General features: G+C 33.4%; 8 protein-coding genes across 28 annotated transcripts; 6 read left to right on the top strand and 2 right to left on the bottom strand.

Moving 5' to 3' along the window:
- Positions 1–3429: 3429 nt before the first annotated feature.
- LOC145955411 (uncharacterized) lies at positions 3430–13070 on the bottom strand. Of its 21 annotated transcripts, none has more exons than XR_014432021.1 (11): positions 12879–13070; positions 11309–11460; positions 11177–11224; positions 9470–9503; positions 9142–9229; positions 8854–8918; positions 7723–7800; positions 4930–5057; positions 4271–4313; positions 3916–3976; positions 3430–3796 (listed from the first exon to the last, which is right to left on the bottom strand). XR_014432021.1 is itself a non-coding variant. In XM_083070047.1 (5 exons), the coding sequence occupies exon 5, from the start codon at positions 10604–10606 to the stop codon at positions 10016–10018; it is 591 nt and encodes a 196-aa protein (XP_082926173.1). In that variant the 5' UTR covers positions 10607–10627; positions 11177–11224; positions 11309–11460; positions 12407–12791; positions 12879–13070; the 3' UTR covers positions 9726–10015. The 21 variants fall into 21 exon arrangements, 3 of the variants coding, with proteins under 3 accessions (XP_082926173.1, XP_082926174.1, XP_082926172.1); XR_014432018.1 differs by lacking the exon at positions 9470–9503 and adding an exon at positions 5223–7244; XR_014432017.1 differs by lacking the exon at positions 9470–9503 and adding an exon at positions 5320–7244.
- Positions 13071–16124: 3054 nt separating this feature from the next.
- On the top strand, positions 16125–19105 carry LOC145955410 (receptor like protein 21-like). Its single transcript, XM_083070045.1, has 2 exons — positions 16125–18385; positions 18456–19105. The coding sequence occupies exons 1-2, from the start codon at positions 16159–16161 to the stop codon at positions 18674–18676; spliced, it is 2448 nt and encodes an 815-aa protein (XP_082926171.1). The 5' UTR covers positions 16125–16158; the 3' UTR covers positions 18677–19105.
- A 136-nt stretch (positions 19106–19241) lies between these two features.
- LOC145955941 (uncharacterized) lies at positions 19242–19721 on the top strand. Its single transcript, XM_083071489.1, has one exon. The coding sequence runs from the start codon at positions 19242–19244 to the stop codon at positions 19719–19721; it is 480 nt and encodes a 159-aa protein (XP_082927615.1).
- An 8134-nt stretch (positions 19722–27855) lies between these two features.
- LOC109804631 (FK506-binding protein 2) lies at positions 27856–31623 on the top strand. The gene is made up of 6 exons (XM_020366463.3): positions 27856–28016; positions 28224–28273; positions 29200–29262; positions 29902–29992; positions 30589–30693; positions 31341–31623. The coding sequence occupies exons 1-6, from the start codon at positions 27959–27961 to the stop codon at positions 31424–31426; spliced, it is 453 nt and encodes a 150-aa protein (XP_020222052.1). The 5' UTR covers positions 27856–27958; the 3' UTR covers positions 31427–31623.
- A 5261-nt stretch (positions 31624–36884) lies between these two features.
- LOC109804947 (70 kDa peptidyl-prolyl isomerase) lies at positions 36885–38824 on the top strand. The gene is made up of 3 exons (XM_083070044.1): positions 36885–37181; positions 37914–38000; positions 38350–38824. Exons 1-3 carry the CDS (start codon positions 36989–36991, stop codon positions 38514–38516), a joined length of 447 nt encoding a protein of 148 aa, XP_082926170.1. The 5' UTR covers positions 36885–36988; the 3' UTR covers positions 38517–38824.
- A 6812-nt stretch (positions 38825–45636) lies between these two features.
- Positions 45637–50961, bottom strand: LOC145955940 (uncharacterized). The gene has a single exon (XM_083071488.1). It carries the CDS (start codon positions 50959–50961, stop codon positions 45637–45639), a length of 5325 nt encoding a protein of 1774 aa, XP_082927614.1.
- Positions 50962–53117: 2156 nt separating this feature from the next.
- On the top strand, positions 53118–58366 carry LOC109805006 (peptidyl-prolyl cis-trans isomerase FKBP62). The gene is made up of 13 exons (XM_020366931.3): positions 53118–53443; positions 54176–54262; positions 54612–54872; positions 54963–55037; positions 55117–55197; positions 55347–55541; positions 55643–55735; positions 55829–56004; positions 56529–56651; positions 56745–56891; positions 56980–57107; positions 57504–57624; positions 58144–58366. The coding sequence occupies exons 1-13, from the start codon at positions 53251–53253 to the stop codon at positions 58192–58194; spliced, it is 1731 nt and encodes a 576-aa protein (XP_020222520.1). The 5' UTR covers positions 53118–53250; the 3' UTR covers positions 58195–58366.
- Positions 58367–68954: 10588 nt separating this feature from the next.
- LOC109817595 (small ribosomal subunit protein eS8) lies at positions 68955–71577 on the top strand. The gene is made up of 5 exons (XM_020382895.3): positions 68955–69108; positions 69218–69290; positions 70008–70338; positions 71049–71230; positions 71321–71577. Exons 1-5 carry the CDS (start codon positions 69105–69107, stop codon positions 71394–71396), a joined length of 666 nt encoding a protein of 221 aa, XP_020238484.1. The 5' UTR covers positions 68955–69104; the 3' UTR covers positions 71397–71577.
- Positions 71578–72089: the final 512 nt, after the last annotated feature.

The raw sequence follows: 72089 nt of genomic DNA, 5'->3' as shown, positions 1-72089 counted from the left end.
ATAAACAGAAAATCATAGGTTCAGTTCTTCCCAATTTGATATATATTTGATTTGGAGATATTATAATTGTGCATTTTTATCCTTAGCAAATATTTGAAAGGATAGATACTCCAAGAGGTCATGCTGTCAGTTTTGTTGATCCTGTATACTCAGTGGACTCTTCAAATTCAGAGTTTTCATCTAGCATTTTACGGTTTTCATACAGCTCATTAAGGACTCCTTCTTCAGTATATGATTATGATATGAGCACAGGCATTTCAGTTTTGAAGAAGATTGACTCAGTAAGTTAAAATGGGCATTTAAACTCCTTTAAGATGTTTTAATAGTTTGTTATGTAAATTTCTTGGTTCTATGCATGACTTACTGTTCTTGTTTGCTGAAGTGTTCCTTGCTGGGTATCACATAAATTTGACCTTTTGCTATGTTATGCATGACCCATGCTTCTAAAATATTTCATGTTGTCTGGATTTGTTTTGTTAATTCAAATACAGGGACTAAATTGATTGATGGTTTGATTTGGTAAAGCTAAGAAAAATTAACCTGTAACACTTCCAAGGATCAGATAAATAGATAATAGTCAATTATTTTCTCCACTATGTTTAGATTCGATTTTTATTGTTTGTGACTTACCTTTCATTTTTATAACAATAATTTTTTTCATACTATTTTTCAGTTTATTATATTTGATGGATAAGAGTTGGATTTCTGATCAATCTCAAGTTAATGAGAAGTATATTAGGGGGGTTTTAAATTTTCTTGATTTTGCATTTGAAAAATCATCTAAGGATGGAAAAATTTTATGTCCTTGCACCAAATGTGTTAATCGTGATTGGCGCTCTCGAATGGATGTTTATGAGCACATAGTCAATCGTGGTTTTCTAAAAGGATATACTAATTGGATTTTTCATGGTGAAAATATTGGTCCTTATATTTCTGAGAGTACATATCAAGATGGGAGGTTTGATCATGACATTGATACATTAATTCATGATGCTTTTGAAATGCATGCAACTAATGAGGGCCAAAATATAGATACAGACACGGAGGATGAGAATGTTGAACCATTAGTAAATGAAAATAATGTTCAACAATTTGAAGTTTCTTCATCTAAGTTTTATAAGTTGTTGAAAGAAGTTGAGCAAGACCTTTATCCTGGTTGTAAGAAATTCACAAAGCTCTCTTTCCTTGTACATCTCTACCATTTGAAATGTCTGAATGGGTGGAGTGATAAAAGTTTTTCAATGTTGTTAGAGTTGTTAAATGATGCTTTACCAGAAGAAAATACTTTGCCTAAGTCATTTTATGATACAAAGAAGATAATTTCAGGATTGGGTTTAGGCTATGAAAAAATTCATGCATGTCCTAATGATTGTAATTATATAAGAATGATTTATCCAACGAAGAAAAATGCCCAAAGTGTAATTTTTCAAGATGGAAAAATAACTCTAGTGATGATGAAGCCAGAAAAAAAATACCTGCAAAGATTCTTCGTTGGTTTCCTCTCAAACCTAGACTACAAAGACTTTTTATGTCATCCAAAATAGCTTCTTTTATGACATGGCATGAGTATGGTCGAACTAAGGATGGACTTATGAGACATCTCGCTGACTCTTTGGCATGGAAGGATTTTGATAATCGATATTCTGAGTTTTCTTCTAACCCTCGAAATGTCTCATAAGTCCATCCTTAGTTCATGAAATATATTTTTTCCCATGATTTTCACTATATTTATGGTCTGTTTAGAATTGAATGTAAATTGTAGGTTAAAATCATAATTTGGTCTCTTATAATATTTTTTTGTTTCAATTTAGTCTCACTTTAATTTTTTGTTTCAATTTGGTCCCTAATAATTTAAATTAGTGCAATGTCGGACTTTCATCCAATTTATTTAAACGGAGTTAATTGTTGGCCACGTGGATGCCATGTGGATGCATAGGTGGATGCCAAATTTCTTTAATGCATCTAGAATCAGAACGGTCCGTTCTGATTGCACTCTTGGTGTGTTAAATTTGCACCTGGAACGGGCCGTTCCAGATGCAAAATTAACACACAAATAGTGCAACCAGAACGGGTCATTCTAGTTTCAGAACGGGCCGTTTTGGTTCTAGAATGCCAAACACAAACGGTCGATGATTATAGTTCACGCCTGTGATTTTAAATCACGGTTGTGAATCGTGCAAGGAAAAAGACTCAAGGTACAAAACATTTCAAACACTGGATTTGGTAATATTGTCAATGGGGATTGATAACTTTAATTGCTAAACATTTGGGCTATACAGTGTATCATTAAGAACAATGCAGTGTATCACTAAGCACAATAGTGACAGGTTTTATTTCATTGTTAGTCAAACTAGAGTGAATCACTTACTACCAAATCGACATTATACAGTCAAGGATGAAATGACATGTTCCTCAACAACAACAACATGTTCTTGAGGAGGTACAACCTGAAGTAGAGGAAGAGGAAACACATGACCAATATTTCACCACACAACCACATGTACAGGTAGATAATGCTGATATCCTATCAACTATTCAGTGTTATATGATGGATAAGATGTATTATTAGCACTTTCAGTGTTATCCATATGATTTCTGTCTTTGAATTTATGTTATGTTATGAATTTTTATTTTCAATTTTTGAACCACATTGCGACATTTTATTGAACGTACGTATGTAGTTGGCGTTCTGGAACGGCCCGTTCTGAACCCAAAACGACCCATTCTAAAACCAGAACGACTCGTTCTGGTTTCAGAACGACCCGTTCTACTACACTCGTGGTGTGTTAACACTACTACAAGATCTATCATCTACATCGGTTCAAATAGGTAATCTACATCAGTTTGAAAACCGATGTAGAATTGGGAGATGTAGAAACACATTTTATTTTACATCGGTTTTAAAACCGATGTAGATTTGTGTACAAATCTACATCGGTTCTGAAAAAATCGATGTAGATTTTGTACACCAATCTACATCGATTGTAAATAAAACCGATGTAGATTTGTGCACAAATCTACATCGGTTTTATTTACAACCGATGTAGATTGTAGTTTTAAAAAAAAATTATTTATTTTTTATTTTTTCTGGTTACCTGTAATAAACATATATATATATATATATATATATATATATATATATATATCAAACACACAAGAATGACATATAATCATGATAACCTACAAACAAAAGTATATGTTAAAATACTTGAAAATTTAGTAATCAAGTTTGTTAATCAAGCAGATTTCATGAAATATAAAACACCCCTGATTGACAAGTTTTGATCCTTAAGTATAAAATAAACAAAACAAAAGTAGTTTCACTTTCATTTTCTGTGAAAAAAACAAGGCACACCAAATACTTGCCCAACAATACAACACTTGTTTCAAAGTATATTGGAGACCAAAATCCAGTAAAGGCACCATCCAGAAGAGCACAAACAGAATAAATATTAGATGTTGTAGTTCCTAAAGCAAGGAGGACATCCATGTTTGTTGAACCATTTCTAAGTGCTATGCCAGCTGCTATATAGAAGCATTTCCCAGAATAAAATCATTACAAAATAATGAAAACATTGAAACCAAGAGCCAAAATGAAAACATTGAACCAAGAGCCAAAACAAAAACAATGTCTCTGAACAGACTCTCAAAAGTCATTCATAGTACAATTTCTAAATCTAATTGAGTGACTATGTGTTCTTTGATGATTTCACCCTTGTCTGGAGGCCTATGTTTAAATGTTTCATTTGAATTCCACTTGCTTCTGGCATTCTGCCTGTTGCTTCTGTGGTTGATGCTGGTAAGAGAAATTCATTTTCAAAAAATTAATGCTTGGTAAAAGATAGGTCCTGCTTAGTTCATATTTTGCTTATGAAATACATGTAAAGAAAATTAAAAAAGAAAATGTTCCCTCACCAATTTTATTGTTGCCAGTATAATTGGTTTGTCCATGCATATTTTTACTGATCCTGTATTTCTGCTATCAAAGATAAATTAATAACTAATCACATAAAATATATATGCAATAATAAGACAATACAAATCATTTCAACAGTCTTTGCCCTATGAGTGCCAATCTGTTATAAAAGGTAATTAGTTTACCAGTTACAACTGAATAGTGAGACCAGTTACAACAGAATAGTGAGCAGGTTCTATTTTATAATAAACTGAATCTTTGGCTAAGTTTAAAAAGATTGATTTTGTTTTCATGTCTTGAAAGGAACATAAAAAATCCAAATCAAGTAACCAACTATTTACAAGTAACTAGTACCATCATGTGTCTTGGTGTTCACCTTCACTACTTGAATTGCAATCTGTACATAACATTATCATAATTAAACTGGAAATTTAAATAAATAATATGGCCAAAATTAAATACATGTTATATTAATTATATTGGTCATTCATTGAAATAACATGTTACTGAAGATTTTTCTAAAACAGAACAAGAATTGTAAGTTCTAGCACACTAGGCAAAGTGAATATAGATTCAAGCAGTAGATGATTTATAAACTACATGAAGATTATTAAGATCAGTTTAGCTTTAGCATCATTCTATTAGAAACCATAGCTAACCCTTGTGCCCATAAATTAAAAACTTGTGTTGAATAGTATAAGCATAAATTTCTATTGCATTGTGTATGGCATAACTTTTGAAGACTAATTACATAAAATTCTATTAAATTTATGTAGCAGATATTGAGATTTCAGTCACCCAGTTTTTTGTAGGCAGAAATTATAGGAATTTAGGTATAGAGGAGAGGAAAAAGAGAAAATAAAAAAGGCTGCATACAATGAAAACAGTGTTAGAGCACATCTGAGACAAAAATTGGGGGCACTTTGCATCTGGGACAAAAAAGTAGCAAAGACCAAACCACATTCAGGACAAATAAAACCGACCAATTCCACTGTTTAATTGAAAAGAATTACCTGTTAAGTGTTCCTCAATACGAATTGGGCTGTCTCCTTTAATTGTATTATTATTGATCTTATCTAATAGCTCTTCAACTCGTTTGGTTGTCACATTTACAGACTCTAACAACATATCAAGTTCAAACCTGCCAGTACAGTTAAAATAATATCAGCAAGTGCTAGTGATAGAAGGAAATCATGTCTTATTCAACCCAGTGATGTCAAAAAAAAAAAAAAAAAAAAGAGGAACAATTTGGTACTCGTGACAGTGATCAATAAAAGATAAATCAACAGAACAGGCATGCCATCACATTTTCTATTGTCTGTATGCCATGTAAGGTTCATTGCATCAGTTGCATTAGCAAACAATCGCTTGAACCTTGGAATAATTGGAAGATACCATAACACCTTCGCTGGAGGCCCCTTGTCAACTACATCTTCATCACTACTATGACCATCATCCTTCACTTTGTACCGTGACAACCCACAACGAGGACATTTGTGCAATGATTCAAACTCTTTTCTATATAATATGCAATCATTAGGGCATGCATGTATTTTCTTATATTGTAGACCCATTGGACACAACCTTTTTCGCCTCATAATAACGATCTGGCAACGTGTTGTCTTTTGGAAGCATTAACTTCAACAACTCAAGCAACTCTGTAAAACTTTTATCAGTCCCAAGGTTATCGATGGCGGATAACGGTCTATGGCGGTGAGGCCAAAAATCCTTTATAACTCTATGGCGGATGCCATGGCGGCCTATGGCGGACGTCATGGCGGACAAAAAAAAATTAATAATAAAAATATTTATATATATTATATACAAAGAAAATAGCAAAACAATAAATAACAAGTAACAAAACTAAATTAAAAGCAACATAATATCAACTTAAATACTTAAATATCATAACAACAATACCATAATTCATTAAGTCTCATAACATAATTGATTAAAACACAACAAAAAACATAGAAAAACAAGAGTACAAGAAGCATTTTGCTAATCTAATCATCCTTCTCATCATCATCCTTCTCCTCCTCTTCCTCAATATAATCATTCTCTTCATAAAATAGGAACAATAATAAAATAGGAACTCAATATTATTTTAGAATTTATAAAAAAAATAGAAATTTAAATTGACCCAATTAGTAGAAGAATTAAGATTAAAAAAATTCTTGTTGCAGATGCAGCAACCAACTCATTAAAAATGAAGAAAGGATTCAAAGGAGTAGGAAAAAAATAAAGGAAAAAGGAGGATTAAAACTGGAAAAAAAAAAACTGTTAGGTTTTAACTCGCCGGAGTTGCTCGTCGGAGTTGTTCACCGGAGTGCAAGACCACCACGATTCAGGTCGCCGGCCAAAAACGTGACCAAGGGGTGGTGGGCGACGGTGAACGACAGTGATCAAAGATGGTTTCGAATTTCATAGGTCCTATTCATGCCCGCGTTGTGGTTCAGGTCGTCGAAGCCGTGGACCACCGCGGTTCAGGTCGCCGGTCAGAGAGATGACCGGCGAGTGGTGGGCGACGGCAGAGGAACGTCATCGGAGACTGGTTGAAGGTAGATGAGCTGCGTTTGGGTGGGTGGCTGTCGTGGCTTCTCATTCTTCAACCCTAAAACCATTAGGGCATACTTGTTGGGCCTAGTTTGAAGCCCAAAACTGGCCCCAGACCCGTTACGTCCGCTATCACCTTTATAGCGTTATGGGTCAAAACGGAAATGGCGGCCGCCATGCCGAAAATGGCGGACGGCGCCACAAAACGCCATTTTGCGGATGGCGAATGGCGACGAGGCCCAAAACCGCCCCGCCATACCGTTATAGCGGCGTTATAACGGTTTTTTGATAACGTTGATCAGTCCACCCATATTTTGCCTTCAAGTTCATTAATCTCAACACTGCTGATAATCGTGTGAAGGTTGTACAGTCAGGAAACAAAGGTGTCTCTGAGTCACTTTTTAAAGTATCATACACATGTGATTGTGCTTGCTGGAAAAACTCTTGTCCCGCATCACGAATCATGTCTTCTATTTGATCTTCCATTTGTACATCACCTTGCTCAGTTTGGGCCACAGTTTGAGTTTCTATATCTTCACCATGCCATATCCATGTTGTATAGCTCGTTAAAAACCCATCACAAATAAGATGGTCTCGTATTTCGTCAATTACACGTCGTCTCCCATTCAAACAATTAACGCAAGGACAATAAAATTTTCCATTCAAATCTGCTTGATTTTGTTGAGCAAATTCCAAAAACTGTTCAACCCCATTTTGATACTCATCAGTGATTCTTCTTGCATTTATCCAACTACGATCCATTTTTCCTCTTCTGTGAGACAAATTTATTTACATAATTAAGTATTTAGGGTCTCTCTATATAGTAGAAGAGCAAACCATACACTAATTCAATGTTATTTGAACCTATTATTTCATTTATCTAAGAAGGTAGAAGATCCAAATATAAGTTATCTTATTTGAAAGATCATCACTCTCAACACATATCATGTTTCACATGTACATTGTATTTTAGTTCATCCAACGATGGTCCATTTTTCTTCTTCTGTGGCAGAAATTTATTTACACAATTCAATTTTTATGGTGCCTCTATATAGAACAATAGCAAATCATATACTAAATCAATGTTATTTGAAGCTATTACTTCATTTATCTAAGTAGGTAAAAGATCCAAATATAAGTCATCTTATTTCATCAACTACATAAATATAATTCATCTCATTTCTTCAACTAGATAAATAAATTAATTAGATATATATATATATATATATATATAATTCAGTTTAAGGTACCTTACTAAGAAGATATGACAAACTAGATCTGTTGACTAATGGATGTCAAAAAGAGAAGTATCACCCTCTACACACTTCCTGCCAAATCAAAATCAAGTTTAAAAATATTAAAATTTAACTTATAAATAATTATAATAAATAAAAATTAAATTAAATATAAAGTTTAAAAAGGTTTTACGAATTTTGTCACATAAAATAGTAATTTGTGTGTTATATATGAGTTATTGTAAATTAACCATACAAAATATGGGTTAAACTCTTTAATTTTTTTCTTTTTATTATTCAATTTTTCAGCCAATAAAAAATATATGGTGTTTTACAATAAGATATGAATTATTTTCTGTTGATTTTGACAAAAGGACAATTTATCAGAAGCATCAGGAATTAAGATTCCTCCTAAAATAGCCACCAAAAGGACAAATAAGTGGTGCAGGGCAGGGGGCAAACGTTGTAAGGGGAAAAACAATACCTAAATATTGCCCTCCAATTCTAGAGGAAACAGCCAAACATTAAACTATTAAAGAAAGAAATGTGTAATACTACAATTAGAACATGAGCATATATATACAGAGAAGAATTAGTCTTTTATTGTGGATGGGAAGATATTTTTAGTGTAAACTTAAATAATATCTTAACCGTTCATTTCCTTATACTATTATCTAATTATCTAACTACTTAAAGCATAGGTTAATCCATGATAAGAGATGTTGTGCATAGATCAGATATTTTTTCACTTTCACACAAACCAAAGTTGGCTTGTGATTTGTGAATTATAGATTGGGATTCTCGTGGTATTTAAAGGCTTGTTATCTAGGCTGATCATGTAGACGGGCTTCCATATCTGTCAAATTTAATGTAAGTTAGCTTTTCTAATTTAGGCTAAAGCCCCTATTGACCAAAAAATGTAGAAAGTCCTCACATCTCAGCATTCAATCAAACAAAAATCAAAAGACTCCAACCAAAACAAAACATAAATTTAATGTTACATAGAGTATGTCTGCATAAACTTCTCCAAGAGCATTTTTAAGAGAAAAAAAATCAAAAGAAAAATCAAACACATTTCTTCAATCATTCATCACAACCAAAACAAAACATAAATTCTGCTAAATTAAGTTAAAGACTCCAACTCACGGGTAAAAGCAGGAAGATCAGATCTCTTCAACACCCTCAGCCTCTTCACTGTCGACACAAACATGCTGCCAAGAAAACACATTAATATGGATTGCCTGGGCACAAATATCATTAGCTTTACTGCATGAAAATTCATGTTTTCAACTGTCTGATAATTGCCTGGGCAGAACAAGTAAACCATATATACCTGATAGACTTTTGTGAAATATATAAAATACTATATATAAATAGATTGCAAAACTCATTAAGTAGCAATGTAGAAACAAATAGAACTAGAGGAAACTTCACCAGGATATGGGTCTTCCTTCAAATACTCCTGCACCAACTTTTACCCAGTAATTTCTACACCTATATATGGGTCTTCCTTCAAATACTCCTGCACCAAAATGAAAGGTTTTAAAACCAGGAAAGGCTTGAGAATTTTATGAACACAGAAATAAAGATTAATTCAAATGCAAGCTCTCATTAAATTTAAGTATATTTGAATGTGATGTTTTTCTTATTTTAGAACATTACACACGAATTATTTACTTTTGAAGCATCAAGCATCACAATGACATTTACTTAAACAGTTTCTCTTTTCAACTAAAGCCTTTCAATATCAATTTGTATTTACCTTGCTGTCAAAATCTACTGCAGTGATGCCTTGGCTGTTAACGAACATATGTAAGCTATTTGTAGAGACAAAATACTAATATCATGAAAAGCAACACACCACATATGGAACATTACAAGTCTAGCAGTTCACCATTGCTAACTACTAATTCAATTCTTTTCCAAGAAAGCATTTAAAAACTTCAAATGCAACAATAATAACAAGAATTACCAAGGAAAAAAAAAAAGAATTACCAACAAAAAAATAAACAGATAAATAAAAAATCAAAGCGGCTTGTACTCATAAAAAGTAAAGTAAAACATCTTACTGTGGATACCAAACTAAGATAAAATGACCTAGACAAGTTTTCAAAACTGAAATGTCATAAAAATTTGACATGACCATATGTTTTGCATTAATCATTATAATCGTTCAATATTTCCAACCATAACAAACATACTTTAAAATAATTCAGAAGTAGAAAGAATCAGTAGAGCTTCATGATGAAAAGTAGGAGCCCCAAAAGAAATGATCCAATTGGATATCAGCGTAGGGGAGTTTACCAAATTAGATGTGATTACCAAATTTTAGAGGATTGGATGAATTTTTTTTTTTTTTGAAAAAAGGTGGATATGCTAAGGCATCTTCATTATCATCCGAGCCAGACTGTCTTTGCTCAGTAGATATATCTTCCAAGGATGGCATTCCTTCAAGTGAATTATCTCTCTTACTGTTGTCCACGGCAAGTTGGTGAAGCTGGTTTAGCTGCTGCGTGTTTCTACTTGCGGTGCTAACTAGCTGCTTCCCAAACGGTGCTGGATCAGCTGCATATTGGACAGCTCCTACTGCAGGAGCAGCCTTAGTGTGGTTATCAACGCAAGTCAGTTCCAATGTTGGACCCGAAACAGAAGCATTTAGTGTTCCTCCGTCCGTAACTTTTGGTGCAGCAGCTGAGTCACCTTCAGCAACAGTTGCTGCATCACCTTGCGTTAGTGTATCAGCCGTGACCACCAAGGCACCAACTGCAGGTGTGGCAGCACCGCCAGGGCCAGCACCTGCTTGTGTATTATCCTGATCATGTCCAGCAGCAGCAACTGCATCCTTTTTAGGACCAGCAGACTCATTCCCGGCTGCACAATTATCATCCGTTCCAGCCATTGCAGTAACTTTACTTGGATCCTTTTTTGATTATGAATTTGTTAATATTATTTTGTAGCAACAATGGCTGCTGTTGAAAACTGATTCACTATTTGAATCTCATAGCGACCCAGGACCACTGCTATGCTACTCCACTATAGTATGCTACCACAATGGACCAGTTTGTTTAAAATTAAAAAATGTACTTATAAAACAAAAGTGGTTTTTTAAGTAGATAGGAGTTGATTATTATATTTCTAAATAAAATCAAGTTTATGAACTTGATATAGTATTAGTGGTTATAGCACTAAACTGAAAATTCTCATTACTAATTTTTGAACTTTCAAAATAAGCAATAGGTAGATTCAGTACTGCACAAAATTCCTATTATAATAGGCTTATATTCAATTCTAAATTCTGAATTTTGGTTCAAAACTTAGAGAGAATTCAAGACCCCCACAAACGAAAAACAATCAAAAAACCCAAATCACAGATTTACACTAAAACAAATAAAACAGAGTTACACTAAAACAAGATCAAATTTAAAGAAATGTCAAAATGCAGAGGGTAAATAAACTTCTTTTTACGAACCTTTGGCCTTTTTAATTAGGAGGAATCCCAGAATGCTACGACAATAGCCTGCATTTCATTTATTTATTGGATTAATACTCAACCATCTTAGTTCTTCTATGAAGATGACAAACCAACAAGTCTCAATCATACCTGTAAAGCAGTATCAGATGCAGCTTTAACACATCCACAGAGATTCAAAACTTTCAGCTTTCGGCAGAAGCTGGCAAGGTAAGCCAGGGCACTGTCACTGAAGGCTGAATAACCACTGATGTTCAGTTTTGTAAGATCACGGCAACCAAGGCCTACAGCATACAATGAACGATCAGTAAGCTTGAAACTTTTGCTGAGGTCCAGGATTTGCAGGTCATGACAGAAATAAATTTTCTTATGACTTTCAATGAGAAAATGATGACATTTTTTTACCCATAATACTTTATCAACACTTTCTTTCTTTAAACTAAGTTATTAGCATTAAACATATCTCCTGAAAAGTTAATTAATATGTTAATTTCTTAATAAAATATATGACGGATTGTAATTAAATGAGATGTAAAACTGTTTCATATTACAAATTCACAACTTTTTTCCTTCTTAATTAGGGCATTGACATATTATGACAAATGTTTTTTTTATACACAAGCTTTTGGAAATTGATTTTCTAACCATGTATTTTAATCGGATTAACCTATGTTTCTAATGCCAAATTAAGTCACTTTATTTCATCTCACAACAAATCCTTTTCCCTCACTCAATCTCATATTGTTTTTGACTTCTACTCCCAGCCTAGCTAGTGCCTAGTAATGAAATTCCGGTGAGGGTAGGGGTCCAAAGATTGAGATATAAAACTGATATTTTGACCAGCAGAAAAAAAGGGAAATAAAGTAATGGTTTTTCTCCCCTTTTGCAGATGAAACATCCAATTATGCAATGGTTGTGTATACAATATAGATAACAAGGAAAGTAATAGTGGCAAATTGGGTAATGGGAGACACAAACACACAGTGGCAATTAGGGGCATTATAAAAACACCACACACCTTATAATTTAATCCCAATCTATATGTTAGATGTCAGCATTTTTCTCGAGATGTTAAATGGATCATAATAAAGATAGGATAGTTTCCATCTTTATACAAATTTATAAGTATGTAATGTGAAAAGTCAACGGTCAAAGATTTGCATTACTGTCTCTGTCTCCCACACATACATACACATAGGCATTTGAGACACACACACACTAATAACTCACATTCTGTCACTTACAGATGACATTCCCCAAAACCCTCACAACGCCACCAAGCACTATGCGTCCCACTTGGGTGCGGCCCTACCTGCTACCTTGGTGCACCCGCCTTCCCTCCCTTCCCACACACCATAACATTAACATGAAAAGGCTTTCTCTCTCTCCCATAAACCCCGAACTGGCCTTAACCTTGGCCCTGTCCATCCTCTGCATCGCAGAGGGAGCATACCAGAATGATACACACGCCCTCACCCAATTCCGCCTCCAAAGCGACACCCACGGCAACCTCCTCACCAACTGGACCACCGCCGACGCCTGCTCCGCCGCATGGCGCGGCGTCGAATGCTCCCCAAACGGTAGAGTAGTGGGCCTCTCCCTCCCTTCACTTAACCTTCGCGGCCCAATTTGATAGAAACAAAAAAAAAAGGAAATAAACCCTAAACTGAGAAAAGGAGAGAAATGAATCGATGATGCTTACAGAGGGTTATTCAGGGGAAAGGGCGCGGAAAGGGCGCGGCAACGGCGGGGCGACGGTGGTGCAATGGGGGGCAAAGGCTCATGCGCGCGCACAGGGAAACCTTCTCAATATTCAGTAGCTAGCAAGGGCTTCAGGGAGAATGCCTACTCTTGGGCACGCGCGGGGTAGGAAAGAGTTCTCAATATTACATCGGTCACGTAAACCGATGTAGATCTCTTTATGATTGAGGCTCATATTCACAAAAATGCCACCGTGATTTTAATATTACATCGGTTCGTCTTAAACCCGATGTAGAATATGTAATATTTACATCGATCTCACTAAAAACCGATGTAAATATGCTTAATATTATACCCTTAATTACAATAATGCCACCGTGCTTTCTTTTTACATCGTTTCTTGCTTAACCGATGTAAAAATGATGATGTAAAATAGTATTTTTGTAGTAGTGTAATTTTGCATCTGGAACAGCTCGTTCTAGATACAAAATTAACACACAACATATGCAACCAGAACGAGACGTTCTGGTTTCAAAATGGGTCGTTCTGGTTCCAGGTACATTAAAGAAATTTGGCATCCACCTATGCATCTACGTGGCATCCACCTAACATCAACGTGGCATCCACGTGACCAACAGTTAACTCCGTTTAAATAATTTGAATGGAAGTTCGACATTGCACTAATTTAAATTATTAGGGACCAAATTGAAACAAAAAAATATTATAAGGAACCAAATTAGGATTTTAACCTAAATTGTATTTCATTATTTTTTCTAGTTAAATATAAGGTAAAAATATTACACGTTTCACGTTTTATATTAGTCAAAAACTAATTTAAAATTGAAATAAAATTAAAAATAAATATTATTTTAAAAAAACTAAAATAAATATCTTAGCAAATAAATGACCAAAATAAATATAAAAAATAAGATAAAAAATAAAAATTATAATTTAATATCATAAAAAATTATACATGACTCTAAAAAATTAAAAAATTGCTCATTTATTATCTATTAAAAAAGAAATTGTTATCATCTAAAAGACACAATGTAGCTTTCATATTAGTATATATATATATATATATGATAGTGTTACTTGATTTATTATCAATTTATACGCACCAAATATTAACCTAATTAAAGTTTATCACATTCTTATAATAACCTAGTTTTATCCCATCTTAATTTTTTTCTAGCCACCACCAACCGGGTCTTTACAGATGTCACTTTTATTAGTGGATCAGAGCATTTTTCTTTTGGCTGGTGATAAACACACCTCCACTCTCATATAAACACACCCCTTTTAAAAAAAAAAATATAAAATGTCTAAATTACCCTTTAAAAAAAATGAAATTCTTAAATTTACACCTCCCTTCCCCTACCCTCCTTCCCTGCACCCCACATTTCACACCCCTCTTCTTCCCAAAGCCTCTTTCCGCTCAATGTTATTAAGCAATATACTTTTACAGTCATTCTGAATAGAAAAAAAGGACTAGTCCCACCATAATCAGCATAAGAAATGTTCTTTTACAGTCATAGCATTTCGAAAAGTACTTTTACAGTCATTAACATTCCGGAAAGTACTTTTCGGAATAGAAATTATTGTTCATATAATTCCGGAAAGAACTTTCCGTAATAGTAACTTTAATATTATGGAAAATACTTTCCGGAATTATATAACAAAATATTTCCGGAAAATACTTTCCGGAATAAGAATTTAATATTATGGAAAGTATTTTCCGGAACATTTTTATATAATTCCGGAAAGAACTTTTCGTAACAGTAAGAAGAAGAAGAAGAGGAGTGTCAGAAAGAGAAAGAAGAGGGGTGCGCAATGTCGGCAAGTGATTTTGTATGAGAAAGACTCTTACTTGTTCTATGAAAAGAAAGATTAGTACAAAAATAACTTTTAAAATCGGGGTTTTAAAATCAGTCATAAGGTAACCATTTTAAAAGTGACGCGGTGGCCTGTACTGCAACAGAACGGCCCCAGAACGGCCCTTGCTGCAAGCAGAACGGCCCTTGCTGCAAGCAGAACGGCCTGTACTGCTTGCAGAACGGGCCGTACTGATTGAAGAACGTGACGTACTGCTTGCAGAACGGGGGCGTACTGAAAACAGTACGGCCCGTTTTGCTTCAGAACGGCCAGCACTGAAAACAGAACGGGCCGTATTGCAAGCAGTACGGGCCGTTCTGCTTGCAGTACGGCCCGTTCTGCTTGCGGGAAAGGGGGTGCGAGGAAGGAGGGGTGTAAATTTAGGAATTTTTTTTTTTAAGGGTAATTTAGACATTTTATATATATTTTTTTTTAAAAGGGGGTGTGCTTATAGGAGAGTGGAGGTGTGTTTATCATGAGCCTTTTCTTTTTCTTGTTCTCCCTCTTATCTTAAAAAGAAAGGTGTATCTTTGCCACCGTGAAAAAAATCTTCCTTCATTTTCGTGCCACCTCGTCTGCATGTGAATGCCAGTCACGTGATGCAGTTAGACTCATTAGTCATTGTAATTTGTAACTTATCCCCCTGCCTAATTTACATAATTTTTTTTTATTCGAGTTATATTATATTAATATAATAAAGGCATTCACATGGCAGTTATGTCAGGCAGTTAGACTCATTAGTCATTGCAACTTATCCCACTTTTTATTCGAGTTATATTATATTAATATAATAAAGGCATTACATGTTTACGTATGTTTTTTAAAATAAAAATAAACATTTTAAATAAAAGAGTATGAATAATTTTTTAACAGTTATAATTATAAGAGTAATTTTTAAAAAATAATAAAATAAAATAAAATAAAAATACTTTAAAAAATAATTTAAAAAAAATATACTTTGTCTTTATTTAAAAAATAATGTTTAAATAATTAAAATTAAATAATATTCAATAATTAATGATTAATTAAAGACTGTTTTTAGTATATAATATAAAAATTATAAAGATAAAATAATTTAAAAATTATGCATACAAAAAGAAATATTCCTTTAATTATTAGTATAGACATGTAGATATTAACATAGTATTATTTTATATTATTTTTTTTACCTATTGAAATTAGTGAATTAAAATAATAATAACACTAAAGTTGCAATTTAGGACCGTGTACATCGATCTTATTTCAACATCTATCATTATATTTTTTTATAACATTATTTATTTTATCTCTTAGTTATATTATTTTATTTCTCACTTTTCTTTCATTGTTATAAAAAAAAAAGTTGTATAAATACAAATTCTCTTTTCACTTTTTTCAGATGAAACTTAATATATATCCTGAACTTTATGTCAGGATTTAGCATGCAACTTTCATTTTGCGCAATTATGTATTCTCCTGTTTCACAAATGGCAGCTATTTCACTATGGCTTTTATTTGCGTCCACTCTCAACTCAAGCATGGTACATGGGAACATGATCAATGTTTCTTGCAATAGGGATGATCAATATAAACTTTCAATATTTAAGCAAAGCATCAAAGATCCCTTGAAGCTTCTCTCCTCTTGGTCCACTGAACAAGATTGTTGCAAATGGAGTGGGGTTCATTGTGACAACATCACAGGTAGAGTCTCAAAGCTAGACCTTCATTGTCCACTTGGAACTATCCAATGCTTAGAAGGTGAGATAAACTTTTCTGTAGTGTTCAAACTTGAATTCTTAAGCTCCATGGATTTGAGCTCTAATAACTTTGAGACTATCCATTTTCCTCCTATTCATGATGGCTATGCAAATTTCTCCAATTTTCTTTATTTGGACTTATCAATGAATTACAATCTCCACATGGAGAATCTTAGGTGGCTTTCACCTCTTTTATCTTTGAAATATTTAAACCTGAGTGGCATATTTCTCAAGAGTGAAAAACTTTGGTCTCAACAAATGGCTATGCCTCCTTCACTCATTGAATTAAGGCTGAGTGGTTGTTCCCTCAATGATGACAATCTTTCTCTTGGGTATGTCAATTTTACTTCACTTGAAGTATTTGATATTTCCAACAACTCTCTCCACTCTGAGATACCCAACTGGCTATCTAATCTTCAATACTTGAGGTCCTTAATTTTGAGAAACAATCAACTAAAAGGACTGATTCCCAAATGGATAGGCCAATTGAATCATTTAGAGCAACTTGATCTTTCAAACAACATGCTTTTTGGTCCCATTCCTTCAATCTTTGGCAGTCTATCATCATTGAAATCTTTAGATGCTAGTTTCAATCGCTTGAATGGTAGTCTTCCAAGAGATATTGGGAAATTATCCAAATTAGAAGTTTTATCCATTGGTTATAACTCCTTTTCAGGCATTGTATCAGAGCAAAGTTTCACAAACCTTTCGAACTTAAAGTCATTGAGCCTCGACTCATCTGATTTTATTTTTAATTTGGGGTCCCACTGGCATCCCCACTTCCAGCTTGAAAAGATTAGCATAAGCTATTGCAAGCTAGGTCCTGAGTTTCCATCATGGCTTTATTCACAAAAATCTCTATCCTATTTAGACGTATCAAGTTCAGGGCTTTCATTCAATATCAATGAGGATTTGAATTTCTGGAGTTTTGTAGCACAAATTGACAATCTCTTTTTATCCCACAATTCAATTAGTGGGAACATACCTACCTCATTGATCAACAACACACAAATTGATCTAAAATGGAATACTCTAAGTGGCAGGCTACCCCATTTATCTCCCAAAGTCATCTTCTTTGACATAGCCAACAACACCTTCTCAGGATCAATTGTTCCATTCCTTTGCCAAGGGGAAGAACACCACTTAGAAGTTTTGGACATGTCAAACAATCTTCTATCTGGAGAGTTACCAAACTGTTGGATGGAGTGGCAATCCTTGATCCATGTGAATTTAGGGAGCAATAACTTATCTGGTGAAATTCCTCACTCTATAGGCTCATTGAACAAACTTCAAACCTTCCGAGTTCGCAACAATAGCTTGTTTGGAAACGTACCTTTCTCACTTAAAAGTTGCAAAAGCTTGTGGTACCTTGATTTGGGGTTGAATGAGTTCACAGGGAATATACCAACTTGGCTTTCACACTTGAGCATGGCCCTCTTGCTACGATCAAATAAATTCAGTGGCACTATCCCTTTACACATATGTGAACTTTCTAGTCTTCTAGTGGTTGACCTTGCAGATAATGGACTTTCAGGACCAATACCTAAGTGCTTACATAACATCACTACAATGATCACAAACACTGTCGATGAAGGCTTGTTCACATCTTATTTTCGTAATTGGTTTTCTGCTCCAATTTCTGTTAGATCAAACCTAGAGGATTTACCCTTGTTTATGAAAGGTCAAGAGTTAAACTATTGGCATGCTTTGAAGTTTGTGCACAGTGTTGATCTCTCTAGTAATCACCTTTCAGGATCAATCCCTTTAGAATTGGTTAGTCTCGGTGCCTTGCAGTCGTTAAATTTGTCACATAATCGTTTGGTGGGAAAGATACCAAGTGGAATTGGACATATGAAGTATTTGGAGTCTCTAGACCTTTCAAGAAACCAACTATCAGGTGAAATTCCACAAAGCATGTCAAATTTATCATTCCTAAGTTTCTTGAACCTGTCTTGCAATCATTTCAGTGGAGAAATTCCATTGGGAACGCAACTTCAGAGTTTTGATGCGGTTAGTTATATTGGCAATCCACAACTTTGTGGTGATCCTCTTCCAAAGAAGTGCAAACAAGAGGGGACACGTTATCATGGCTTTAAATCAGTGCAAGACAAGGACGATAGTGATTTTATGTCTCTGTTTGAAATGGGCATGGGATTTGGATTTGCTTCTGCATTTTGGGCTGTTTTAGGCATCTTTTTATTCGTAAGGAGATGGCGTGATGCGTATTTTCGAGCCCTCCAGAATCTTTATCTCAAAGCCAAAAGGTTATGCTAACCGGAAGACATAGATGGCTTTTGCACATGTATTAATAGTCTAATAATCACTCATCCTTGAAATTTTTAGTTTTGAGTTTTTATTTATTAGTATTGAGTAAATGTGTATTTTGGTACAATAATGTGTGATATCAAATTAGTTCTTTAGTATTAATTATTCCTTTTCTATTATCTATTCTTAAAAACTGATGCCATTAATTGTTATTTTAGGAGTAATCTTTCACGTAAAATATTGATAAGTTGTGTAATGCTGTGTTTGCATAATTTATTATTTAATACTTCAATTAATCGATTAGAGTTGACATATACCTAAGTATTGCCCATGTGTTGTTTCGCTATGAACATGCGGTCAGATTGTGGCGTCTATTACATTTGGAGGAGGCGATCTGTTGGTGGTCGGGATCTTGGCCAAAATGGCTTAAGTTGTGCTTTCAGAGGTGTCATATCCTTCCACTCATTGCTTGTTGGGTTCTCTTGAAGATGCGTAATGAACAGGTTTTTAATGGGTGTGACTCTTCTGTGTGGGAGGCCTTACGTCGGGTCCATGCTTTGCATGCTACCATGGTACGTGCTTTTGCGGTAGCTGATGAACACACACCACATGATGTGAGGCTTACGTGGGTCTCTTGTATCTTTGCTGAGGGGCTACAAACTAGTCTACATGTTGACGCCAGCTTCAATATAACATCAGGTCAAGCAGGCATTGGTGGTCTTGCAAGAGACTCCAATGGTAGGTGGCTATGGGGGTTCTTTGGGGCAGTTGAGGTTGTCGATGCCCTTCAGGTGGAATTACTTGCCATTCTTCACGGGCTGTGGATTGCTTGGAGCAGACGCACGCAGTCTGTGTTATGCGTTTCGGACTCAGCTGTAGCGGTTGAGCTTGTTACGCATGATATCCAAAGTACTCATAGATTGGCGGCTATCCTTTACTTAATTGAGGAGCTGGTGCATAGGCCTTAGACGATTCAGTTTGAACATTCCTTCCGAGAACGGAATAAGTGTGCTGATCTATTGGCTAGACAGGGACAAATGCGAGGTCTAGAGGTGGAGGAACATATTTCCCCTCCACCTGAGGTGGAGTCTCAGGTGTTAGCGGACATAGCTGGAGGTCCGATCGTTAGATTGTAATTTTGTTTTGTTTTTCTTTTTTTTTTGTCAGTACTTTACCAAAAAAAAGAGTTGACATATACCTACTCCAAGCATTCAAAGTTAGGTTGGAAATAGAGTTTTATAAAGATAAACGGTAAGGTATCTGAATTTATTTAATCAATTAAAAATTTGTCGTCCTGTACTCATTTTATATTCATATAGATATTTGTTAAATGGGTACCTATAAATTTTATAAGTATTTATGAGTATTCAAGGATATTTGTGAATTTTTTAAAAATTAAAAAATATTATAAATAACATTAAATTTATATTTGATATTAAATATATTGAAATATTAAAAATAAATAATTAATATTAATTTTTGAATTTATAAGTAATGATAATTTTTTGAAATATTAAAAATAATATAAAAAATATAAGATAAAAATATAAATATTTAAATAATATTATTTAGTGGATACTCACATGTATGAATATTATCATACTCATCCTTGACCCATTTATAAACAGATAAAAAAAATACTTATATTTATTATCTGCAAATGTCTATTTAGATTACCCATTTATTATTCATAACAATTTTTATTGATAAATATATGCGGATTTGAGAAATTTCGTTATTCCTATTGGAAGTGATTTAATTAGTCAATTTATATTTAGGGTTAATTTTATGAAGAAAAGATAAAATTTAATTTTAAATAACAAACTATAACAATTAATTTGAGCATCTTGGCGTTAATGAAAAAGCTAGCTCTTAAAGATGAAATTGATGCAATTATTAGTTGTTATTTTTAAGAATTTTTGGTACATATTTTTAAGAATAACTTGATGTTGCTTATATAATATTCCAATATATATATAAACTATAAAGTCAATATAGAATTAATTAATATGAGAAATTTTGATTGATATGTGCTGAGTTTGTTATATTATGTGTTTGTGCTTGATGTATGTGTACAAGATTTTAGATATCGTCTATAAAAGGTGCTAAAAAGTTAAATGAAAGGGTTATATTTTTAATTTATAAGTCATAATTAAACTTATTTTGGTACGTAATTAAATTAAGGAGAGAATAAGACAAAAATTAAGAATATTAGGTATTAGCGTGATCAAAATCCTAACCGGGTACAATCGGGTACGGGCCAGACATGGAAGTTAGGAGGACTAAATAAAAAAAAATATATCCGTAACAATAATTCTAATTAAGGAAAATATCTAATAATTATATTTTAAAAATATGTTAAATTAAAATAAATAATGTGACTTACTATCTTGACACCTTTAATCCCACATATATTTATATAACATAATAATGGAATAACAGGATTTATAATTAGTAAAGTTTATTCTCAATGATTAGGAGTGTAAATGGATGTGGGTAATCCGCGAACTCAAATTGACCCAAATTAATTTAATGAGTTTGAATCAATTTTTTCTAGTGTTTGGGTTAGATCCAATCCAACCCGATCAAAATTCGATACTATACCGTTCGGATAACGGGTTTTGTGTTTTTACCTTATTACCAACCCAACCCAATCCGGTCATATATAATAATAATAATAATAGTATTTGAATGATCATTTGTACAGGATAATACTCACTGTGACTCTTATTTAATAACAAGTTTTGTGTTTTAAGTTGATAGTATTGTAATAATATAATATATTTATTTTAAATTTTATTTTGTATTAATGATGATTTTTTGAGTTGATAATAATGTTACAAATTAATAAATTTATTTTAGAATTTAATTTGTATCATTGTTTGCTTTATAGGTTGATAACATTGAATTTGCAACAATGTATCAAATGATTTACATTTATTTTGAAATATTTAAATTTTTACAATAAATAAATATAATTATATTGACTCGATTAACCCAACACAACTCATTCGTGATTGGGTTGGATTGGATTGAATTTAATTTTAAAAAAAAAAAGTTACACAAATCTAACCCAATCCATTAAATTTTGATCGGGTCAAGTAATAGATTTATATTCGGTCTAACCTAACTCGCCTATACACATATCAAAGATAAAATGATTCACAATATTAAACGATTTTCTATATAAAATTCCACTATTTAATGTTAAAATGAGTTTCAAAATAAAAGATGTTAAGCATTTGAAATAAAAGATGTTAAACGTCAAAATAACCTTTATAAGTTCCATACAAAACTGTAAACATAAATTAAAATTGAATTCAACAACTGAGAAACAAAGACAACTAAATAAGATGCTACTCTAGATCCCAAAGTCACAAATCTAAGTTTCATCAACTGTAAACTCAAACTTCTATTTGATTAGCACTTAAAAATGGCATTTAATTTAATTCAACCAAGAAAACACAATATAATATAAAGGAATGAAAATATATTTCATGCAGGTATAAAACACATATAAAGAAGGTAGACAATATCTAAAGAACTCAACGCATATCACAAATCAAATGCATTTCTTATTATATATATAAAAAAAATTGTTTTATAGTAACACATATTCTATAATGACACAATATTTGTCACTAAAAATTACTTTTACCTATAATTACATTCTCATAATTGTTAAAAAAAAGTGTAAATATAAGTTATAATAACACTATATATTGTTAAATCTCATTCAAATTCAACACTAAGATTATGTGTGAATATATATCAAATAGATTTATACTCACATATTGTATTTATAGTGACATTTTTTGTATGTCACTATATAACATTTCTTGTAATGTATCATTCATAAATTAAAATATAAGAATTATGGACTTGTATGTTTATTCTCTATATGCATGTGATACCATTTCACGTCACATAAAGCGCACGTTGTCGCATATGAAGTAGCTGAGGAGTATATGGATATAAAAATGATTTCCACAATATAGGTACTCAACATGTAAACCACTTTCACTGGGACAAAATATATTAGTAGTTAATTGAGATACTAGAGTTGTGAATGGTTGCCCCGTATATAGGGATTCCCACTATAGCAATCTTAGGGCCAAGGTAGAAGACCATAAAGACTATCCCAAATAGTCTCGCACTTACCTCCAAACAGATTATGCATTAATGCATAAACTCCATCAGACCATGATAATTGTCAAATATATCAATATCTTTAATTCAATTTTGGCAATTATCTAACATATCTTATGCTTTAGAGTCTTGTTTTTGTTAAAAATTAGTATTTTAATTTTATTCCGTTAATTAGTAAAGTTCTTTTAGTTTTAAGTGTTTTTTTTAATGATTTTTTTGTTAGTTTTGAGATACAAGTAAGAAGGAGCTAGTGTTAAAGAACCTAAACATTGGGAGCACTTGCTCAGAGTAAGAGGGAAGCGTGCTTTGAATGACTTCATACTCACTCAAAACAAGTCATTTGGAAGCTCTAAGCGAACCAACTTAGAAGACACCCCTAAAGTATCACAAAGAACTCAACAATGCCAACTAAACCCATCATCAAGCTCGCTTAATCGAGCTAACTAGTTGCTTTGAGCAAATGGACATCATAAACCCAATTGGAAAAAAAACCATTAAAATCTTGTAAAAATAGGATTTGGAGATACTATATAAAGACTCTATTTATTTTATATTTTAGATAGATTTGAAATAATAGAAGGAGTCATTGTTGGGGATTGATGTAACTCCATGTAATTCTTCTTGTTTTTATTCAATAAATATTTTTATTCAATTAATTATTTTGTTTCTATTCTTAATGTTTGTTTTTGGTTTGATCACTCAATGCATAATCTCATAGATTTAATTGAGGTTGAAAAATCTTTTGTGAAACTATGATATGAAGATTAACACTAATAACATTTATAACTAGGAATGAGATAAGTCTTATTAGTCAATGTTTTAGACTTCCAATCTTAATGCGAGTTACTTAACAAACTTCACCAAGGAATTGTGATTTTTCTTTAAGAATCTAGAATCTCACCTAAGAAATTAGGTTAAAATATTTTCATTAGTTATTAGATTATTTTGATAATTACTGAAATTGAATAATAATTGGGAACAATACGTGTGAGGAAAGTTAGTGAATTCAATTTGTGGCATCTTTTATTATAAATTTTTAATTATCTTTTCAATCTTTTTATTATTCTAAATCCCTAAAAATGCTTTTTTTTTTATTTTATCTTTAGTGTATTTTGTAACAACTCATCATGATTCGTACACTTAACGACTTAATGACTAATAGTGGAAGACAACTAATAACTTAGAGTTATATATCTACTGATGTCTGAACATGTACTATATATCATTCATATGAAAGTGAAACAACTATAAAAATATATATGATATAAATACGATAATCCAATAAAAGTAAATTATAACCTAAGTTGTCAATCAAATAACTTCTACTATAAACTAGCTACTCCAAGGTTACACAAAATATTGACATCACCAATCTCAATGTGGCCTCCTAAACAACTCCCACAGAAACCTATCAATGCTCTGCTCCAATACCAAATATGATCATCGCCATTCATCTACATTGAAACACACAAGGGTAAGCTAGAGTTTAAAGAAACAACATATATACAATACATAAGTATCAATAACATTAATATATCATCACATATTCACTATGGCTTTAACACTATCAACATATAACATCACAACACAACCAATATATATCAACACGAACAACTCAGTCTACCATAGCACAATATCAATTGGAACATCACTTCATCAACAACTCAATTTTTTCTTCATAACAACATAATATACACAATACAACAACTACATGTATCATCATGCATTTCAATTAGGAGATCTCCTATAACACAAAGTGAACAGTCTGAGTGGTTTAATCCTACCGAATCAACAACACAAGATGATCTTTTTGGGCTTGCTAGATTAATAACAAATTGGATATCAATCCATAACACAACAATTGGTTTCTCGGATGTTGCTACTTAAACAAGGAATTCTAGTACTTTTGTTAGGATAAAATAACCGAGTAAGGACTTACCACGACATTAACTAGCTTAACTAAGTCTCATATAGGATTATTACTAACTATCCTCCAAATATTATACCCTTCTGATACTTGATTAGCAACTAAGTTTCCTACTTTGTATTTTACTCAATTGGTCGCTTTATACATGTATGTCTTGACCTTGCCCACACACGGTACCAACTAAGGTCCTATATGAGATTCAACTATCCTTTTCAAGGGTCAACATCCCACGAATGGTTTTTCAACAAATTGAGTTTTTATAACACTACAACATAATATCCACATAATGGGATATGTAACTTTAAAATAATCTCCCTTATAGCCTTAGTTTGATCAACACAACTCAAGAAGACGATGACTAAATGCCTAAATCATTCTCAACATTCATCATCTCAACAACACAACATCATGCTTAAATCATATTCAACTCATCTATACCACCAACACACAACATACTATTAGAAAAGATGGTCTAACCAACAGGGAAGTGATGAATTGGTTGATTAAAATTTCTTGCACAACTATCTTGGTTTTGAAAATTTTTTCTAAACATTTTCAAAGAAGTGTGCTGATCTATAACTTATATATAGGATACTTAGTTTAGATTCAATGCAAGTCTAAATTCACTCAATTCTTAATGAAATGTACATGACTCACAACACATAACAACAAGCATGAAAACAAAAATTTAAGAATGTAAAGTCAAGTATAGAAAAAGAGAAAAGTGAACAACCAATTTATACTGGTTCAACCACATCTACTTGTTACCTACATTCAGTCCCCAATCTACCCAATTGAGATTTTTCACTAATCTTTAATATCAAAATTTTTACAATCACAATATCACATGCAATACACTTGTATACAATTAAAGAAACCACTTTTTGCACCCTAAGAAACATTTACTTGTAGCACCCCGCTACAAGATTCTCCCTTCTTAAGAAACCTACCTAAGAAAACTTTCTTGCGGTTATCACAAAGGTTAAAAAACCTCTTATTGCTAATAAAAATGTGTCTCAGAGAGTATTTTTGAAAGAGATATCACAAAGAATCAAATCTCTCTATTCAAAGTGTGAAAAATTATATATATAAGTTTTTTGATTAAAATAATCGATTATTTACATAGATAATCGATTATTTTGTTCTTACCGAAGAATAGTTTAATCGACTATTTTAAGCAATAATAATCGATTATTCTAGAACCATGTTTCTGAAATAATCGATTATTATAGAAATTATTCCTTGAGTAACTGAAAAATAGAGCAAATATTTGATTATTACTTGAAATAATTGATTATTTTAAGTGAAAACTTAATATCTCGATTTTTCATATCATTTCTCTTTACAATTCAATTTTAAAACATCTAAATCATCAATCATCATCTAGATAGAGATAAAAGTCTAAGTTACTTACCAAGTACAAAATATACAAGCAACAAAACTTAAAACACACAAAATAATATACAACTTGCACTTTTATCTATCAAGAGACTCAAAACTCAAAACAAATTACAAGTTGCACTCTTATCTCTCAAGAAGCTTATTTGTAATCATCAAAATTAACTAGGATCATGTCTTCATCTTGAGCTTGATTAACATATATAACAAACAACATACAACTCAACTCATTTTCAACTCTCAATCATCAATCATCTCTAATTATCATCCTATATCAACACACACACACACGCACATACATACATACATACATACATATATATATATATATATATATGTATGTATATATGAATATAATCAATGTTTAGCAACTTAAAATAGGCAACATATATTTATACTAATCTCATATTCAACAATCTATCAACCAAACATCAAGTTTTTATTCAACAATTCAGCACTCGACACAACACAGACAACACCCGATGCCATCTACACAGGGAATCCTTTGTTTCGCCCATGTCCAACACTACACAACCCATGTTTGATGTGGATTATGTAGAAATCCTTAGGACCTCAAGCCTGGTGTGAATGAGTTTCATGCACAACCCCAATCCAACCTGAGATGATTCTCTCTTCTCACGCCCAATGTCATTTCAATTTGAGACGATTCTCTCTCCTCACTCTCAACACTATCAATCTTGCATCCAACGTGAGTGAGATAGATAGCCTTACTTTGACATGGCATTTGAAATCTTAAAAGTGTGTCTAACATGGCGAGAAAACTAAGGTAATTATCTACAACTTCTATACTGGCCTCAAGGTTTGGTGTAATCGTCTACTATACTTAAAAATTATAAAATCGCAACATTTAAGCCTCAATATGACAATTAATGACCTATGTGAGTGTCAAATTGGGTTTAAATCTGACAATGAGTAACATTTAAGTAATCTATATAAAATTTTAGTCTTACCGTCGGTTTGATGTTTGTTGATCATTAGATTTTAATGTTGTTCAGTGATCTATTACCACTCAATTGATATGATATTTAATAAGGTGATAATGTGACATGTAGGAAATTTTTTTTAAAATAATTTACAAAAAATTTTCATTTGTTTTTATTTTAATGAATAATTAATATTTATTTTATTAATAAATCTTATTAAATTTTTTATTTTTTATTTTATTTTCAAATATTATATTATTAAATATCACATCATTAAACATGAACAAACGTGAAAATTTAATGATTAATAGTTTGATGAAAGAATCAAAATTTCATATTTTTAAAATTAAATGGACTATGTCTCTATTTTAAAATAAAGAAATTAAAATTACATATTAAAAAAAATAAAAGAATCAAAAGTTTAACCTATTGAAATTTTAATTAGTTTTTTATTATTAGTGTTAGGATAATTTGTGTACTATATTCAAAAGAAAAAATTATAAATATATTTTTAGAGATATATTTTTTTTCTCAAATTTAAAATTTAAAATTTTTAATTCTAGTAATTAAAAAAAAAATATATTGTCCTCTCAAATTTAAACTAGACAGCCTAATCTGAGTTGAACCAAGGGTGGGGGTTAACTTGGGTGACCCGAATATTTCAGAATTCTTCACACTCACTGGGCCAGGAATTGGATCGCTTCTGGTCCTATTAAATAAGTAACAACACCCACTCTGTGTACGAGTGAAAGAGAGACGAAAGAGTGACTGACTTTACGAGGAAAAAATGAGGTTCCGACATTCCGTTCCTATTCTTCTCTTCTTCCTCTTCGTTTCGGCATTAGGTATTGCGCTCTTCCTCTTTCACGTGCCAAATTTCAACATGTCTTTCTTTCTATGCCTCTTCACTCTTCGCGGCTTGTTCGATCCACTATTACTTCAGATCTCGTCACCATTGCGCTTTAATTGACCACTGTTAACGGTTTCTCTTTGTCGTTGATATCTTATTGTCGCGTTCTGAGTTTTTTTTTTCTTTTTTTTCTGTGTTTCAGTTTGTGCGAAGAAAACCGGGGATGTGACGGAGTTGCAAATTGGCGTGAAGGTAACCTCTAACCTGTTACTTTGATTGAGATCCATGTCATCTTTTATAGTTGAGGCTTAAGGTTTGAAGTGAGTTGTACAGTTTATGAAGTTTTTCTTTTTGTTAAAATTTTGGAATATTTTGTATTTGATACTAGATCCCAATGGATTTAATGGGTATCGGTGAGTGTGAACACATTGAACAATATGAAATTTTGTTACGGAATGTGACTGGGCAAGTGAGCTTTCCTTAGTTTAGGGTTTTTTTTATTTATATAAAATAATAATTATATGCAAATCTTATGGCTTCAGGTCCTTAGACGTTATGTATTGTTTCTTCTTAACTGGTTTGCGTGAAAGTGCAATGAAAAGCCTTGCATGGAGGTGGAATATTGTGTGACCGTATTATGAGTTAGAAATGTCAAATGGCTAAAGTAATAGTTGATCTTTTAGGCAATTTTATTAGATAAAATAGTACTACTATCATTCACAAAAGAAAAGAAAAAAAACTGTGGTAGTATGCTCTGTGATTTGTGTTTCGAAAATAAAGTATAGATACAATATCGGAGGTTGACTATAGCTTTGAAAGATATAGCTAGTGGTATAGTGTGATCTTGAAAAGTACTATTATTTAAGAGAAAGAAAGCAAAGTACGGTTTACAAATGTACGCTGTCTGCTGTGAGGTTTCACGAGTTCATGGTGATAGATAGCATTGGCAGATTGTTAGTAAGGATAGAAATGGAAATGTCTGGCAATTTGTTGTGGAGATTGAAAATGGGGAAAAAATTGTTTTCCCCTGTGAATGATGCAACATTTATAATTTCCAGTGATACTGAAATTATTGCTTGTCAATATACATTGGCAAGGTTATTTTAATTGTCTGTTACGGCATAACTAAGTTTTGTACCCTCTTTTTTGCTTAGTTTTGATGCTCTGTCACTTTGCAGCATAAACCAGCAACATGTGAAGTTCAGGCACACAAAGGAGATAAAGTCAAAGTACACTATCGGGTGAGTAATTTCTCAAGTTTAATATTCACTCATCATTCATCAATAAAATTAACCCTAATTTGAATCAATTATAATATATATATATATATATATATATATATATATATATATACGCATATTATATTATATAATAAACAATGCAAAATATTAATAATAACTGTTAGCAATTTTAATTTCCCTCCGGTGTTGTTATATCTTGAACATGCCTTGTTCTGGATTTTAATGAGATGGATAATATCACCTTATGGTTAATCTTCTATCCTATTTTGAGAAAATTCTGAGTCACTTTCTAGAAGTAACGTTACTAAACTATGTATTTTCATCTTAGTCTAACTTGGTGGTAAATTTTGATGTTTCATAGTCTGGGCAATAATCTGATACAACCCATTGAAATAACGAGATGAGATAGTATCTGGAACATAGTCCCAACTGGAAATCACCTGCAGTCATTTTGATGCTGTGTTACTTGGTTATCCTTGCTTCTGTTTGTTTTTGTTTTAGAGGCAACACCACATGATACTCTAAGGATTATTATTTTTAAATCTCATTTCATTTGTTCATGTGATGAGGGATAATGTGTTCATTTAGTATTTTGTTGAATCATGAGCTTGCATATTATATATTCATTCGTTTTTGCAGGGAAAACTCACCGATGGAACTGTGTTTGATTCTAGCTTTGAAAGAAATAATCCAATTGATTTTGAGCTTGGTAGTGGTCAAGTGATCAAAGGTATGTTGTGCATAAACAACTTCAGTCATTTGAATTTATGGTTTCCTTACCAATAAAGGTGGTAATCAACTAGCTGTTGTGCCTGCTTTTTCAATTATTGAATATGAAAGATAAAATGTATATTAAATAAAAAGAGAAAATACACTGCAAACTGTTAAGAAATTGCATGCCAGATCACCGTAGCACAAGAGGAAGAGTTGTGGAAGTTGGAAACAAAGAGGAGAATCACAGTACAATCAATCATGGATGATTGATTGTATGGTACTGTAATATGTAAATTCACCTTGTTTTTGTACGTTTGTTCTCTTCATGTCCTCCCCTGCTCTTTCTAGTATCCTGTCAGCATTACAATAAAAGAAAATGCAATTGATGGGCTACAATTTATACTGACATTAGAATTTATGTGCTTTTTATTATTTAACTTATATAGCCACCAAATATATGTGCTATAATTTATGCTCATATGCATGCATGGGTGTATTTACATGATCACACTAGAATATATGATGTAATTTTATTGCAAATTACTGGTTTATGGTTGATGGGTAGTCTTATTTCAAGACAGAGGATTCCATGATCACTTCCTCTCTTTGCAGGGTGGGACCAGGGTTTATTGGGAATGTGTCTTGGTGAGAAGCGGAAGCTGAAAATACCAGCAAAACTTGGTTATGGAGAGCAGGGTTCCCCACCCACTATTCCAGGTAATTTATCATCTATCTATACTATATATAAATGAAATACTTCTCTGAGTAACTTTCATTTGGTTTCCATTTCATACCCACTTTTACTAATGTATATGATTACTTACTCTCGAGTCTCAAATGTCTCTATATTTTTTTTAATCTTACAACCATCTTTGTCCAAAATTCTTCAAAATTAAATATATTGAGTCACAAAGAGTCTCTTTTCTCTGCCATGTTTATAATGATAGTAATGTTCTACTTATTACTAGTTAGAGAAATTTATGTTTGACAGCTATATAATGATCAGATTGCTGCCTGTTTTTATGAACCACTGGTTAGCCTCCCATGGCATTGGCAGTTCTGATCCGTTTCCTTTAAGATATGCCACTTTAAAGCTCAGATGAAGAGTACAACCCTTCGATGTGTCTTTCTATGTTGATAATTTGTTTGTGTTTTAGATCGTATTAATTCCATAAATTTTTAAAGGCATTCTATTATGAGTTTATAGAATAAGAACTTTTTGAAAAATAGTGTGAGCAAACAATATTAAAATTGTGGCATTTCCATGAATATTCAATTTTTTAGTTTATATTACTTTTCTATATTTTGTACACAGCCAACTAACTATATTATTAATATATGCTCGCATGACTTTGAACTTACAGGTGGTGCAACACTTATATTTGACACTGAGCTTGTGGGAGTGAACGACAAAAGTTTAAACGAAGAAAAACAAAACTCCGAACTGTAGACCAATCAAAAGAAATTGAAAGTTCGACTTTTTGATATCTTGTTAGCTTTTTTTTTTGTTCCTCAATAATGCTTTTACGACCAAGGTTTCACTGTTTAATTATGATGCAAATTTAGAAAGATTAAGTTGGTGTACCCTATCATTTGAATTCATCTCTACCTAGTATTTATTAACAGATTAAGGGCATGTTTGAAGAATTTTTTTTTTCAAAATAGTTTTCGTTTTTTAAAATTGAAAAATAAACCTATTTAATAACACTTGTTTTGATTTAAGTTTTTAATACCAGAAAAACGTTATACATGCTACTTTTGTCGGCTTACATGTTTCTAAATACGTTTTCAAAACTAGCTCTACAAACTTAAATCAAAACAAGGAAGATAAATATAGAAGCGTAAAATATATTTTTTTATCCTTGAAATACTTGATTTTTACTTTTGGTCTCTAAAATTTGCTTCTTAACTTTTGGTCTTTATAATTTTTTTTATTCCTACAATTACTTTTATCATTGATTTGAGTCCCATATCAAGCATCAATTGACTTAAATTGATTTGAAATAGTGTCCAAATGTTTGAAGTGTCATTTGATACAATGATAAAAGTTACGATAAGAAATAAAAAAGATATACGGATAAAAATTAGAAAAAAAAAAAGAATAAAAAGATATTTAAACCAATAAATAGTTATATATAAACATAAAAAATTAAACCTTACACTAAATGCTACTACAAACTGATAAATGATTTTGTTCACATTAAATATAGGCTAAAACCCTATTTTGGTCCCTTATATTAATTGTTTGTTTCAATTTAGTCCCAACTTTATTTTTGGTTTCAATTTGATCCCAAACTAATTAACTGATTTCAATTTAGTCCCAAATTAATTAATTAGTTTCAATGTGGGACTTCCGTCCAAATTATTTAAACGGAGTTAACTTTTGGTCAAGTGGATGCCACGTAGATGCATACGTGGATGACAATTTTTTTGAAAACACCTGGACCCAGAACGACCCGTTCTGGTTGCACTCTTGGTGTGTTAATTTTGCAACTGAAACGGGCCATTTCAGATGCAAAAATTAACACACCACTAGTGCAGCAGAACGGGCCGTTCTGGATTCAGAACGGCCCGTTCCAAAACTGAGAATAGAATATTCTTGGCTTAATTGTGTTTTTGATCGCTCAAGTATTATAATTATGCAATTTTGATCCCTAAGGTTTTAATTGAGTAATTCCAGTCCTTAAAAGATTACAGTTGTGTAATTTTAGTCTCACAATTTTTAATTGAACAATTTTAATCTCTCAAATATCATAATTGTGCAATTTTAGTCTTTCTCATTAAAAATTTAATAATTTTAAAATTTTAATATATATATATATATATATAATGTTTTAAAACTATATAATTATTAGCTTATTTAAATTAACATATATTATAATTTTTTTTAATGTATCAAATGATATATGTTTATTATTAATTTTTAATGGGAGAAACTAAAATCGTACTATTATGATATTTGAGGAACTAAAATTGTTCAATTAAAAGTTGAAATATCAAAATCTCGCAATTGCAATTCTTTAAGGACTAAAATTACCCAATTAAAATCTTGTGGATCAAAATTGCACAATTGTAATACTTGAGGGATAAAAAATACAATTAAACCAATATTGTTTATTAATTTTATTAAAAAATATAATAATTTTGAAAAATATTTTTTATGGTAAAAATTTTAAAATTACTTATTTTTATAAAATACAATTGTCTTATAAATAGAGTAATAATTTTTTCTTTTTCTCTTTCTGTTTGAAGAAATATTTAAGTATCACTTTATAATTTTTTGCAACTTATTTAAAATTAGAGGAATGAAATGATAAAAATTAATAAGATAAATATAATAAAATAAAATATAAAAAAATATTAATATATTTATTTTATTAGATATAACAACATAATTAAAATATAATTAATAATATATATTTTATAAAATTATTAATATTTTATATATAAAAAAAGGATGAAACCGGAACCGCCCATTCTGAAACTGGAACGAGCCGTTCTGGTTGTACTTTTAGTGTGTTAATTTTGCATCCAGAACGGTTAATTTTGCACCTGGAACGGGTCGTTCCGGATGCAAAATTAACACACCAAAAGTGCAACCAGAACGGCCCGTTCCGGTTTCAAAACGGGACGTTCTGGGTCTAGGTGTTTTAAAAAAATTGTCATCCACATGGCCAAAAATTAACTCCGTTTAAATAATTTGGACGGAAGTCTCACATTGAAATCAATTAATTAATTTGGGACTAAATTGAAACCAATTAATTAGTTTGGGACCAAATTAAAACAAAAAATAAAAGTGGAACTAAATTGAAACAAATAATTAATATAAGGGACCAAAATAAAGTTTTAGCCTTAATTATTATATATATATATATATATATTTATTTATTTATTTATTTATTTATTGCATTTGAATGAAACAACTTATCATTTCAATTTATTGGAACAACTCCATTCATTACTTTATTTTTAATCTGTTTTGGTTTTATATTGCCATAGTATAAATTGATTTTTTTTAAATATTATAATTATACAATTTTTTACTTAATTAAGTTACTTATTAATAATTTTAGTAATAATAAATATGTTATTTAGTACGTGAATAAAAATCATAATATATGTAGTTAAAATGGATAAAAAAACTGCATAATTATGATATTTAAAAGACTAAAATTATATAACTACCATAATTGAAGGAGTAAAATAGCTAAATTAAAAATTTAGATATTAAAATCGTACAATTGTAATACTTGATAAACTAAAATTGTTCCATCATAATTTAAAGAATCTAAATCCCACGAGAAGAATGAGTAATTAAACATAAAAATAAAGACTAAATTGTACTTTTGATTTTTTTTTTAATCGATCTGTAATTTTGGTTCCTATATTTAAAAATAGAAAAATTTAATCTCTATAATTTCAAAATATAAAATTTTGATCCTTCCATTAAATTGCTATTAATTAATCATTAAATTTTAACATTTATTTGTATTTAAGTGATGTAACATATAGAGATAGTTTTTTTTTTTAAAACATGTAAATTAATTTTATTAATAAAATAAATATTAATCATTCATTATAATATATACAAAGAAATATTTTTTTTTTATGTTATTTTAATTTTTGTCATACATCTAATGTCATTTAAGTGGTGATAGGGCAGTAAATAGAAAAATTATATGTTAATCAAAAATTTATATTTTTAGAAAAGAAAATGAAATATTTTTTATTTTTAAATAAAAAATTAAAATTATAAATTTGTAAAAAAATAAAAACTAAAAATATAATTTAGCAAATAAATAAATAAAATATCGATAAATGTACTCAATGACGGGTCTAGAAATTTTATATAGTAGGGACAATACTTATTCATATATTTGTAGTATTAAATTTTCTTACATATAACTATAAATATATATTATAATTATTTTTTACAATAATTCAGAAAAATGAAAAAACAATTGAAAACACCATTTGAAAAGTTTTTCCTCTACCATAGTAAAAGAGTAGAAAGAAGAATACAGAAAAATCCAGGGGCAATTAATGTTAACTTCTTGAAGAAGTAAAATATATATCTACAATTACGATTAAGGATGAAAATAAATTAAGTCAGACTATGTTATATCATATTTTAATAAATTTGAACCTAATTTTCTTTAAAAATGCATGTCTTAAATATGTATTGATATACTTTTTCAATTTGTAAAATTATAAGATGACAATGACCAAACTATTTAAAACTATAATCTTAAAGACCCATTTTATAATAATTTAACACCAATAAAAATATTAAAATATGTTAAATTTTATAAAAATCAAGTTTAATTTATTTATGATATAAACATGTTTTTCATATGTGATATAAATTTTTAGATATAATTTATTTTAAAACATATTTTATAATAAGAATTCTAAAAAGAACATAAAATTTTTAATCTTTCCTATTTTGATTTTTTTAAATCAATGTATACAATCTTACAATTTTTACAATTTTATGTATTTTTGATCAACATATATAATAAATAGACAACACAAAAAATAAACATGTATGCTACAAATTTTATTTTATCAAAAATTAATTTTTATATTATATTATATTATATATATGAGCATTAATATATATATATATATTATAATTAAATTTTTTATAAAAAAAAATTAATTCATTATTAAAGATTATTTTTTATTATATATATGAGAATTAATCTCAATCAAAAATTTAATAAATATTAAATAAATGAATAATATCTCTAAATTTATATTTTATACATATGATAATTTAAATATATATATATATATTATTAAAATTTAACTTTTATTTTTAAAATATATATTTTTTAAATAAAAAAATTATATATGTATAAAATGATAATGGGAACAGATATCCTCGTTCAATTATGTAATTTATGTATAGATCCGTCCTAGACGTACTCCTTAATTGAAGATCCAATTTTGTGACTGGAAGAATATAATGGTGATGGGTGCTACCATTTCATTGTTATACGAGCCCATCAATAGGAAAAAGTCGTACATTGTCAATTTAAAAAAAAAAAAGAAACTTAAAAATAATTATTATTAAAAATTAAATATTTAATGAATTATTTAAAAGTGATTTCATATTTTTTTTATATATAATTATTAGACTATTTATCCTTATAGAGAAAAAGATATTTCATATTTATGTAAGAAAAAAATAAATTAATGTTATTATTTTAAAAAAAAGGCAGTTGTTTTAATTTTTTTTAAAAGAAGACAATTATTTTTAAATAGGACAATTATATATATATATATATATATATATATATATATTTCTATTATATCCTTAAATATAAATAAAAAATATAACATAAGAGTATAATTATATTTACAAATAGACAAAAAATATTTTTTATATATTACTAACGTGAAAAAGATATTTCATATTTCTATGTAATTTTAAAATATAAAATAAAAATCAGTCAATAACAATCTAAAAAATAAAATAAAATAAAAATAAATTATTAATAATATGATCAATTTTTAAATAATTATTATTATATGACTAGTTTTTGAACGATTTAAAAGGTAAAAAAATAAAACAAATAAAAAATAAATAAAAATGGTGAGAAAACAAGAGTAATTGAAATAGTTATAAAGATAAAAATTGTCAAAGTTATATGGAGGCAAAATAGAGTAATTTATATTTTTTTCTTCAAACTATTCCTAATTGTTAAATAATTTTGTAGTTTTATTTCATTATTTATTTTTATTATTATTATTATTATTATTTACCTCTTTCATACCGGTATATATAAAAAAGGAAAGAAAAAAAGAAGTCGCAATTAGGTGAATCTGGAAGCATCCTTACCCTGGATTCTCGAAATTACCCTGGAACTCTCTGGAACCTCTTCCCTAGTTCTTTCCCCTTTTAAACCCTCTCTCTCCACTTCGACCTTCTCCGCTTCATTTCCTTCTTCTCTGAACTCCAACGCACAAAGTCCCTACACAAGCCTTCTCTCTTCCACATTTCGACATGGACGAGGATTTCGACCTGCCGGCGCCGGAACCCATGAACGAGGACTTCGACTTTGCCGGCGCCGGTGACGGAGACAACCCCGTCTTCAAGGTCGGCGAGGAGAAGGAGATTGGAAAACAGGGCCTTAAGAAGAAACTCCTCAAAGAAGGTCAAGGATGGGATACCCCTGAAGCTGGTGATGAAGTTCAAGGTACCTCTCTCTCTCTCTCATCTCATTTACATTTACATTTCTATCTTTGTTACTATGATCGAGTAAATGCTGCCAACTACCAACACTCTCTTACTCTCTAGAGTGTAGTCTCTATGTTATACATCCATTTATATTTACATGTTAGCAACACCCTTTTAGTTATTTTTCACAAGAGATACTAATCAGAATTCGTAATCAGTGATGAATTTATCGATTTATGCTGTGATTTGTGATTGGTCTGGCCAGTTTTTATATTGCCACTACGGAGCTATTAAACTCTTATCGTAATTGTTATGCATCGGCTGAAGTTTATGGATAATTACGATATGTATTGAATTTTACTCGAAATTTTATGCTTTTTAGTAAGTTTTAGTTTGATTTTATGAAGAACTGTGGTAGAGAGCGTGTTACATGGCATTCTTCTTAGTTAGTTTGTTTGGTTTTGTTGTATTTTTAATTTCTTTTCATTTCCATTTCTATTTTGGTTATATCTCTATGATAGGGTTGAGAAATGCTAAATTGGCTGAATTTTATCTGGAATTCCAATATTTAATGTACTTTACTTGTTATTTTCTGATTTTTAGAAGTTGTAATTTAAGGTAGTGTGTCTTACTTATTATAAAGATTGTGTTAGAATGTGTGTAACCTGGCTGAGTTTGTTCTAATTTATTGTTTGGTTTTGTTTTGCTATTTTTTTATTAACGATTTATTTAATTATTTATTTTTTTGTAGTTCACTATACTGGGACGTTGCTTGATGGGCGCAAGTTTGATTCCAGCAGAGACAGGGGAACTCCATTCAGTTTCACGCTTGGACAAGGTGAGTGTCTCTCTCTCTCTCTCTCTCTGGTAAGAGTTGTGGGTGTTGTGATTGAACGTGGTGGAATTTGAAATTGTGTGTGCGGTTGATTATGAAGTAGATTTCATCATAAGCACTTTAATATGTGCGAAATGACAAGGTGTTTTTAAACAGAGGTTGTGTTTGCTATGGTCAACTTTTGAAATTTTTGTTCGGTGGAAACTCATGATTTGGGCGTTTTAATGAAGACTTGAATGAGGTTTTTCACGTGTTGATTTACTTATTATTTGGGGGAATAAGGTATAGTTTTTATTTATTGAAAATTTGGAATAGTATTATGTTTGATATAAGTGGTGCCTTGGAAATGCAGGGCAAGTTATTAAAGGATGTGATCAAGGTATTATAACAATGAAGAAAGGTGAGAATGCCCTTTTCACCATCCCAGCTGAGCTAGCTTATGGTGAATCTGGTTTTCCTTCAAAGATTCCTCCCAATGCAACTCTTCAATTTGACGTGGAGCTTCTGTCTTGGACTTAGTGTGAAGGACATATGCAAGCATATGAGCTCGCCTAACCCTTTGAACGGATCAGGGAGAAGTTGAAGTCTGGAAATTATGACAAAGTTGAAGATTGTTGTTTGTTGCTTTTAGTGTTTAGGGTTTAAAATTTTGTATTTAGACTGTATTGGTAATTTATGATGTAGCAGACTTTTGAGATTATGTTTTGCATGACAATATTAATTGGTTATCATATGACAATACTTAATGTAGGAGACTATTATTATTGTGATTTACAACAGTTGGCTACTTATAGTTTAACAAATGTAATACGCTATTATTATGATCATTTTTTTATATAGTTTTTACAAATGCAAGAATAAGAGAATGGCAAAGAATATGACAAAGTGTGGTAAATGAGACTATTAACTAAGTCTGGTAAATGACACTATTAACTAAGTGTGGTAATTGATACTATTAACTAAGTCCAAGTCGTAATAAAGAAACATTTTAAGTCCAACCCGTTATAGTTACAAACTTATTAAGTCCAACTCGTCATAATTATAAACATATTAAGTCTAACTCGTCAAAATGAGATTTACGTTAAGTCCTATCAGTGAGAATCACGGTCGTGATTTACAATCACGGTCATGATTTCCTCTGTTATAAGTCATAATAAAAACATGTTAAGTTTAACCTATCAGACCCGTGAGAATTACGGCCGTGATTACCTATGTTATAATTCACAATAAAAACATGCTAAGTTCAATCCACCAGACCCGTGAGAATCACGGCCGTGATTCACAATCACGCCCGTGATTGCCTCTGTTATAAGTCACAATAAAAACATGTTAAGTTCAAGTTGTCAAACCCGTGAAAATCACGGTCGTGATTCACAATTATGCCCGTGATTGACACGGCATCAGTGACATAAATCCTATAAATACCCACGCCCATCACGCATCCCACGATTGTGATTCGTCCCACCCACCCAAAACCCTACCTTCCTCGTATAAAACCCACGACCGTGATTTGTCCCACCACCCAAAACCCTACCTTCCTCCTATAAAAATCCACCACCGTGATTCCTCCCTAAACTGAAAACTCTACCTTACTCCTATAAAAACCCAGCCCGTGATTCATCCCACCCACCCAAAACCCACTGAAACCAAGACCCTTGCAATGGCCCCAAAGCGAACTCGTGCATCTCATGGCTCATCTTCTAACAATCCCACACCGGAGTTGGAAGACATAGAAGTACCAGCTCTTCCACCTCTACAATTTCGAGACAGTCAACAACACGATAAGTATCAGACTCTCAGTACTCGTACAATCACTGCAACGGGGTATCTTGATTTTCAATTTTTGCGCCAATTAAGGTTACGTGCTGACATCAATTTTATGTTGACAAACATTGGGTGGACTAATTTTGCGACGATCCATGTCGAAAAGGTTTATCCAAGGGTTGTTCTTGAGTTTCTTAGTTCTCTCAACACTGAAATATTGAGTGGCCCAAATTGTGGACCAGGATTGATTTCGTTTAGACTTTTTAATATAGAACATAGTCTCAATTTGGAGCAATTCAATGCTATCTTTGGATTTCAATCTGGGGGAAAAAAGAAACCCAATATCATTTAATCCATACATCTTTTGGGGGGCTCTAACAGGTCATAGACAATGGTTGGCTGGTAAATGCAATTCGTCTACATTTCGCCACCCGGCCATTAGAATTATGCATAAATTTATTGCATCTACTGTTCTAGGTCGTGGCGATTCAGAGGGAAAGGTACGCCTAACGGATTTACTATTTATATGGGCAATGATGAAAAATAGGGATGAAAAGATCAACTCTGGTGCATATCTGGCTAGACAATTGCAAAGCATTTCAAACACTGGATTTGGTAATATTGTCAACGGGGGCTTGATAACTACAATTGCAAAAAATTTGGGCTATAGGGAATTTCTAGACAATTTACAGGATATCGGACCTCCTAGAAGGATTAATTTTAATACTTGTTATGCAATGCACTGTATTACTAAGGACAATGATGATATGTTTTATTTCATTGTTAGCGAGACAGGAGTGAACCACTTACTGCCAAATCGACACTATACATTGAAGGATGAAACCACATGGTGTTTTTTCTTGCAGTCATTGACTGATGTACCCCAACAACAACCTGTTCTTCAGGACGTAGCACTTGAAGCAGACCAAGAGGAGACAGAGGACCAACATTTAACAACACAACCGCATGTACAAGTAGAAAATGCTAATATTCTATCTGTCATTCAATCTATGGAACGTCGACTACAAGAGATGGATGAACGTCAACAACAATATAATTATATGGTTGATATGATGTATAATTGGCACCTTCAGCGTTATCCAGATGATTTTCCTCCCTAGTAATTTCTCTGAATCATATTGCTTCACCACAAGCAATTTATGTTATCATTTTCTCTTGTTTAGTCTTTGAACTTTCTTAGCATATATATTTAACTCCTTCAAATTTCATACCATATGTATTCAAGTCTTTAAAAACTTAGACCTTAATATATGCATGTTTATGAATTTTGGTATGCTTTGACGTTCATACTTGGTGCACTGATGGTTTTAATCTTAAAAACCAACCATTAAATTTAAACTTCAGGCAATGCTACAATACCATCATTACTAATTCTTGATAATTCCATTGCAATTAAACCAACATTACAAAAATAACTGTACCTGTCTGGAGGATACACCAAATCTTCTCGTACTCTGAAGGCCGAACGAGTGGTCCGATCCAATGCGAGTGAGGGGTTGGTACCTGCAAAAGGCACTCCAACGCTCAAGTCAGGACAAGCACCAATATCGAGGGTAATTAATGAACAGTGACGTTACCTTTTGACCTGAGCTATTTATACTGACATTTATGGGCCCTGGACCCCATGGGCCCTGCAACGTATTTACCGTACCAGGTAATACATCTTAATCATCTGATTAACCCCTAATCACGGGTTAAGAGCAATGAGTAATGATAGTTCGGTCCTGGTGGCCGATTGCCGTTCGGCCACCAAGTACTGCCATTCGGCGGCCGACCGGCGGTGGCCGAACGCCCCTACCCGTACACTGCCCCCCAGCCTTAATGGAAGGTGAGGCTTCCTTTGAGGGTAACAAAAGACAAGTGTTGGAGGAATGTGAACGGGTGCACTACTGTAACCGTTGGATCTGAAGGATCTAACGGTTACATATAATTTAAAACTTCAAATTTTCCCGCCTTTTTGAGCTTATAAATAGGTGGTGTGGTAGGGCCAGTCACACGCGTTGCTCTCCGCCGAATTGTGATAGCTAAAGATTTCCTAAGCCGATCCAACAAACGATTGTGTTATTCCGAGCAAATTGGTAAGTTTTTTGTAGCCATGGCTACTACTTCTTCATCTTCTTCGGCAAGCAGCTCTCGGTCGTCGTCATCCGGGGGGTCCTCGTCCAGTGATTCGAGTGATTCGAGTTCTAAAGCATCGTCGTCTCCTGTGAATGCCGAAAGGCCAAATCGGAGTGGTTCTGCTTCGGGAGAGGCATCTACCAGTGGGAGTGAAGAGATTGAGAAAAAACCAAAGCGAGTATCGAATCGCCAGCGATACGGTCCCTCCGAAATACCTGGATACGAATGGGTAAACGGGGAGGTTACTTCCTACTACTCCCGATACCGAGATACAGATATGATTACGAGACTATTGGACTACACCAACTGTTTGAACTTTGATGCTACTGAGAACCCATACCCGATTGGCGTTCGATCATGTCGGAACAATGCGTCCCCAAACCCCGACCTGGTTTGCCTTGATCAAAGCGGTGCTAGAATGGAGTCATTTTACATGTATGACTGCCTTCTTCGGGATCTTAAAGTGAAACTTCCGTTTGATGAGTTTACCATGGGAGTATTAAGGATATTAAATGTTGCACCGACGCAGTTGCATCCGAACAGTTGGGCACAGTTACAAGGTTTCAAACACTTGTGTAAGTGTGTCGGTATTAAGCTTTCTCCAATTCTTTTTCTGTATTTCTATTCGTCTCGGCCTACCATATTAGCGAAGTGGCACTCTCTAAGCCGAGTGAGTGATCGCTTATTATTGGATAGCTTCACCTCTTCATACAAAAATTTCAAGGCCGGATTTTTTCGAGTAACCATCAGGCCGAATGGGAGACGGTTTTTCTTTGATAAGGACGAAAAGCCTTTATTTCCATTGTACTGGACGCGTACCCCTCGGCCTTATGACGTCGTTCCGAAGAAAATGCTGACAACCGAAGAGCGAACAGATCTTAAGTTATTGCTTCGTCTACCCCGGCGTTTGCCAACTAGGTCTTTGATCAACGTGGTTGAATCCCCCCGTTGGTGGAATGACTTGATAGGTATATTATTTGTCCGAATTAACCTGTAAACTTAATTCCTATTGATATTTTACATAATCCTTTTTGCAGGAATCATGGTTACCAGTGGTGCTAACGAGCTGGATATTCGTAGTTTGCTTGCCGCTCGGGTGAAGCAAGTTAGGCAATCCGGAGGGGTGGGGACTTCTACCGCCGCAGGCTCCCCTCGATCGGCCAATGATGACCGATTGCCTCCTCCCCCCGAACGCAAAAAAAAGAAAGAAAAGAAAGGGAAAGATTCGGGTCGTGAGAATACAAAGAGGAAGAACGTCGAGGAACGTCGAGAGCAGGCTAAAAAGGCCAAATCTACGCCTATAGCTTCGCCGAACCGAACCGTGATTGTGGTGCCGCCACCTTTGATGTCTCGGGCTTTTCTGAGTGATGACACTCCGGCTGAGATGGTGATTCGGCCTGATATGGTGTCTCCCTTTGGGCAGGAGTTTTTGGCCACTCTGGACACGAAGACCAAGTGGAGGCTTTTCTGCGAGGTACAATCTCGCTCGTTGGCTTTAGCGCACCATCTTGCCATGGAGCCTGTCGGCGAGGTGGAGCATTTGAAGCGAAGTGTGGGGGAGGCCGAGAAGATCGCGGCCGAGGCATTGGCGGCTAATGAACAAGTATTAGCTAAAAACCGGGAACTGGCAGCTGAACTGGATGCTTCTCGGCGAGAGGTCGATACTTTGCGTCTGGACCTCCAGAAAGCAGCTAACGAGGAGCGTCGCCGAATGGAGGAAGCTCAAGCTGCTTATGACAATCTTAAAGAGCAAGCAAAAGAGAAGATTGTTGCTCAACATGAGGCTGGGTTTAAGCACGCCATTCGGCAGGCCAAACACTTCGGCCAATTTCCGGAGGATTTTGAGTTCGACATGACTCAAGATTTTTATCAAGGGTCTCTCATGTCGTTTGCTGATATGCCCGAAGGGGTGAATCCGGATGACGAGGAGCCGTTGGATGCCCCCCAAGTCACAGATGTTCATACTTCATCTGATGAGGAGGATGAAGAGGTTGCCAATCCCCGTCCCGAGGGGGAAAAGGAGGCCCCAGCTCAGGATGATCCGACGAGCAACCCCGATGAGTAGTATTAGGACTATAACTTTGTAGCAAGGGGGCCGATAGAGCCTCCACCTGTGTTTCTTTTTAAATGAAGGTTTATTTTCAGATTTGAAAATGTGTCATCTTGGAATGAACTGGCTGGATGTTTAATCTTGCCGAGCCGATAGATATTTTTAGGATACCGATAGGCTGTACCATTAGTCAATCTTAACTTGCGCAAATTACCATAACACTTGTGAACTTATTTGTTTATCTTTAAAGAGCGGGTGGATTCCATCGGAATTGCTTACTTTTTGAGCAATACCGAACGGGTTTGTTCGGAATTGCTTACTTTTTGAGCAAAACCGAACGGGTTCGTTCGGAATTGCTTGCTCTTTGAGCAATACCGAACGTGTTCGTTCGGAATTGCTTGCTCTTTGAGCAATACCGAACGGGTTCGTTCGGAATTGCTTGCTCTTTGAGAAATACCGAACGGGTTCGTTCGGAATTGCTTGCTCTTTGAGCAATACCGAACGGGTTCGTTCGGAATTGCTTGCTTTTTGAGCAAAACCGAACGGGTTCGTTCGGAATTGCTTGCTCTTTGAGCAATACCGAACGGGTTCGTTCGGAATTGCTTGCTCTTTGAGCAATACCGAACAGGTTCGTTCGGAATTGCTTGCTCTTTGAGCAATACCGAACGGGTTCGTTCGGAATTGCCTGCTCTTTGAGCAATACCGAACGGGTTCGTTCGGAATTGCCTGCTCTTTGAGCAATACCGAACGGGTTCGTTCAGAATTTCTTGCTTTTTGAGCAATACCGAACGGGTTCGTTCGGAATTGCTTGCTCTTTGAGCAATACCGAACGGGTTCGTTCGGAATTGCTTGCTCTTTGAGCAATACCGAACGGGTTCGTTCGGAATTTCTTGCTCTTTGAGCAATACCGAACGGGTTCGTTCGGAATTGCTTGCTCTTTGAGCAATACCGAACGGGTTCGTTCGGAATTGCTTGCTCTTTGAGCAATACCGAACGGGTTCGTTCGGAATTTCTTGCTCTTTGAGCAATACCGAACGGGTTCGTTCGGAATTGCTTGCTCTTTGTCGACATATTTTAACAACGGAACCGAAATTTTAAGGCACATCCTTGGCCGAGTTGAACAACTCGGGAGGGAAGCCTGTTGCGAGATTTTTTAAGGCACATCCTTAGCCGAGTTGAACAACTCGGGAGGGAAGCCTGTTGCAAGATTTTTTAAGGCACATCCTTAGCCGAGTTGAACAACTCGGGAGGGAAGCCTGTTGCGAGATTTTTTAAGGCACATCCTTAGCCGAGTTGAACAACTCGGGAGGGAAGCCTGTTGCGAGATTTTTTAAGGCACGTCCTTAGCCGAGTTGAACAACTCGGGAGGGAAGCCTGTTGCGAGATTTTGAGGCACATCCTTGGCCAAGTTGAACAACTCGGGAGGGAAGCCTGTTGCGAGATTTTTTGAGGCACATCCTTGGCCGAGTTGAACAACTCGGGAGGGAAGCCTGTTGCGTTGATTAAGTAACAGAATCGAAAATTGGGCTGTAAGAATGGAAGAACTGCAATGATTTTTATTAACAGGTGCCTCGTTAAAAACCTTATCGGCCAAAACCCCTTTTCACTTTTTTACAAGGGGAGAAAAGACCGAATAAGGAAAAGAGTACACCATCTATGTATACAAGGTCTGATTTACAACAAATATTAACTATAATATGTCTTCAGATGGGATGCATTCCAAGTTCGCGGAATGACCTTGCCTGAAAGCTCTTCCAATTTATATGCACCGTTCTCCAAGCTATGCCGAATCCGAAATGGGCCATCCCAATTAGCAGCCAACTTTCCTTCTCTCGGATTACGCCTCGCCGATCCTTGTGCTCTCCATACTAGATCACCTTCTTTAAAACTTCTTCTGATAAGATTGGAATTAAATCTGTGAGCCATCCTTTGCTTGCAAGCCTCAGCCGTGATTTCTGCTTTGAGACGAACCTCGTCCGCCATATCCACTTCAGCTTGGAGAGACATATCATTGGTATTTTCATCAAAATGCATTCTCCGAAAAGAAGGTTCTCCAACCTCCACAGGTATCATAGCTTCGGTGCCATATGTCAGTCGAAAGGGTGTTTCTTTAGTCGTGGATTGGGGCGTGCACCGGTAAGCCCATAGAACTTCCAACAATTCCTCCGCCCAAGCTCTTTTAGCGTCTCCCAACCGTCTCTTCAGTTCGCCAAGTATGACTTTGTTTGCTGCTTCGGCTTGCCCATTGGCTTGTGGATGTTCAACAGAGGTAAATCTGTGCTTGATACCGAGATCTTGTATGAACCGATTGAGTTTCTGATCGGTGAACTGCAGACCATTATCGGTAACAAGTGCATATGGAATGCCGAAGCGAGTAATGATGTTTTTCCATAAGAATTTTTGGACATTGGCAGCTGTGATACTTGCAAGCGGCTCGGCTTCAACCCATTTTGTGAAGTAATCCACAGCTACCAGTAGAAACTTGCACTGTCCTTTGGCTATCGGGAAGGGGCCTAGAATGTCCATACCCCACATCGCGAATGGCCACGGCGAACTTATGCCGTGCAGTTCTTCGGCCGAAGCGTGGATAAGGTTACCATGTCGCTGACATGACACACAATGCTTCACAAAGTTTAGACAGTCGTCCTTGAGAGTAGGCCAGTAGTATCCGGCTCGTAGCACTTTCGTTGCTAAAGTCCGTCCCCCCGAATGAAAACCACATATCCCTTCATGCATTTCTCTCAAAATGTAGCTAGCTTGTGCCTCATCAACACATTTCAACAATGGAGTCGAGAATCCTCTCCTATACAAATCTCCTCCAACAATAACATATCTAGCGGCCTGCGTTCGGAGCTTTTTAGCCGCTGTTGGGTCCGATGGTAGTGTGCCCTGCTCAAGATAATCCATTATCTCGGTGATCCACGTACGAACGGACCGCTCCACTGCCAAACATTCGGCGGCTACCACACTTGGCGATTCGAGGTCCAAGTGAAGTGTGGTTCGTAGTTGTCCAGGCTTTCTGGTGCTGCTTGCCAACCGAGCCAATTGGTCCGCTCTCGTATTGTGTTCCCTTGGTGTGTGTTTTACTTGAACTTCTTCAAACGTATCGCGCATTTTTTGGAATAAATGATAATATTTCAACAAGTTTGCATCTTTTACCTGAAAATTATCATTCACTTGTTCGGCTACGACCTTTGAATCGGTCCAGCACTCCAGCCGGTTGACACCAATTTCTTGCGCGAGTCTTAAGCCAGCCAATAACGCTTCATACTCGGCCTGATTATTTGAAGCTTTGAACGCAAACCGTAAGGACTGTTCTATGATTAATCCTGTTGGTCCCTCCAAAATTATACCTGCCCCACTCCCTTGATTGTTTGAGGAACCATCCACGTGTATCGTCCATACAGTATTAACAAAATATCCTTTCGGTTGCAATTCATCAACGAAGTCCACCAAGCATTGGGACCGGATGGGTCCCCTAGGTTGAAAACAAATATCAAACTCCGATAACTCAATTGACCAAGCCATCATCCTTCCTGCTAACTCGGGTTTGCGTAACACTTTGGCTATCGGGCAATCAGTTCGAACAATAATCTGATGACTCTGAAAATATTGCCGAAGGCGCCGAGCAGTGTGAACAAGCCCGAGTGCCACTTTTTCCAAGAGCTGGTACCTTGTTTCGGCTTCCTGTAACATACGACTGATGAAATAAATGGGTTGTTGTCCCTCTTTTTCTTGAATTAAAACCGTACTTATTGTGTCATTCGAAACACACAAGTAGACCACAATTGGTACTGCCGGGTCGGGCTTAGAAAGGATAGGTGGAGAACCAAGACGTTCTTTTAAAGTCTGAAAAGACTTCTCACATTCGGCAGACCATTCAAACTTGTTCGCTTTTCTCAGTAATTTTACCATAGGTTTGGTTACTTCAGCCAAACACGGGAGGAATCTTGACAACGCTGTAAGCCGACCTGCTAACTGCTGAACTTGCTTAAGATTCTTAGGGCTGATCATTTTGACGATTGCCATACACTTATCGGGATTAGCTTCAATCCCCCTAACCGAAAGCATGAAGCCAAGGAATTTTCCTCCTGATACTCCAAACACACACTTCTCCGGATTAAGCCTCATATCATACTTGCGCAACTGTTTGAATATTTCAGAAAGATCCATTGCATGCTGATCAACATTTCTGGATTTTACCACCATATCATCCACATATACCTCCATGTTCTTGCCTATCTGATGTTGAAAAACTTTATTCATTAACCTTTGGTACGTTGCTCCAGCGTTTTTCAACCCAAACGGCATTACCCGATAGCAGTAATTAGCCGAATCGGTAATGAAGGCCGTATTTTCCTCATCCCGAGCATGCATGGGAATTTGATTGTATCCCGAATAAGCATCCAGGAATGTCAACATTTCATGTCCCGAGGCTCCATCGACTAATCGATCTATGTTTGGAAGTGGATAGGCATCCTTAGGGCATGCCTTGTTGAGGCTTGTATAATCTGTGCACATTCTCCACTTTCCATTTGACTTTTTTACCATGACCACATTCGCCAACCAAGTGGTGTAATGAACCTCTCGAATGAATCCGGCATCAAGCAATTTGGCAACCTCTGTTTCAACTGCCAGCTTTCTTTCGGTCCCCATTTTTCTCTTGCGCTGCGCGATTGGTTTTGCTTCGGCACAAACTGAAAGCTTATGACACATGACTTTTGGATCCACTCCTGGCATATCGGAGGGTGTCCATGCGAAGAGATCTCTGTTCTTCTTTATAACCTGACATAAGGCCGAGTGGTCATCTTTAGAGATTTCGGCACCGATGTACGTGACCTGCTCGGGACGTGAGCCTATCTGAAACGGCACTTTAGACTCAATTGGTTCCACCCTTTCTTCATTATTCATTCTTGGATCAAGATCCAACACAGCCTCCTCTACTAGTGCCGAAACGTTCACAGCATGAATTTTGTTGGATTTGGATTTTCTTTCCTCCCTCGGCTCAACACGCAAACTAGCGTAATAACATTCCCTAGCAGCCTTTTGATCGGCGTGAATTGTAATGATATTTCCTCTGTCTGACGGGAACTTCATTGCCAAATGTGGCGTTGAAACAATAGCTCCTAATGCATTTAGGGATGGTCTACCGAGTAGGATATTATACGAGGTATTAGCTTCAACGACAATGTACTTTACTTGGATCTCTCTGCTCTCCTTTTCGTCGAAACAAAACCTTGTAAAAAGTTTTATGTATCCCTTGGTGCTGACTCTCTCTCCTGCAAAGCCAACCAACGGATCGTCATAAGGAAGCAACTCTTTTTCCGAGATACCCAACTGTTGGAATGTGCTCCAATATAGTATGTCCGCCGAACTGCCCTGATCAATCAGTGTTTTCTTGACAATGCAGTTGTGAATCTCAACACTAATGACCATCGGATCGTCTTGTTCTGGGTCAATACCCTTGAAGTCTGCATCTGTGAAGGTTATTGTTGGTAATCGCCGAGACGACTGTCGGTGAACAGCGTTAACCGACCGGATAGCTCGGAGATGTCTCTTTTGGGCCGAAGAAGTTGTGCCCCCACCTGCAAAGCCACCAGCAATGGTATTGATAATCCTTCGATGCGAGGGTGCCGAATCATCTTTTCTTTCACGTGACCTGCTTCTCTCGCGCCGACCTCTATCAGAATTTTTATCAGAACGGTCTTGCCTGTGCCGATCCTGATACCTGGGTTGGTATGAACGATTTTGAGACGAACCAGACCGGTCCACAAAATTGTGCAGTTTCCCTTGCTTAATCAGGTCTTCGATCTTGTCTTTGAGGGCCGCGCATTCATCAGTTGAATGTCCCCGATTCCTATGATACCGACAAGATTTGCTAGTATCTGCTCTTGGCGGAGTAGATGCTCTCTTCGGGATCGTTAACACTTCAGATGCCAAAGCCTGTTCGAGGACCGCCGCGCGATTGGCATTAAGGGGAGTATACTGAGTATACTTCGGTCCACGAATAGGCCTCTCCCGAAGGGATATTTCTTTGCCTCGCCCCCTGTATGATGGTTCAACTGGTTTCTCGGATTTAGTGGACTGCTCGGCTCGGGCCTGATTTCTAAATTCTGCCAACTCCTCCATCTGCATGTACTTATCTGCCCTCCTACGTAAGTCATTCATGTCCGAAGGAGGCTTTTTACAAATGTTGTTGACGAATGGGCCTGGTTTTAAAGCCGTTGTGAGATGATGCAGCGCCACAGCTGGGTTGAGATCTCTGATCTCCAAAGTAGCCTTGTTAAACCGATCCATAAACTCCCGAAGAGACTCTTTTTTATCCTGCCTAAGACTAACCAAAGATAAAGATGTTAGACTGTGAGGGCGACTTGTCGCAAATTGGATAGTGAACTGGGATGATAATGTATTAAAGGAATCGATTGAGTTAGGTGGGAGACGAGTGAACCAGCTGAGAGCTCTGCCTTTGAGGGACGTAGGAAAAATCCGACACAATGCAGCGTCATCGGTCGTACTCAGAGTTACCTGTGTCAGAAAAACATCTAAATGTTCATCAGGATCAGTGGTACCATCATACTTGTCAATAGGTAAAGCCTTCCAGTTGTCCATCAGGGGGAGTTGCATAATGGAGGGAGTAAACGGATGTCGGTGTGATCCGATAGTGGTTACATCTGCAGGACGAACTACAGTAGGTAAGGCCGAAGGGAATCTCTCAGGGGCTACTGCTGAAGCGTGGGGGACCGATGTATGGACCGCATGAGATTGGTATGACCCCTGAGTTTGTGTGTTGGTGGCATGAGTAGGCTTCCAAGAAGTATCCTGACTTCTCAGCGCTTCATTCTCAGCCCTCAAGGCTGAAAGCTCCCTTGCATCTTTTTCTCTTTGTTGTTTCATCAATTCCATTTCTCGCTTGAGTAGTCGTACTGTTTCGGTGAGATCTGTTTCATCCACCATCTCCACATGTTCTTCAGTAGGGCGGTCTTGCGTGTTCGTTCTCCTAGTTATCGGCATCGTTCTTCTTAGCCAACTTTCAACCACTTTCGTTCGGCCTCACGGTGGGCGCCAAATGTACCTGTCTGGAGGATACACCAAATCTTCTCGTACTCTGAAGGCCGAACGAGTGGTCCGATCCAATGCGAGTGAGGGGTTGGTACCTGCAAAAGGCACTCCAACGCTCAAGTCAGGACAAGCACCAATATCGAGGGTAATTAATGAACAGTGACGTTACCTTTTGACCTGAGCTATTTATACTGACATTTATGGGCCCTGGACCCCATGGGCCCTGCAACGTATTTACCGTACCAGGTAATACATCTTAATCATCTGATTAACCCCTAATCACGGGTTAAGAGCAATGAGTAATGATAGTTCGGTCCTGGTGGCCGATTGCCGTTCGGCCACCAAGTACTGCCATTCGGCGGCCGACCGGCGGTGGCCGAACGCCCCTACCCGTACAATAACCATAAAAAATATCCCAAAAGGTGTCTTTAAATACAAAACACCATATTTCACTACTTCAAATAAAACACCCTTCCAAATTAAACCAAGTTGTTACAAATTACATACATTAAAACCAAATTCAACAACAACAAAAAAAAAAACAATTATCAACAACTTCATCCACCATCTTATTGACTTCAAAGAACTCTGAAGATTGTTCATCTTTCTCCTCTGCCTAGCTATCAACAAATCGCTTTCATCCACATATTCCTCTAAAGACCACTTAAAAAAGTTGCATCCTTGTTGTTCAGCATCACCAAACTACAAATTTTTTAAACCAAAGAAACAAAACCACAAAATCAGCAATTAGGCCTAAATTAATTTAATTAATTTACATTACATACCTTGTAATTTGGACAACCCCAGAATCTTTTACCAGCATTGGCAGATGTCATTGCTGTTCGCAACACAGCAACCTCCCCGCAATAGCAATAGGGAAAAAAATACCTACTACCATGACTTTCAAACCCACTTGAATTCGTGGAGTTCATTGGGCGTGAATTCGCAGACATCCGGGACGTTTGCATTCTTCAACAGTAAACCCTAACTTCAAATCCTGCAAATGATAAGATGTGGACAACAAAAACTAATTTATCAACAAGAAGAAGAAGAACAACAACAACAACAAGAAGAACAAGAACAGAAGAAGAAGAACAGGGGGCGGACAAAGGAACCTTAAATGAGAATAATGAACACATACCCATCTACAGAAACATAAACAAGAACCAAAACAAAAAGGCATCCACGTCCCAATCCACGTTGGAATCCGCCTGCCCATTATCAATCCACGTCAGCACCAACTCGCGTCCACATCCTCAAGAATTAACACCGTTAAAGAAATTTGGACGGAAGGACCACATTGAAACCAATTAATTTATTAGGGAATTGAAACCAATTAATTAGTTTAGGACCAAATTGAAACCTAAAATAAAAGTGAGACTAAATTGAAACAAACAATTATTATAAGGGACCAAATTAAATTTTTAACCATAAATTAATGTTATTGTTTTAAAAAAAGGCAGTTGTTTTATTTTTTTTTTAAAAGAAGACAATTATTTTTAAATAGGACAATTATTATATATATATATATATATATTCTATTATATCCTTAAATATAAATAAAAAATATAACATAAGAGTATAATCATATTTACAAATAGACAAAAAATATTTTTTATATATATTACTAACGTGAAAAAGATATTTCATATTTCTCTGTAATTTTAAAATATAAAATAAAAATCAGTCAATAACAATCTAAAAAATAAAATAAAATAAAAATAAATTATTAATAATATGATCAATTTTTAAATAATTATTATTATATGACTAGTTTTTGAACGATTTAAAAGGTAAAAAAATAAAACAAATAAAAAATAAATAAAAATGGTGAGAAAACAAGAGTAATTGAAATAGTTATAAAGATAAAAATTGTCAAAGTTATATGGAGGCAAAATAGAGTAATTTATATTTTTTTCTTCAAACTATTCCTAATTGTTAAATAATTTTGTAGTTTTATTTCATTATTTATTTTTATTATTATTATTATTATTATTTACCTCTTTCATACCGGTATATATAAAAAAGGAAAGAAAAAAAGAAGTCGCAATTAGGTGAATCTGGAAGCATCCTTACCCTGGATTCTCGAAATTACCCTGGAACTCTCTGGAACCTCTTCCCTAGTTCTTTCCCCTTTTAAACCCTCTCTCTCCACTTCGACCTTCTCCGCTTCATTTCCTTCTTCTCTGAACTCCAACGCACAAAGTCCCTACACAAGCCTTCTCTCTTCCACATTTCGACATGGACGAGGATTTCGACCTGCCGGCGCCGGAACCCATGAACGAGGACTTCGACTTTGCCGGCGCCGGTGACGGAGACAACCCCGTCTTCAAGGTCGGCGAGGAGAAGGAGATTGGAAAACAGGGCCTTAAGAAGAAACTCCTCAAAGAAGGTCAAGGATGGGATACCCCTGAAGCTGGTGATGAAGTTCAAGGTACCTCTCTCTCTCTCTCATCTCATTTACATTTACATTTCTATCTTTGTTACTATGATCGAGTAAATGCTGCCAACTACCAACACTCTCTTACTCTCTAGAGTGTAGTCTCTATGTTATACATCCATTTATATTTACATGTTAGCAACACCCTTTTAGTTATTTTTCACAAGAGATACTAATCAGAATTCGTAATCAGTGATGAATTTATCGATTTATGCTGTGATTTGTGATTGGTCTGGCCAATTTTTATATTGCCACTACGGAGCTATTAAACTCTTATCGTAATTGTTATGCATCGGCTGAAGTTTATGGATAATTACGATATGTATTGAATTTTACTCGAAATTTTATGCTTTTTAGTAAGTTTTAGTTTGATTTTATGAAGAACTGTGGTAGAGAGCGTGTTACATGGCATTCTTCTTAGTTAGTTTGTTTGGTTTTGTTGTATTTTTAATTTCTTTTCATTTCCATTTCTATTTTGGTTATATCTCTATGATAGGGTTGAGAAATGCTAAATTGGCTGAATTTTATCTGGAATTCCAATATTTAATGTACTTTACTTGTTATTTTCTGATTTTTAGAAGTTGTAATTTAAGGTAGTGTGTCTTACTTATTATAAAGATTGTGTTAGAATGTGTGTAACCTGGCTGAGTTTGTTCTAATTTATTGTTTGGTTTTGTTTTGCTATATTTTTCTTAACGATTTATTTAATTATTTATTTTTTTGTAGTTCACTATACTGGGACGTTGCTTGATGGAACCAAGTTTGATTCCAGCAGAGACAGGGGAACTCCATTCAGTTTCACGCTTGGACAAGGTGAGTCTCTCTCTCTCTCTCTCTGTGCTAAGAGTTGTGGGTGTTGTGATTGAACGTGGTGGAATTTGAAATTGTGTGTGCGGTTGATTATGAAGTAGATTTCATCATAAGCACTTCAATATGTGCGAAATGACAAGGTGTTTTTAAACAGAGGTTGTGTTTGCTATGGTCAACTTTTGAAATTTTTGTTCGGTGGAAACTCATGATTTGGGCGTTTTAATGAAGACTTGAATGAGGTTTTTCACGTGTTGATTTACTTATTATTTGGGGGAATAAGGTATATTTTTTTTTTTTATTGAAAATTTGGAATAGTATTATGTTTGATATCAGTGGTGCCTTGGAAATGCAGGGCAAGTTATTAAAGGATGGGATCAAGGTATTATAACAATGAAGAAAGGTGAGAATGCCCTTTTCACCATCCCAGCTGAGCTAGCTTATGGTGAATCTGGTTCTCCTCCAACGATTCCTCCCAATGCAACTCTTCAATTTGACGTGGAGCTACTGTCTTGGACTAGTGTAAAAGACATATGCAAGGATGGTGGTTTATTTAAGAAGATACTTACTGAGGGAGATAAATGGGAGAATCCCAAGGATCCTGATGAAGTATTAGGTATACTTGTTTGTTAAAGACTTCATTTTCTATTTGAGTGCGGTGTTATTTAACTTAGTTTAATTATTAAATACACTGTTGGTGCTGCAGTGAAGTATGAAGCACATCTTGAAGATGGAACTCTTGTGGCAAAATCTGATGGAGTGGAATTCACAGTTAATGAAGGTCAGTGCCTACCAATTTGGTTACTTCATATTAAATTTTGCTTTGGTATAATTGCACCTTAACGTTTGCTGTATTGCAGGTCACTTTTGTCCTGCGTTGTCAAAGGCTGTTAAAACCATGAAGAAGGGAGAGAAGGTGATTCTGACTGTGAAGCCACAATGTAAGTTGTCTACAGAATGATTTGGTAACTGATGGTATACCTTTTTTTTTAACTGAAAAGGGATATGATCATATGACTACTATTCTTAATATTATATTCATTTACTTCTTAAGTTCATAGTTTTATGCATTTTTTTAATTTGTTTATAGATGGGTTTGGTGAGAAAGGTAAGCCAGCACATGGTGACAAAGGTGCAGTTCCACCAAATGCAACATTGCACATTACTCTCGAGTTAGTTTCTTGGAAGACTGTGTCAGAAGTAACTGATGACAAGAAGGTCATTAAGAAGATCCTCAAGGAAGGGGAAGGATATGAGCGTCCAAATGAGGGAGCCGTTGTGAGATGTAAATGCTAGTTAATATTTGAATGTGAATGATGATCTTTTCATTGTTTATGGATTTAAGCTTCTGATGTGTTACCTTTTTTTTTTTAAAAATTGTTGTAGTGAAAGTAATTGGAAAGCTGCAAGATGGTACTTTATTTTTGAAGAAAGGCCATGACGATGAAGGGGAGCTGTTTGAATTCAAAACAGATGAGGGTAACATGAAATGTCTTGATTTTGCTTTCCACTTCCCTCAAATTTTTATTTTTGCAAATGCTAACTAACGTGAGAACTTGATGGATTGGGCAGAGCAAGTAATTGATGGGCTTGATAGAGCTGTGTTGACTATGAAGAAGGGTGAGGTAGCGTTGCTGACTGTTGCCCCTGAATATGCTTTTGGTTCATCAGAGTCTCAGCAGGAACTGGCTGTGATCCCGCCTAACTCCACTTTGTATTATGAGGTTGAGTTGGTATCATTTGTGAAGGTAAGTTAAGAACCGAGCAATGATATACATTTTTGCATTGAACTTGTATCTTTGAATGTTGATGAAAGAAATCGATATTGGAAAGGAATGCTAGCTACCATGCAGTTGTAATTAAACTAAATGAACTTGTATCTTTATACTTTGATGAAAGAAATTGATATTGGAAAGGAATGCTAGCCACCATGCAGTTGTAATTAAACTAAATTAACTTGTATCTTTAAACTTTGATGAAAGAAATTGATATAGGAAAGGAATGCTAGCCACCATGCAGTTGCAATTAAACTAAATTCACAAGGTTAAGGTAATGATTAAGAAACAAAAGCACTATAATTGTGCTTTGTTTTTCTTTTCGCTTGCACGATCCAATTTTGTGTGTTTTTCTAGTGTTGTGCCTGTTTTTTTTCCTATATATTAATTGTTTCCTGTATATAACTGAATTGTCATCCAGCCCTATCAATAGGAGTTTCAAAAGTTCATTAAATTTTTCTACCAATGAATAATTAATTATTTTTGCCTACTCTTAGGAGAAGGAATCCTGGGATATGAACACACAAGAGAAGATTGAAGCTGCTGGTAAGAAGAAAGAAGAAGGGAATGCACTATTTAAAGCTGGTAAATATACAAGATCTTCTAAAAGATATGAGAAGGTAATTAAAAATAAATTAAATATTCATTCACTATTTACTCTCTTTCATTTCAATGCATCTTTTGAGACATTTTTTTTACTGAAACCTTATCAGGCTGTAAAGTTCATAGAGTATGATACCTCCTTCAGCGAAGAGGAGAAAAAGAGCTCCAAGGCATTGAAGGTTGCCTGTAATCTAAACAATGCAGCATGCAAGTTGAAGTTAAAAGATTACAAACAAGCGGAGAAATTGTGCACAAAGGTGTGACTGCTGTAACCCTTGATAGTTATAGAAAAATCAGTTCACGTGTTTACAAATGGGAAAACTGATTTTTGATGTGGACAAGCAGGTATTGGATCTTGAGAGTACTAACGTGAAGGCTCTCTATAGAAGGGCCCAGGCATATATCCAGTTGGCTGACTTAGATTTGGCTGAATTTGATATCAAGAAGGCTCTTGAGATTGACCCTAACAACAGGTAGATAAATTGATTCATTTAATTGAAATACACTGATAGGTATAATTAATATTTGTTATCTTTTGTAATAATTATTTTAAAATACTTTAGACAAATTTGCCATATTATATCTGATCTATCCATAATATCATGAAAAATGGATACCAATTAAATCATATCTATAGTGGTTTATACTATCAGTAAGAATCTTTATACTAAATGCGTGTTAAACTTAAACTCTATATTGAGTGAATTACTATTGTTGGATTGGATATTGGATATTATAAAACGATAGTTTCTTAATATGGTTTAAAACTTGAATACCATTTATTTGCAATTTGGATGATATTTCATTTTTATCTCCTGATATTTTTGTTGTAAAGCCACCGATTTATTTGCTTTTGATATATGTACCAGAGATATCAAGCTTGAGTACAAGACTTTGAAGGAAAAGATGAAGGAGTATAACAAAAAAGAGGCAAAATTTTATGGAAATATGTTCAACAAACTGCATAAGCTAGATTCTCTTGACAGTAATGTGAGTATTCAGTCTCTGTAGTTTCTCTTAATATGTATGTATGCATTCTCTTGTATTTCATTTCTAGTCTAGAAAGGGTGATGTTTGAATTATAATCTTTCCAAGCTACCAATGTGATGACATCAAATTTTGATCTCAAGCACATAAACATACCTCGTTTAAAAAAACAAGAAAGTTAAAAAATTTCTATGTATAATGTTATATTTAATTTTAATTGACACTATTGCTAAAAAGTGAAAATAAAAAATGTTGTTCGTGAGGGATAATATTTTGAACATAATATTTAGTGTTTTATGTTCTGTACACTTTTTTGAATAATGGTTAGATTCGCGACTGTTGTGTTGTATGTTTTTTTTTCTTCATACATATGTTTGACGGTGCCAGTTAAATTTTCTATCCGAATTATAAAACTGTATATCTAAGAGTGTAACATTGTTCAAGGGTGTGGTTAGTGAGATAAAGTTTTTTGTTTTTGTTTATGCTGTGATTTTTGATGCACCTTGTTTGTTTAACATGCAGAAACCAGCGTCCAAGGATGCCCAACCCATGAATATCGACAGCAAGGCATAAACACTATGGAAATTCATCTAATTTCTAGGGTCTGCGTTCTTATTATTTGTGGACATTTGGAAATTATGATGGATTGCGGAATGTGAACGGGGATAAATTTTGTTTGTTATTGTTAAGGACAATTTTATATTAGTGATGTGTTTCTTTTTTTAATATATATTTGTTTGATGCATCTTAGCGGTAAGGTTACATTCTTGATTTGATTATAATGCCGTCCCTTCTTGAAAGTTTATGATAGTGGTGTGCAAAAAATTTAAATTGAACTGAATCGATCTATAATCGATCTAACCCATATTAAAAAATATGATCCATTTAAAAAAAAATCTAAATCGAATCATTTTATAAAATTGATTTAGTTATCTGATCTATTTTTATAAAATGAATAGGTTTGGTTTTGTAACGTCTAAAAAAGTTTTGTAACGGCTAAAAATTATATATTTGCATATAACTTATATATATATATATATATATTGTTTTGGATTGATAACACAAATAAATAATAGAAGGAAATTTTTAAATTCACATACACTTAGTTAGCTTATAAGGTCTGAAAATATTTGCAAAAATATATACATAATTTTAAACTACTCAAATTTTACATTATTATCTTCAATATTCACATACATCTCATTTTATTATTATGAGAGTACATACTTTACATATAGTTCTTTATATTTGTATTATATTAAAAAAATATTTATAATAATGTACATTCTTATAATCTATCTATTTCTTATTTCTTACACTATTTATATGATATTTACATATCCGGTTGATATAAATTTACTATAGGGTTGACATGATTGGTTGGAGGAAGATAAAAAGTGACTACTATCTGGTCGTCTATAACTACGGGATGTTGTTGTGTTGGTGAAAAATAAAAAGATGACAATCCTATTCCTTGAAATGTTACTGCGTTGGCAGCCGGGTCTATAGCCCAACTAGTGTCTGGGAAGACTGCAGTGATAACGGTAGTAAAAGGGTCAAGAAGGATTGGTAGATTCATCTATTATAACATATTAAATTTTTCACAAACAAAAAATAAGGAGTGAGAACACTTATTAAATAAATATATTTAATTAAATAAAGAACAAGATTATATATAATAACATAAAAATTAAATAATAAAATTTGAATCGTTTTAATAGTGACTAGTCAGGATAAATGAGCATTATTGTAGTATCAACCAAATGTCAACAGAATATTTTACCATAAATGATTACTCATTTAAATTCCTAAGGTCAAACTTCCAGCTATAAATAATTCAAATTTTATCTTCTATGGCCATAGAGCAATATTTATTTTTAAAACGAGTCAAATGTATTTTAACAACATTATATTATAATCAATTTAAAAATAATAACACTAAATAAATTTGAGAATTTATCATTATTTAATCTTTAATTAAATAACATATACGTAATTAAAATATATTAAGAGCATCAATTAATTAAATAATAATGATAATTATTACAGAATAAATAAACAATATAAAATATGAACATATTAATAATTATTATGAATAACAATAAGCATAGAATAAGCAAATAAATGAGGTTATGGACACCTCACTAGATCGAGAAAATAACATAATTAAATAAACATAAAGATATATAAAATTTAAAGAGATAAAGTTCTCCTCCCCTTACCTCGAGATGCACACTTATCATAAGTTTATTTTCTTACGCAGCGATTTTCTCTATTTTCTCTCGTTCTCTCTTCTCTCTTTTGATTTTATTGCTGTTGCTGCGTGCCTTAATTTACTGTAACGGAAGCCTATTTATAGGGAAGGGAGGCTCACTGAATTCACGGATTTGAGATACAATTTTTATCACGGATTTGAGGTACAATTTTTTTATCCCCGTAATGATTTTTATCACAACTGATCTGTAAATTTTGCCACGATTGCACATTCCCTGCTGTGCCATTTCCACGTAATTGCTTACGTTTAAGCCTCATAAATGCTTTGCCACATTGTACATTCATATTGCTGCACATTTCATATATATATTCATTACACCTGTACCTAAAACTTCATCATACTAAGGATAACGTGCGTACAGGTTTTTATCCCTAGTAATTATCATTTTTTTTATTACACCCATTCGTATTGTTTATCTATATATATCTATATATATATATATAGTTTAATATAATGGTTTACGTTTAAACAATTAAAATTTTAATACTAATAATTAAAATATTCTTCTAAAAGAATTATTAAATATTTCTAAAAGTATAAAAAAAAATTTAAATAATTATATAATTTATAAATTTTATTTCACTAAAAATGTTATAGTAAAATTTATATATATATATATATATATATATATATATATATCCATAAATATAATTATCATAATTAAAAATTTCAATACACTTAATAATAATGTTGTGAATATTGTTATTTAAAAATATTAGGATATTACAATTCTCCCCTACTTGCAGAAATTTCGTCCTCGAAATTTTTATTGCTTGAAACAGATAAGGATAATTTTTCCTAATTTGTTCTTCCAGTTCCCAAGTAGCGTCTCCAGTGTCTTCATTCCAAATGACCTTTACCAATGAAATCTGTTTGCCTCTCAACTGTTTGGTCCTCATGTCTGCGATCTGTACATGCATTGCATCATATGTAAGGTTATCCTTTAATTGTACTGTATCAGGCATTATTACATGAGAAGGGTCAGAAATATATTTTTTTAACTGAGACACATGGAAGACATTATGGAGATTAGAAATAAAAGGAGGTAGAGAAATTTGATAAGCTACAGGACCTATTTTTCTGAGAATTTGATAAGGACCAATAAATCGAGGTGTGAGTTTCTTTGATTTCATTACCCTACCAATTCCAGTTGTTGGTGTAACTTTCAAAAATACATGATCACCTTCCTGAAATTCAAGAGGTCGTCTTCTTTTATCAGCATAACTTTTCTGTCTGCTTTGAGTTGTTCTCAATTTTTCTTGAATCATTTTGATCTTTTCCGTGGTTTGTTGCACCAATTCAGGGCCTAAGATTAAATTTTCTCCTGTCTCAAAACAACACAAAGGAGTTCTACACCTTCTCCCATATAAAGCTTCATAGGGTGCCATACTTATGCTAGAATGAAAACTGTTGTTATAGGTGAATTCAATCAAAGGCAGATATTGATCCCAACTACCAGAATCCTCTAACACACAAGCTCTCAATAAATCTTCTAAGGATTGAATGGTTCTTTCTGATTGTCCATCTGTTTGAGGATGATATGCCGAGCTAAGGCGAAGCTTAGTTCCCAATGCTTGATGTAAACTTCCCCAAAATTTAGAAGTGAATCTAGGATCTCTGTCAGATATGATACTAGATGGTACACCATGCAGCCGTACGATCTCTCTTATATATATCTCAGTCAATTTTTCTAGGGAATACCTAATGTTGATGGGTAAGAAATGAGCAGATTTTGTCAGCCTATTCACGATAACCCATATGGAATCATACTTATGAATTGTTCGTGGTAAACCAACTACAAAATCCATTGCTATACTGTCCCATTTCCATTCAGGTATATCTAAGGGTCGTAACATTCCTGCTGGCTTTTGGTGTTCTATTTTGGCCTTCTGACAAATCAAGCATGTAGTCACATATTGTGCTATTTCCTTTTTCATTTTGGGCCACCAAAACATTCTTTTGAGATCCTGATACATCTTTGTTGCTCCAGGGTGTATGCTCAACTTTCTCTTATGTGTCTCCCCTAAAATTATTTTCTTAATTTCTGAATCGTTAGGCACACATATTCTATCACTAAATCTCAAAATTCCATTTTGATCTATATTAAACTTTTCACCATCCTTTTGACCTATCAATCTCTTTTTCTTTTGAATGAATTTATCAACTACCTGAGCCTCAACAATTTGTCCATGTAAGTCACTAGTAATTTGAACCGCATGCAATTGTATTCTATCCTGACTTACTGTAGTGGATAAACTCATATCTCTAAATTTTTCTATCAAATTCATCTCATGAATCATTAATGAAGAGATATGTAAAGATTTTCTACTCAGTACATCAGCCACAACATTGGCTTTCCCTGGATGGTAATGTAATTCAAAATCATAATCTTTCAAAAATTTCATCCACCTTCTTTGTCTCATATTTAGTTCCTTTTGATCAAACAAATATTTTAAACTCTTATGATCACTAAAAACATCAAACTTACCACCATACACATAATGTCTCCATATCTTGAGTGCAAAAACAATGGCAGCTAGTTCTAGATCATGGGTTGGGTAATTCTTTTCATGAGCTCTCAACTGTCTAGAAGCATAGGCTACTACCCTTCTGTCTTGCATAAGAACACACCCTAATCCCATTTTTGAGGCATCACAAAATATGACAAATTGTCCATTAGGATTGGGTAAGGCTAAAACTGGTGCAGTGGTTAATCTTTTCTTAAGTTCTTGAAAACTATTCTCACATTTCTCTATCCACTCAAAGGGTTGCCCTTTCTTGGTGAGTTGAGTTAAAGGCATAGCTATTTTAGAAAACCCCTCAATGAATCTCCTATAATATCTTGCCAAACCCAAAAAACTACGTATTTCTGTTACTGTCTTTAGAGGTTCCCATAGTAGAACTGCTTCTACTTTAGACGGATCCACAGACACTCCGTCTTTGGAGATCACATGACCTAAAAACTTAACCTCCTCTAACCAAAATTCACACTTAGAAAGTTTGGCATACAATTGTTTATCTTTTAGGATTTGGAGAACAGATTGAAGGTGTTCTTCATGTTCTTCCTGAGTTCGAGAATATATGAGGATATCATCTATAAATACCACCACAAAATGGTCTAAATATGGATGAAAAATCCTATTCATATAATCCATGAACACTGCAGGTGCATTGGTTACTCCAAAAGGCATCACCTGATATTCATAATGACCATACCTTGTTCTAAATGCAGTTTTCTGTATGTCTTCTGCTTTTACTTTGATTTGATGGTATCCTGATCTTAAATCTATCTTAGAAAACACAGTGGCCCCTCTCAATTGATCCATCAAATCATCTATCCTAGGAAGAGGGTATTTATTCTTTATGGTAAACTTATTTAATTGCCGATAATCCACACACAGTCTAAAGCTTCCATCTTTCTTTTTAACTAACAAAACAGGAGCACCCCAAGGTGATACACTAGGGCGTATAAATTGTTTTTCAAGCAACTCTTCTAATTGTTTCTTCAACTCTGCTAATTCAGAAGGTGACATCCTATAAGGTGCCATTGAAATTGGTCCAGTTCCAGGTATTAAATCAATCGAAAATTCAATCTCTCTGTCAGGTGGTAAACCAGGAATATCATTAGGAAAAACTTCAGGAAAATTTTGAACAACAGCTATGTTTTTCAAGTCAACTTCCTCTTTAGCTTCCATAAAGGATAAGATTAAATATCCTTGAACTTTACCCCAAGAAAACTTGTTTATTGGTTTGGATAATGAAATCGATAGGTCCTTAGAGTCAGAAAATATGATAGACTTTTCTGCACAATTGAGAAGAACATGGTTGGAAGATAACCAGTCCATACCTAAAATCACATCTAATTGTGATAAAGGTAAGCAAATCAAATTTACAAGAAATTTTTTATCACCAATAAAAATAGGACAGTCTGAACAAACTTTGTTGGCAATTACAGATTTGTTTGTAGGGGTTAGAACAATTAGATTGTTCTCTAAAGAAGCAATTGGTAATTGGAGGTGTTGAACACAATCATTGGAGATAAAAGAATGAGTTGCGCCTGAATCATACAGTACATTTAAAGTTTTACCTTTAATGAAACATTTACCTTGTATTAGATTGTTGTTTTAAGCAGCTTCAGTTCCGGTCATGGTATAAACTCTTCCAGTTGTAGGAGGTCTCGGTTTGGGTCCAGAGGTATTCGCGTGTGCCTTTGGTTGTCCACACCCAGAAAACACATGACCAGGCTTTCCACACTTGAAACAAACAGGTCCTTTGAGATGACAGTCCTTAGTATAATGACCTTGTCCACACTTAAGACACTTAGCTTGATTATTCATGGGTCTACTGGAATTTCCTGCAAATTGAGAAGATTGAGATTTCCATTGTGGTCGATCATAAGGTTTTCCTTCATTATTCTTTTTCTTATTAAACTGAGGGCCAAAGGATTTTGGTCTATTATCCTTATTATGATCAAAACCTTCCAAAAATCGACACTTGTGTATTAATGTGGGAAAATCAGAGATTTCTAATATTCCTACTGCCTTTCTTAATTCTGGTCTAAGTCCATCTTCAAATTTAATACACTTCATTCTCTCATCAGGGTGATAAAAGAAAGTAGAGTATTTTCCCAATTCCTCAAACTTAGAAGCATATTCTCCCACTGTCATGTTTCCTTGTTTTAACTGCATATATTCTATTTCTTTAGCCCTCCTAACATCATTAGGAAAATATTTTTCAAAAAATTTGGCTCTAAATACTTCCCATGTAATGATTATTCCCCCTCATTCTAATAATCTCCTGGTACTATCCCACCAATATTCTGCTTCTCCTACTAACATAAATACTGCATAGTTTACTTTTTGGTTATCGGGACAGTTCATAGCTCGAAATATTTTTTCTATTTCTTTAATCCATAATTCAGCTTTTTCAGGATTATATCCTCCATCGAATTGGGAAGGTTTATTGCTTCTAAATTCTATTAGTCCCTGTGACTCCCCCACTCTTTCCGGTTGTTGATTCCTTAACAAGGCGGCAACCATGCCTCTAATAGCCTGCACAGCTTCAGTCAGTTCTGTATTTCTCCTTCCTGCCATCTGAAATTTATAGATTAGTTATTATACTAGAAACATGGTTAGCGCATTTCCCCAAGTTACACATGGAACGTTGCTCTGATACCACTAAAATTAACCCTAATTTTATATGTTTATATATTTGCATATAACTTATATATATATATATATTGTTTTGGATTGATAACACAAATAAGTAATAAAAGGAAATTTTCAAACTCACATACACTTAGTTAGCTTATAAGGTCTTAAAATATTTGCAAAAATATATTCATAATTCTAAACAACTCAAATTTTACATTATTATCTTCAATATTCACATACATCTCATTTTATTATTATGAGAGTACATACCTTACATATAGCTCTTTATATTTGCATCATATCTAAAAAATATTTACAATAATATACATTCTTATAATCTACCTATTTCCTACACTATTTATACGATATTTACATATCCGATTGATATAAATTTACTATAGGGTTGACATGATTGGTTGGAGGAAGATAAAAAGTGACTACTATCTGGCCATCAATAACTACGGGATGTTGCTGTGTTGGTGAAAAATAAAAAGATGACAATCCTATTCCTTGAAATGTCATCGTGTTGGCAGCCGCGTCCATAGCCCAACTAGTGCCTGGGAAGACTGCAGTGATAACGGTAGTAAAAGGGCCAGGAAGGATTGGTAGATTCATCTATTATAACATATTAAATTTTTCACAAACAAGAAATAAGGAGTGAGAATACTTATTAAATAAATATATTTAATTAAATAAAGAACAAGATTATATATAATAACATAAAAATTAAATAATAAAATTTGAATCGTTTTAATAGTGACTAGTCAGGATAAATGAGCATTATTGTAGTATCAACCAAATGTCAACAGAATATTTTACCATGAATGATTACTCATTTAAATCCCCAAGGTCAAACCTCCAGTTATAAATAATTCAAATTTTATCTTCTATGGCCATAGAGCAATATTTTTTTTTAAAACGAGTCAAATATATTTTAACAACATTATATTATAATCAATTTAAAAATAATAACACTAAATAAATTTGAGAATTGATCATTATTTAATCTTTAATTAAATAACATATACGTAATTAAAATATATTAAGAACACCAATTAATTAAATAATAATGATAACTATTACAGAATAAATAAACAATATAAAATATGAACATATTAATAATTATTATGAATAACAATAAGCATAGAATAAGCAAATAAATGAGGTTAGGGACACCTCACTAGATCGAGAAAATAACATAATTAAATAAATATAAGGATATATAAAATTTAAAGAGATAAAGTTCTCCTCCCCCTTATCTCGAAATGCACACTTATCATAAGTTTTTTTTCTTACGCCGCGATTTTCTCTATTTTCTCTCGTTCTCTCTTCTCTCTTTTGATTTTATTGTTGTTGCTGCGTGCCTTAATTTACTGTAACGGAAGCCTATTTATAGGGAAGGGAGGCTCACTGAATTCACGGATTTGAGATACAATTTTTATCACGGATTTGAGGTACAATTTTTTTATCCCCGTAATGATTTTTATCACAACTGATCTGTAAATTTTGCCACGATTGCACATTCCCTGCTGTGCCATTTCCACGTAATTGCTTACGTTTAAGCCTCATAAATGCTTTGCCACATTGTACATTCATATTGCTGCACATTTCATATATATATTCATTACACCTGTACCTAAAACTTCATCATACTAAGGATAACGTGCGTACAGGTTTTTATCCCTAGTAATTATCATTTTTTTTATTACACCCATTCGTATTGTTTATCTATATATATCTATATATGTATATATATATAGTTTAATATAATGGTTTACGTTTAAACAATTAAAATTTTAATACTAATAATTAAAATATTCTTCTAAAAGAATTATTAAATATTTCTAAAAGTATAAAAATAAAAAATAAAAAATTATAATAATTATATAATTTATAAATTTTATTTCACTAAAAATGTTATAGTAAAATTTATATATATATATATATATATATATATATATATCCATAGATATAATTATCATAATTAAAATTTTCAATACACTTAATAATAATGTTGTGAATATTGTTATTTAAAAATATTAGGATATTACAGGTTTGGTTTTTAAAAGAACTGATCTATATATGAGTAAAAAGTGGATAACTGTACCGTATCGAACTAATCTAATTTCAAAAAAATTATTTCATATTTTAAAAAAATCAAATCGATTCACTTTATAAAAAATGGATCAGTTAACTGATCTACTTTTATAAAATGATTCGGTTTGGTTTGGATTGATTTTTTGAAAAAATTGATCCATGGACACCCCTAGTTTATGATTTCTTTTAAATATCGAGACTATGTCTTATCCTTTTGAAACATGAGACTAAAATTATAAATCGATAAAAATAAAGTAAACAAAAATATTATTTAACCTATATATAACAAGCAAGCATATTTATATATTGTATATGCTAAAATATTAATTAAATATCGGAAGAAAAAAAAGATATTTACTATTAAGAGTTGAATAGTGTATATAAAAAATTAGTATTTTTGTAGTTAAATATAAAAAGTATGTTAGTTTTTAATCTAATCATGAGTTTTATTATTTTTCTTAAGGTATAAGAAATTTTTACACAAATTACTTTTGGTTTAAATTTAAGTAGTCTTTAACTAGTTTTTCTAAGAAATTATTTAAGTATTTTTTTAGTAAGTCTCTTTAGATTGAAATATTTTTTTACAAGTTTCTTTAGGCTAAACACTTTTAAATAGAATGATAGTTACAAAAATAGTTTCTTCTTTTCTAGATGTGATGATATACAAATTAAGTAGAAATAATTTACAAAGAGCAATGCATAAGATTTACAATAGAGAATTTTTTTGTTGTGATTTAGTTTTTTATATCTCAATATGTAAGTTTGCTTTGTATATTTCTTTATATTTTCAGCGTTTTTTTTCTTTGCTTCACACTTTTGCTTCTCTCAATGCGTTATTTTGACCATCATTGTTCCTTTTTGTTGTTCAAAAATTTGACCATAATAAATTTAGAAAAAATGATCGTTACAGTAATGTTTAAGTTTTAATGTTTAAATTTCTTCATATGTTGATTTGTGTGTCTTCTTTATTAATTTTAGAGATTATAAGTGATGCATTTAATGCGATCATTGCATTTAATGCCTTTCAGTGAAACATGTATCTCGTATATGATCTTGACCGTTATTTATTATCATTTTCTTCTATTTTGAATATAGGAGAAGTAGTGTCAGAGTAGAGTAGTTGAGGTTGACGTAGAACAGTTTTTTTTGTAGTATTTTTTCAAAATAGTTGGAGTTTTCTCTTTCTTTCTTGATGTAATGATTTGCCATTTTCTTTTGAAAGTTTTTGTTATATTTGAGAAAACTTTCTCATTTGATCTATTAAGAAATAAAGAGTTAATGCTTCTTAAAAATTAACTTATTATTTTAACGAGAAATAAATGTGATATTAATCTAGATGATATAATTCGTCTTATAAATTAAATATAACATTTGTTTCGTCTAAAATAGTTTCTTAAAAAAATTTGTTTGTTATCATAAAAATGAAGGATTTAAAATTATTTTTTGATTTTACACTTTTTTTTAATCTTACATTAAATAAAAATTTAAAGAAATGTTTAAAACTCTCTTTGGAGGAGTCTTAAAAACACTCTCAATAACCCATATTTAATATAAAGAGGATTGAAAGGTTGGTTCTATAGTTTAATTTCCGTGCATCGAAAATACAAACTTTTTTCAATATTTATTAGTTACACTTTATTTTATAAATAATTTTAAAAATAATTAGATTACTCTATTATATGCAAAAAGAAATAAATCGATGACCCGAAGAATATCGGTAGTAAAAAAAAGTTACTTTATAACTTTTCTAAGTGCATTCAAGTAAATTTCGAGATTAAAAAAAATGAACATTTGAAACTAATTTTTAGTTGTTTTCTGAAATACAGCTGAAGTTGGCCTGATCATGGGCCGTGACGGGCCGGGTAAGTGGAGGGAGATCAACAAGTTAGGGTTTTAACGAAAGCGAGGGACGAGAGACAGAGTGCATTGTTGCTTCTTGGTTTCAACTCTCTGCCAACATGGGTGAGTAAACACATCTCATTCTCAACATTCTCAATTGTTAGCGAGAACCCAAAACTACGTTTGTGTGCGATTATCTCTAATGGGGTTTGTTGTTGATGCTGTGAATCAGGTATTTCCAGGGATTCTATGCACAAGAGGCGTGCCACTGGTGGCAAGAAGAAGGCCTGGAGGAAGAAGAGGAAGTATGTCCCTGTATTCTTTTTAATTGTTTGTTTTTGGATTTTTGGTCGTTTTGTTTGTTTCAATGATTGGAATCTTTGCTTGCTTGTGGAGATGACGGTTTGAAATTAAAATTGAAATGGGTCTTTAATTTTTACTATTTGGGAATTTTAAATGTATTTGTTATATTTTCTGGAACATTAGTGAATCTAGGTTTAATTAATCTTTAGTTTTGGATTTTTTTTAGGCTAAGTGAAAAATCAGAGGGTTGTTATACTAGAAATTCACTTTGAAGTTATGCAAGATGGGAACCTCTATGAAATCTTAGCTCAATTCATGACTGCGTGCTGCACTTTTAATATACAGTTTTTGTCTCATTTTTGTGTAAATGCACAATCATAGGACAAACAAAGGGAGATGCAATAATTAAAAGTATAAAATTTCCTTCTTAAACAATCAAACTCTGAGTGAAGAGTGTCTTAAGGTCAATGATGACAATGCTTTCTAGTATCTTTTTGCAAATTAAATACATTTTATTGATTGGGCCTTGCTAATAGCTATTCTTTGCTATTATTAATAGAGAATTTGTATAAACTCTGTTATGTGTATTTTGATAACTTGTTTGAATTGGATATCACTTCTTTTAATTTTAATATTATTTGTTGACATTTATTTTAGCTATGATGATATTATATTCTAATAATTATTTAATAGACTAATATTTAGGTGGTTTTATATAGGTATGAGCTTGGTCGTCAGCCTGCTAACACTAAGCTATCAAGCAACAAGACAGTCAGGAGGATCCGTGTTAGAGGTGGCAATGTGAAATGGAGGGCACTGAGATTGGATACTGGAAATTACTCCTGGGGAAGTGAAGCTGTAACTCGCAAGACTCGTATACTTGATGTGGTTTACAATGCCTCAAACAATGAGCTTGTGCGAACTCAGACACTTGTCAAAAGTGCTATTGTTCAGGTTGATGCTGCTCCATTTAAACAGTGGTACCTTCAGCACTATGGTGTTGAGATTGGTAGGAAAAAGAAGACAGCTGCCAAGAAGGATTTTGCTGAGGTGATGATGCCTTTAGAGGTTTCACTTATTGTTTTTTCTTTTCTTTTATGATGTGTTTACTTTCTTTACCCACAATTTATGTGCTCATAATATTAGTAGCTTTCGACCCAGTACTTATTAGTTACATAATTACATTCCTTGTACTCGTATGATTTTACTATTTTAAGTTGCCTGTTTTGGTTGTTTAAATAATGTTGGACATGTGATATGTCAAAATTAAAACCAATTACAATTACTTTGATGCATTGTATATCAGTTTTTGATTCATTGGATACAGCTTCTGAACATGTTCAGAAAAGTAATTTACTTCTGTATATTGTCTTAAAGCTTTCATCTTTCTAACTCTGCATTATCTCAGAATATGTAGATTTAACTAATCTTAATAACTAACTTAAATTAAAAATCGTTGCTGTTACATCTGTTGCTAAATTAAGTGTATTTTCAGTTGTTTCATAAAACTATTTCATACATTATGTGTTACTAGCAGGTGCAATTTGCTGAAAGTGAGACACCTATTATTGTTTCTGCTCTGATGAGAAATAAATAGATGTTGTCCGATGCTCGTGTAATTCTTTCTATTGTACTTGTACCTGATAAACATTAACTTTATAAATCATGATTGAACTCTAAATTGTTGAATTAATGGATGAAGTGGACTCTCCTGTGTAGAAGCTGAAGTCTATTTCTTTATCTTGGGATGTAACTTGCAGGAGGGTGATGCTACTGCTGTTGCTGCTGCAGAAGAATCCAAAAAGAGTAATCATGTGCAGAGAAAATTGGAGAAGCGCCAGAAGGATCGAAAGCTTGATCCCCACATTGAGGAGCAGTTTGGTGGTGGTCGTTTGCTTGCTTGCATTTCATCTCGACCCGGTCAATGTGGCCGATCCGATGGGTAATTTTCTTAAAATTGATTTTTTTTTAAAATTTGTTCATAACGAAGCTCGTTAATGTGTTATCGTTTTGGTTTTCCTGAATTATGCAGCTACATTCTGGAAGGTAAGGAGTTGGAATTTTACATGAAGAAACTCCAAAGAAAGAAGGGAAAGGGCGCTGCTTGATTTTAGTGTTCCCAAATTTTTGTATGGCTTTAGTTGTTTTTATTTGTCGCCGGTTCCATTTAAGGCGATGTTTTGTACCGCGTGACATCGTTTAGTGCGGACTATTTTGTTAGTCCTTTGCAGATTGACAATTTTGTTTATCCCTCTTTCAATGAAGAGTTTTATCCCTCTTTCTCATTTATCCATTGATATTCAATCTGTGTTCTTTTTTCACAATTTTCATTGATATTGTTTGTTCGGGAAAAATGAATATTGTTGATATTTATTTTTTATGTTTAATAAGTTTTATTTAATTGTAAGTTGTAAGTTATAAGTCATGTGATAGTGTTTCTTCTATATTTTCATATTCATGTTGGTATTCATTCATTTTTTAAATATTTCAAAATACTTTTTAAATTGAATATCATAATTTTTATGAAGATTGTTTATTTACAATACGTGAATATTGTTGACATTCTTTCTATGAATTCTTGCATAAAGAGATGCTTAATTTGCATAATTTTATTATATTGTATTCCTTATTCTTTCTTCACTTGAATGAATGAATGTTCCAACATGATAACTATTATAAAATACTGTTCTTTTAAATTATAATATTGTTTTAAATTTTATTGAATATGTTTAAAATTTTTAGAATCTTCATAAGTTTTGTAACAATTCTTTTACATTTTCAATTTATGTTATTAATAATTT

Source organism: Cajanus cajan, chromosome 3, assembly GCF_000230855.2.
Source record: "Cajanus cajan strain Asha chromosome 3, NIPB_CcT2T_4, whole genome shotgun sequence".
NCBI classification, from domain to species: domain Eukaryota; kingdom Viridiplantae; phylum Streptophyta; class Magnoliopsida; order Fabales; family Fabaceae; genus Cajanus; species Cajanus cajan.
Note: the sequence above shows the minus strand (reverse complement) of the source record. Positions and strands in the feature narration are given on the sequence as shown.

What these genes read in the sequence shown, in the direction of transcription:
- LOC145955411 (XM_083070047.1), bottom strand. Translation starts at nt 10,606, where the DNA reads ATGGCTGGAACGGATGATAATTGTGCAGCCGGGAATGAGTCTGCTGGT.
- LOC145955410 (XM_083070045.1), top strand. Translation starts at nt 16,159, where the DNA reads ATGTCAGGATTTAGCATGCAACTTTCATTTTGCGCAATTATGTATTCT. An exon ending in TTCAAGAAACCAACTATCAG is followed by an intron (nt 18,386 to 18,455) that starts GTGAAATTCCAC and finishes CAATCATTTCAG; the next exon opens with TGGAGAAATTCCATTGGGAA.
- LOC145955941 (XM_083071489.1), top strand. Translation starts at nt 19,242, where the DNA reads ATGCGTAATGAACAGGTTTTTAATGGGTGTGACTCTTCTGTGTGGGAG.
- LOC109804631 (XM_020366463.3), top strand. Translation starts at nt 27,959, where the DNA reads ATGAGGTTCCGACATTCCGTTCCTATTCTTCTCTTCTTCCTCTTCGTT. An exon ending in AGTTGCAAATTGGCGTGAAG is followed by an intron (nt 28,274 to 29,199) that starts GTAACCTCTAAC and finishes GTCACTTTGCAG; the next exon opens with CATAAACCAGCAACATGTGA. An exon ending in AAGTCAAAGTACACTATCGG is followed by an intron (nt 29,263 to 29,901) that starts GTGAGTAATTTC and finishes TCGTTTTTGCAG; the next exon opens with GGAAAACTCACCGATGGAAC.
- LOC109804947 (XM_083070044.1), top strand. Translation starts at nt 36,989, where the DNA reads ATGGACGAGGATTTCGACCTGCCGGCGCCGGAACCCATGAACGAGGAC. An exon ending in AGCTGGTGATGAAGTTCAAG is followed by an intron (nt 37,182 to 37,913) that starts GTACCTCTCTCT and finishes ATTTTTTTGTAG; the next exon opens with TTCACTATACTGGGACGTTG. An exon ending in CAGTTTCACGCTTGGACAAG is followed by an intron (nt 38,001 to 38,349) that starts GTGAGTGTCTCT and finishes TTGGAAATGCAG; the next exon opens with GGCAAGTTATTAAAGGATGT.
- LOC145955940 (XM_083071488.1), bottom strand. Translation starts at nt 50,961, where the DNA reads ATGCCGATAACTAGGAGAACGAACACGCAAGACCGCCCTACTGAAGAA.
- LOC109805006 (XM_020366931.3), top strand. Translation starts at nt 53,251, where the DNA reads ATGGACGAGGATTTCGACCTGCCGGCGCCGGAACCCATGAACGAGGAC. An exon ending in TGAATTCAAAACAGATGAGG is followed by an intron (nt 55,736 to 55,828) that starts GTAACATGAAAT and finishes TGGATTGGGCAG; the next exon opens with AGCAAGTAATTGATGGGCTT. An exon ending in GAGATTGACCCTAACAACAG is followed by an intron (nt 57,108 to 57,503) that starts GTAGATAAATTG and finishes TATATGTACCAG; the next exon opens with AGATATCAAGCTTGAGTACA.
- LOC109817595 (XM_020382895.3), top strand. An exon ending in CCAAGAAGGATTTTGCTGAG is followed by an intron (nt 70,339 to 71,048) that starts GTGATGATGCCT and finishes TGTAACTTGCAG; the next exon opens with GAGGGTGATGCTACTGCTGT. An exon ending in CAATGTGGCCGATCCGATGG is followed by an intron (nt 71,231 to 71,320) that starts GTAATTTTCTTA and finishes TGAATTATGCAG; the next exon opens with CTACATTCTGGAAGGTAAGG.